Here is a 70,715-nt window from a genome sequence, read left to right as displayed (position 1 = left end):
CTCATTGAGTTTTTTTAATTATTACATTTTTCTTTGAAGGAAATAATTCACATATATTTACATAGAAACTTGAAACTGAAACTGACACTAATTAATCTCAGTGGTATTGAAAAGGACTTATAGGGGGTTTAACATTGATTTAGTAAAGTTTCTGTAAACTATGTAGAGTTCACTTGCTCTATATCAGGAGTTCTCAAACTTATTTGTCAGCCAAATAATAAAATAATTATGTTACTATTAAGTTAAGTTAATATTTCAGTAATGTAACAGCACATTCGCATATTCACAAATCTCTGATGTCAGTTAACAGTCTCATGACATGCTGGTAATCAGATACAAATTTTAATCTTTATTTAGTGAAGTGTTTTATTTTGGTTGTTTTATTTTAAAATTATTTATATAAGGCTGCACGACTTGGCCAAAAAGTAAATAAATTGCAATTATTTTGACATATATTACGATTTCTATTTAAACTGTGAAAATCATTATTTTTCTCTTAAATCCTCTTTCTGGGTATCAGTTATATTTTTAATTTCTCATCAGATTGCGTTTCATAAATCCTGAATTACATGTTGTATCCTCCAGTGCTGGTTTCTGCATTCCTGAATAAAAACGTTTTTTACGTTCTGCTCAGCGCCGATCTCCAGACAGCGTTTGGTGTCTCTGTTCTGTATGGCCTGTCCCTAAAAATCAAACAAGATGAAGAAAATGTTTTCATGCAATGAAATATTGTGATATACCACAGTATCCTCTCAGTATTTGGGGTTTGTTCACCTGTTTGAAGTCCCAGTACATGTGTTTTTGTTTTTCAGTGTCTGAACACCAGGACAGCTCTGGAAACCTGCCTGAGCCGGGATCAATTAGACAGCGCTTCCGATCGTGTAAAAGGGTCGGCAGGGGATGAGCAAGTATCTCACCACTTGCTGTATAGTAAAATACCTGTGTAAGAAGAGACTAAAGTGCGTCAAATATTCCTCAAAAATACAGAGAAGAGAAGAGAAGAGAAGAGAAGAGAAGAGAAGAGAAGAGAAGAGAAGAGAAGAGAAGAGAAGAGAAGAGAAGAGAAGATATTATACCTGTGAGGAAAAGAAATGACATGGATATAAAATGGGAGTGTTCTCCTCAGATGGCCCCTTATCCAAACATAAACTTGTTTGCAGATCATTAATAAGCTGTGTGATAGAGATAATAAGGACATTATATTAAACTTCTCTTATATAAAACTCTCTTGAGTCATAGTGAACCATATGTCACTCACCACTCCATAACCTAGTAAATCATTCCAAGGATTTAACGCCGTATAGACATTTTCCAGATACCATTTGAATGGTTTGCATTTCAGCCTCTCTCTCAGTCTCTTTCTCTCTGAAACATCACCGATGTCTATCCCATGGTTCTGTGGGAAAAGGAGAGAACAGATCATAAATCGAATGAAGAGCCAAAACAATTTAACATTTCAAACCTTTAGTCACACCTCTCGGTTTACTTTAATGGTCTCAAACCGAACCTGACTAAATCAACACATCAAGACTCCTAGAACTGGTCTTGAACATCCAGAATTTGTGTGGCTGAATCTTTTCATTAGATCTACCTGTATGGGGACACCCCAGGCGATGTGGACATTTTTCTTGTATTCGTCCATCCAAACTTCTGCCACTCTGAGGGCATTTCTCTTCATTACACCACTAAGGTCAGGCATGTAGGGTTTGTGCGCCCTTTCAATGTGAGCAACTTTAGAGCAGGGAACAATCTCTATACTTCCTCCACACGACCACACCTGAGCCGAGAAAAATCAACACTGAATATAGTATAATATATAGAGTTTAATTTAATATAATTCAGTAGAATGATCATGTGCTTTACCCGTATTCCTAATTCAACATTCTCTCCTCCGTACACCTGCATCCCTCCATCCAGAGTCCCAATCTCACCAAAGAACAGACGATCAACCACAAGTATTCCCATTACAGAGGGACTCCTGGAGAACAGGCGGAGAGAACGGATTTAATAGAGCACAATATAGCAACATCAGCTCAACAGAACAGAACGATTGTCAGCGTGAAACTGCTTTCATACAACTTAAACTTAGAGGCCATGTGATGCTATTTTAAAAGGTTGTTACTTTGTTTATTGGGTGTACTAGTATAGTTATCATGCTTTAATGTTCAAACAACTTAATTTTTCACATATTCACTCTATTCTTCTTTGTCTAACAGACTAGCTCTGATATCTACAAAGCTCCTCCTTCCGAAAAGCCCAGAGTTCTCTGATTGGCCGTCTGACCCAATGCACTGTGACTGGCTGAGCGTGTGTCAGATATGTAATGCCCCACACCACAATCGTGTCTCACCTTTTTTCTTTATATACCTTATAGAGTGGTGGAGGTATGACGTCAGAGCCCGGAAGACTAATTCGCAGCTGATTCCCTCAATATTTTCCTATGGGGTTTTGTAATGGGATTTTCAGTTTATGAGTAAAATAAGGCCTGTGGTAAATATAAGTTGACGATACTGTAAGGCTGGAGCCAGTATGTCTGGTCGACCCCTAGATGGAACAAAAGGCCCCCCTGGACATTAACACTTGAACTATCTCCTGCATATGTAACAGGGATTTTGAGATGCAGCACACAGTGCAGTTCACACTCCACACACACTATCTCCCCTTCATCCCCCCTCCTCCTCACCTGAAATACACTGAAAAACCTATGCAATGTAAAGTATGTACAAGAAGTATCTATGTATGTTTGATATCATTTAAAGTGTCTCAGTGCGCCTGGTAAAATGGTCTCATTCTCCCAACCATAATGAAAAGCTAAAAGAAGTTATAAAATATGAGAAAGTTATGTATCTTCTAAAGGTGTTCCCTCCCCAGATCCTCCATTCAGACTGTACCTCCTGTATGTAAAACAAGAACCTATTCAAATACAAATTCTGATCTCCCAGTGTGAATCCCTGAATAGGGAACCAAAATCTAATTATAATGATAGACGGCCATTTGGTAAGAATATTGAATTATCTGGGTATATAAGGAAAAGGTGCAGAAAGTTCGTGGAGTCTGTAGGTTGACTGCCCACACAAACGCTGTGTGTAATTTTCGTTGCCAGGTAATAATCTTTACAAATTCTTCGATTCTTGAATTGTTGTTATGTTATGATTAACTGATGATTTTATTCTTGCGAATTGGATTTTGAATTATTGCTTCATTACCTGGTCAATAAATTGTAAACGTTTGATTTTATTCTGACTGACTCTGAGATTGTTTTTACTCTTATAGATTATAGGATCCGTATATTTCCACAAGCCTGCGCTAGACATTAGTGACGACTAATACTGATATCAGATTCAAGTGTACTTGAATGAGGGGAGCGAGTTATTTCCGTCCAGAATCAGCGAATGCTATTTTGATCAACCTGGATTCGGGTGCGCTCCATAACCTCTGTTCTCATTTAAATGTTCCTTTAGATACGTGTACGTGGTGATACCACGGGCTTGACTAAATCAAAGCCATTTTAAAAAAAGTAAGTTGATCGACTAACGTCTTTTATGGTGGTCATGACCTCTACTAAAGTGAAACGATTTAATTAAGTTCCTGAGGTGGCATTCAAGGGGGCTATGTAAGTGTCTGTTATTTTGTACGTGTGAATACGGCAAATATCAGATATTTAGCCAATTACCTCTGTTTGGCGAGATTGTGTCGTGCATCCGAAGGACTGCTGAGCGATATAGTTTCCAAATCTAGATGGGTAAACTATAATCAGAGTTAAAAGAATAATCAGGTATTCGTTCACGTTTAATGATGCACAGATATCATTAAAACCTTTTTCATTTATGGAGTCAGATGAAACGAGCTATTGCATGTGAGAAAATATATTGCATTTAACCTTGTTGTGTTGCGTAAAAGGAAAGACAGTAACGCGCAGAGAAACCTTCCCCGTGTTATTGGAAAACCTCCATTGGACCAATTAGACGGGCTTACAATACTTTGACGTTTTGTTCTACAACGTAAATTACACAAACCCAATTATAAAAACTCATAAGAAAATCTCGAATGAACCAGTCGTGAATTAGTCTTCCGGGTTATACCTGCACCACTCTATTTAGAGCTGCGCCATGACAGGTATGAAAGTCAATTGTGACAGACGTTTACAGAAGTTGTATCTGGACTTCGATCGATGCATTTTGGGCAGGTCTGGAGCAGTGTTTTCTGTTAGATAGAATAAATACCCTTTGTGGAAAATTTCCAGATCTTATACATGCACTAACAGATGCATTACACACTAAAGGGAAAGGAAAAAAGCATAAAATGGTCTCTTTAATACAGTCACATCTTAAACACAATATTAGACAAACACACACTCACTTTCCTGGCTGTGAAGGGTCTTTTTGATCGTACCACTTCTGTGGGAAAGCCACGTACATGCACCAGAGAGCCCAGTCAAAACCATGAGCATAGGCAGAATAGTTTATCACTTCCAAGTCATCGTATTTCACTTTGTCAAACACTGGGCTCAGGACCAGCGTGCGATCAGCCTGGATACGTGCAAGCAGAGGCTCCGCCCTAAAAGTGAGAGAGTACTTGAGAATGTGATTTCATTATTACACTGTTATAATGTTCATGTGTCTGTGGTGGTTGTTCACAAGTGTTGTCATTGTTAACTAAAAGTAAAGCTATTCAAATATTTTTCATTAATTGAAATAAAGCTGAAATACAATAAAATGTAAACATAACAAGATTACTAAAATTACACACCATTTGACATGGACCTCAATGTGGGCGTCCAAGATGGCAACCACATCTCCGGTGGCAGCCTCCCAGCCTGAGATTCTGGCCTGGGACAGGCCTTTCTGCTCTGGATGGGTCACCATCTTCACCAGGCCTGGGTGCTTCTCATTGATGGAGCTGACATAAACGTTCAGCTGTGTCTTCAGCTCTTCTGTGGAAGACATACATCCAGAATGACTAGCTCAGTTTGTTTATAATATGCATCTGTAACTATAGGATTTGATGAGGTTTTGAGAGAAACAAACCATTTCTGCTGTGGTCGTCCACCAGTATGATCTCTTTGAGCAGGTGGGCTGGAGTTCTGTTGATGATGCTGCAAATGGCTCTTTGAATGACAGACAGAGCCTCATCCAGATAAATCAGTACCACGCTGATGGTGGGCAGATTGTGCGGATATTCACGGCCAATGCATCTACAGAACAATGACAAAAGGAAAATTTATGAATCCATCAAAAACGTCAGAGCGTTTCCATGAACGGCTGAAACTCACTTGTGGTCTCGAGTGTCCGGCAGCTCCCGGTCCAGAGGCATCTGGTCACTGAGGAAGGCATTATAGCCGTATTTCTGAAAGAGATCTTCAGCCTTCCTCTGGTCATCCTCAGAAAGTTCCACAGTCCACTGCTTGAAGAGATATGAGTTTGGAAACAGCTTCTTTGCTGGCTTCTTCACTGGTTTCTTCTCATTTCTCACTTTGAGGCTTTTCTCTTCTGCAAAAATGTTTGTGTAAGTCAATAAAATTCGTTAGAACTTTAAAGCTCATATTAACAGATTTCTGTTGTTTTATCTATTTGAAAATCATTGTATACTTCAAATGACAGTGAACTAAACTAAAGGTGAACTCAGTACTTTTTTTTTCTCACGAATTTAATACTTTTGAAAAATGTTTACCCATCATGTTTCTAAAAAGATGTTTAAAAAGAGATATCCCAGTCATATTCGTGACCTAGTAACAGCTATTTAATTTTTTTTTTTAAATCATTTAATTAAAAAGATCTTAATTTGTGTTCCGAAGACATGAGGGTGAGTAATTAATGACAATTTTATTTTTTTAGTAAACTAACCTATAAGATTATGACAGACAGACAGACAGATAGATAGATCTTTAAAGAGCCAACTTTAAAGAGCGCTTAAAGGGTAACATGTGAAACAGGTGAACAGAAATTATTTTTGTCAAATTTGATTACAGTAACTCACCAACAGCGTATAAATGAGCCTCCAGTTTGTCCAGCTTGTTGAGGAGAAGTGCGCCGTGTAAAGAGAAATTCTGCTGGACTTGGTGAAGCTGCTTTTCTTGAGTTTGGATTTCCCACTTGACAGAACTCATATAGAGAAACACCACAGCGACAGACAAGACTGGAAACAAACTCTTCACACAGCTAATTCTCATGATGATCAGAACAGCAAAATCACAGTTTTCAAGATGTTTTCCTTCTTCACATACCAGTTAGTCTGTGGACACTGTCCTATGTTAGATTTTGTGACACTAATGTTTGCTGAGAGTTTTTTTTTAGTTTGCTGATCTTTATCACTGTAACATGATTACATTAATCTTGGGAAGGAGGAGACCAGGACATTGAATCCTGGTAGTTAAACTAAAATATTCACTTGACCAAACTTTCTAAACCTCAATGATATCATTCAGCAAAATGAACCAGTCTGACATTACAGTCCTTTAACTTCATTTTCTCATGTCGTGTGTTTTTGATTCATTTTGATTTAGCCTAAATGATTACAGAAGGCACTTGTTACACCAATAACTATTTTATGTTTGTTTTTTTTTATTGAGAAGCACCCACATAAAGTTCACCAAACTAGGAAAAGTCAAAGATATTTGATTTTTAGTCACAATAGGCACATAGTGAGAGTATTCCCAAAGAGATTATCACCTGTTGCAGTTTTTGTTGGCAGTTTGTCTGAAAACGAAGTGCTGGGTGAGCTGGTTTTCAGTTTTATTTGCATAGCACTTTCACAATATATAATGTTCCAAAGAAGCTTTACAAAAGTAAAGCTCCACTCCAGATGACTGTGGCAAGGACAGCTTCTCTATTGTTCCCCTCTCCTCCATACATGGCTGGTTTTGGCAGCTAGAGGGAGACATGGCTTGAGCGTTCAATTATGTAATTTTTTTTCGTCGCTAGGGGTCGCTAACCTCTTACAATAACAAATGCGTAGGTTGACGACGCATAAGCGGAATTATGGAACTTGTCGTCATGCCGAAGGATCTAATAATGTTTATGGATGAGTGACTACATTGATGTTTTTAACATGACTGTGGCATGAAGCAGGTCGCGATTGCTAATGTCTAATGCTAATGCTAAGTCTACTCTGGTCCAGAGACATGCACAGAACGCATCATATGCGTGAGTCGGCGCAGACCACAAAACATGTCGCAAAGCGCTATTGGCTATTTTAAAAAGGGGAGGAGCTGCCGATATTTCCCGCCCTGTCTTCCTGTTTCAGTAGAAATTCCAGTAGAAGTTTCAAGGCACTTCTGTGGGCCTTTAAAACTAATAAAGTATCTTTTTGTGGTAATAATCAACATGTAATTGTTTTGCATCACAGTAATGAGAATTAGGGGCATATTTAACTGTAATGAAATATGCTAATACTAATCCCTCAGCCAAAAAGGTATTTTAATTAAAAATCACTTTAAAGGGATAGTTCACCCATAAATGGAAATTCTGTCATCATTTACTCACCCTCAAGTTGTTCCAAACCTTTATGAATTTTTTCTTCTGCTGAACACAAAAGAAGATATTTTGAAGAATGACGGTAACCAAACAGTTAATGGGCTCTACTGACTTCCATAGTGTGGAAAAAATATACACTATGGAAGTCAATGGGGCCCATCAACTGTTTGGTTACCATCATTCTTCAAAATATATTCTTTTGTCCTAATAAGCACAAATTTGTGTTTATAAACGCAGCGCTGCTGTGCAGCCGTTAACATGGAAATTGCTCTATTTCTGCTGTTTCCATAAGTGCCATCTACTGTCAGAGAGTCGATTTATATTTTCATTCTGCGGTTTTTGTTTGTGTATATGAGACCTAATTTTTATGCGCTGTTGTGAATTTTAACCAGTTGATGAAAAATAAGCTTATGTGCATTCTAAAAATCTTAACAATTCAGATAATAAGGTATCTAGAATTATTAATGGAGCTGATTAAATATCTATAATCATTTATCATTTAGAATTTTCATTCACTTACAATTTAGCAAATATAAGATGTTTTAACAACTTATTGGCATATGACATACGCACATTACATATCCTCAGTTTCAGGCAGAGTGTGATTATAACGAAACAAGAGGTTCATATTTCATAAAGACTACAAAAACACAAGTGAGAACAGTGATGCACATAATATGCAATAATGCAATGTGATGCATAATATTTGAAAAACGTCTCAGGTTACACATGTAACCATGGTTCCCTGAGAAGGGGAACAAGACACTGTGTCCTAAGACACTTTGAGGAATGCCTCCGGCATGACGATGTCTGAAATACATGTAAACGCGTGTAAAAACAGCCTGTGACGTCACTTTATTGCAACCGTGAATATAAAGGGCACCAAGAGTACGTCATCAGCACTTTTGTCTGAAGGAGACGTGAACAGGTATGTCCGAAGCATGGCAGCAAAACACAGTGTCTTGTTCCCCTTCTCAGGGAACCATGGTTACATGCGTAACTTGAGACATTCCCTTTCGAATGAGAACTCGCACTGCGTCCGAAGACACTTTGGGGAACGAGTACCCTCCACCATGCTGAAGGAATAACTGCCTAATGACTATGACAAGCACAAAGAAGGCTCAACGGACTTACATGCCAGAGACCGATCCCTCACTTAGGTCAAACAGAATTGTCAATGACACTATTCCCCACAGCCATGACCTAGGCCCATGCCCTAAGCCAGGGGAACCCTAACCGGGGCATGCGAACAACGCCTGTCCCAAGGGCAGAGATCAAGGTCTGGTAATGCCAGTAGGGCTGGGCGATATATTGCATGACATTGTTATGCGCATCTTGTCAGTAAAGCCGGTTCCTTGATCAGTAGTAAATCGGCATCACCTGCTTTCAGGTGGAGCGACATTTACTACACAGAGCCGTAGTTCACTGACAAGCTGAGCCATATCGCATTAATTATCACAGACGTATCGCTTGCGATAATTAATGCGATATGGCTCAGCTGCGTTTATCTAAATTGATTATATCTTGAGTTTCATAAATCCTGAATTACATGTTGTATCCTCCAGTGCTGGTTTCTGCATTCCTGAATAAAAACGTTTTTTACGTTCTGCTCAGCACTGATCTCCAGACAGCGTTTGGTGTCTCTGTTCTGTATGGCCTGTCCCTAAAAATCAAACAAGATGAAGAAAAATCTTTCATGTAATGTTCAGATTGTGATATACCACAGTATTCTCTCAGTATTTGGGGTTTGTTCACCTGTTTGAAGTCCCAGGACATGTGTTTTTGTTTTTCAGTGTCTGAACACCAGGACAGCTCTGGAAACCTGCCTGACCCGGGATCAACAGCGCTTCCGATCGTGTAAAAGGGTCGGCAGGGGATCAGCAAGTATCTCACCACTTGCTGTATAGTAAAATACCTGTGTAAGACGAGACTAAAGTGCGTCAAATATTCCTCAAAAATACAAAGAGAAGAGAAGAGAAGAGAAGAGAAGAGAAGAGAAGAGAAGAGAAGAGAAGAGAAGAGAAGAGAAGAGAAGAGAAGAGAAGATATTATACCTGTGAGGAAAAGAAATGACATGGATATAAAATGGGAGTGTTCTCCTCAGATGGCCCCTTATCCAAACATAAACTTGTTTGCAGATCATTAATAAGCTGTGTGATAGAGATAATAAGGACATTATATTAAACCTCTCTTATATAAAACTCTCTTGAGTCATAGTGAACCATATGTCACTCACCACTCCATAACCTAGTAAATCATTCCAAGGATTTAACGCTGTATAGACATTTTCCAGATACCATTTGAATGGTTTGCATTTCAACCTCTCTCTCAGTCTCTTTCTCTCTGAAACATCACCGATGTCTATCCCATGGTTCTGTGGGAAAAGGAGAGAACAGATCATAAATCTAATGAAGAGCCAAAACAATTTAACATTTCAAACCTTTAGTCACACCTCTCGGTTTACTTTAATGGTCTCAAACCGAACCTGACAAAATCAACACATCAAGACTCCTAGAACTGGTCTTGAACATCCAGAATTTGTGTGGCTGAATCTTTTCATTAGATCTACCTGTATGGGGACACCCCAGGCGATGTGGACATTTTTCTTGTATTCGTCCATCCAAACTTCTGCCACTCTGAGGGCATTTCTCTTCATTACACCACTAAGGTCAGGCATGTAGGGTTTGTGCGCCCTTTCAATGTGAGCAACTTTAGAGCAGGGAACAATCTCTATACTTCCTCCACACGACCACACCTGAGCCGAGAAAAATCAACACTGAATATAGTATAAAATATAGAGTTTAATATAATATAATTCAGTAGAATGATCATGTGCTTTACCCGTATTCCTAATTCAACATTCTCTCCTCCGTACACCTGCATCCCTCCATCCAGAGTCCCAATCTCACCGAAGAACAGACGATCAACCACAAGTATTCCCATTACAGAGGGACTCCTGGAGAACAGGCGGAGAGAACGGATTTAATAGAGCACAATATAGCAACATCAGCTCAACAGAACGACTGCCAGTGTGAAACAGCTTTCATACAACAAGAACATAAAGAGGTAATTGACACTTTAAAAGGTAATTATTGTGTTTATGGGTATACTAGAATAGTTAACATTCTTTAATGTTCAAAAGAACAAAAAATTAATATAATGTACATTATTGCAACCCCTCTATCCCACTCTGTCTGACACACTGATTTCTACAAAGCTCCTCCTTCCGAAAAGCCCAGATTGCTCTGATTGGCCAGCTGACCCACTGCGCTGTGATTGGCCAAACACCTCAAGCCTGTAACAGATAGGTTACACACTAAAGGAAAAGGAAAACATTAACCCTCATCCTCTCCTCTGGTTATTTTGACCTGAAATTATTTTATTTTATTTTAATTTAATAAAAAAATTGAGTGTTCTTCAGAGTGGTCCAAGACCTCAGGACTTTTGTTGCACTTGAACTTGGAATACACACAAACAAAAAATTGACTGGATTTGAGGAGTTTATCTGGTTGTAATAAAAAAGTAACAAATCCTTCCCTCGCGGGTCAATTTGACCCCCCATAGGAATGAATGGAATGCGATGAAAAAAATAACAAACACACACAAATTAAGGCACAAGTCTATAGAATATCCCCAATGCAGAACACTAACATGCATTGCATACACACACACACACACACACGTACACGAAATTCCCATTAAAATTAATGGGGGGTCATATAACGGGGCTAATGTGTTTTTTTATCAGTCACACAGATATGAAGTGGTTTTGATTTGAACACATTTACAATGCAGATAATTATTTTATTGGCAAATTTATTGTGTTTATTTAACACTCATAAATATTATTTCTATTCACATGGCTTTTTTGCTCCTTGGAAACTCCCTGATATAAATATCACTGATAATGATATTTCAACTTTCCAGTCAAATCAAATCTGTTATGTGGCATTTAGAGACATGCTTTTTAACTGATATATAAGCCTATAGGTGAATAATAATAATATACATCTAAATATATAATATAAATAAAAATAGATAATATTAGATTAAAAATAAAATTTAAATCTTGTGGGAAAATAAAGATAATAGTTATAGAAATTTTCAGTCTATCTGTATTCATAAAGGATCAAATTAAACAAGTAATAATAATATCACATAGGTTAGGCTATTCAAAACACTACGTCCTTGTTGCTTAAAGTTTAAATAAGCTAAAGCTACTGATTTAAAATCACAGAATAATTTGTCTAATCAAACACAACCATTTTTATCCATTTATTCTATCTTTAACTTGGCATTACAGTTTACCATACATTAAATACAAGATTAATACATGCGTGTTAAAAACATCTAATCCCGCACAGACATCAACTACGTATTTGATCAAGTATGTCATCGTGTCTATCTTTAAGTTGAAAGAATGTGATTGATTATTTATTGATCAAATCTAGTAATTTAAAGGCAAATAAAATAAATAAAATAACAAAAAAGCTGCAAAAAAAATGCATTAAAAAAAAATGATATAAGCTTTCTGGACAAAAAATAGGTATAAGTTTAGGCCTTCGCGAGGGAAGGCTATGTTACAACTACGGGAGGAGAGGATGCATCAGATGGCCTCTTTAATACGGAGTCACATCTTAAACACAATATTGCACAACACACACTCACTTTCCTGGCTGTGAAGGGTCTTTCTGATTGTACCACTTCTGTGGGAAAGCCACGTACATGCACCAGAGAGCCCAGTCAAAACCATGAGCATAGGCAGGATAGTTTAGCACTTCCAAGTCATAGTATTTCACTCTGTCAAACACTGGGCTCAGGACCAGCGTGCGATCAGCCTGGATACGTGCAAGCAGAGGCTCCGCCCTAAAAGTGAGAGAGTACTTGAGAATGTGATTTCATTATTACACTGTTATAATGTTCATGTGTCTGTGGTGGTTGTTCACAAGTGATGTCATTGTTAACTAAATTTAAAGCTATTCAAATAATTTTCGGTAATTGAATTAGAGCTGAAATACAATAAAATGCAACCATAACAAGATTACTAAAATTACACACCATTTGACATGGACCTCAACATCTCCGGTGGCAGCCTCCCAGCCTGAGATTCTGGCCTGGGACAGGCCTTTCTGCTCTGGATGGGTCACCATCTTCACCAGGCCTGGGTGCTTCTCATTGATGGAGCTTACATAAACATTCAGCTGTGTCTTCAGCTCTTCTCTGGAAGACATACAGTGAGGAAAATAAGTATTTGAACACCCTGCTATTTTGCAAGTTCTCCCACTTAGAAAGGGGTCTGAAATTGTCATCGTAGGTGCATGTCCACTGTGAGAGACATAATCAAAAAAAAATAATCCAGAAATCACAATGTATGATTTTTTAACTATTTATTTGTATGATACAGCTGCAAATAAGTATTTGAACACCTGAGAAAATCAATGTTAATATTTGGTACAGTAGCCTTTGTTTGCAATTACAGAGGTCAAACGTTTCCTGTAGTTTTTCACCAGGTTTGCACACACTGCAGGAGGGATTTTGGCCCACTCCTCCACACAGATCTTCTCTAGATCAGTCAGGTTTCTGGGCTGTCGCTGAGAAACACGGAGTTTGAGCTCCCTCCAAAGATTCTCTATTGGGTTTAGGTCCGGAGACTGGCTAGGCCACGCCAGAACCTTGATAGGCTGTGTGCTTCGGGTCATTGTCATGTTGGAAGACCCAGCCTCGACCCATCTTCAATGCTCTAACTGAGGGAAGGAGGTTGTTCCCCAAAATCTCGCAATACATGGCCCCGGTCATTCTCTCCTTAATACAGTGCAGTCGCCCTGTCCCATGTGCAGAAAAACACCCCCAAAGCATGATGCTACCACCCCCATGCTTCACAGTAGGGATGGTGCTCATCATTCTTCTTCCTCCAAACACGTTTAGTGGAATTATGACCAAAAAGTTCTATTTTGGTCTCATCTGACCACATGACTTTCTCCCATGACTCCTCTGGATCATCCAAATGGTCATTGGCAAACTTAAGACGGGCCTTGACATGTGCTGGTTTAAGCAGGGGAACCTTACGTGCCATGCATGATTTCAAACCATGACGTCTTAGTGTATCACCAACAGTAACCTTGGAAACGGTGGTCCCAGCTCTTTTCAGGTCATTGACCAGCTCCTCCCGTGTAGTTCTGGGCTGATTTCTCACCTTTCTTAGGATCATTGAGACCCCACGAGGTGAGATCTTGCATGGAGCCCCAGTCCGAGGGAGATTGACAGTCATGTTTAGCTTCTTCCATTTTCTAATGATTGCTCCAACAGTGGACCTTTTTTCACCAAGCTGCTTGGCAATTTCCCCGTAGCCCTTTCCAGCCTTGTACAGGTGTACAATTTTGTCTCTAGTGTCTTTGGACAGCTCTTTGGTCTTGGCCATGTTAGTAGTTGGATTCTTACTGATTGTATGGGGTGGACAGGTGTCTTTATGCAGCTAACGACCTCAAACAGGTGCATCTAAATTAGGATAATAAATGGAGTGGAGGTTGACATTTTAAAGGCAGACTAACAGGTCTTTGAGGGTCAGAATTCTAGCTGATAGACAGGTGTTCAAATACTTATTTGCAGCTGTATCATACAAATAAATAGTTAAAAAATCATACATTGTGATTTCTGGATTTTTTTTTTTAGATTATGTCTCTCACAGTGGACATGCACCTACGATGACAATTTCAGACCCCTCCATGATTTCCAAGTGGGAGAACTTGCAAAATAGCAGGGTGTTCAAATACTTATTTTCCTCACTGTACATCCAGAATGACTAGCTCAGTTTGTTTATAATATGCATCTGTAACTATAGGATTTGATGAGGTTTTGAGAGAAACAAACCATTTCTGCTGTGGTCGTCCACCAGTATGATCTCTTTGAGCAGGTGGGCTGGAGTTCTGTTGATGATGCTGCAAATGGCTCTTTGAATGACAGACAGAGCCTCATCCAGATAAATCAGTACCACGCTGATGGTAGGCAGATTGTGCGGATATTCACGGCCAATGCATCTACAGAACAATGACAAAAGGAAAATTGATGAATCCATCAAGAACGTCAGAGCGTTTCCATGAACGGCTGAAACTCACCTGTGGTCTCGAGTGTCCGGCAGCAACCGGTCCAAAGGCATCTGGTCACTGAGGAAGGCATTATAGCCGTATTTCTGAAAGAGATCTTCAGCCTTCCTCTGGTCGTCCTCAGAAAGTTCCACAGTCCACTGCTTGAAGAGATATGAGTTTGGAAACAGCTTCTTTGCTGGCTTCTTCTCATTTCTTACTTTGAGGCTTTTCTCTTCTGCAAAAATGTTTGTGTAAATTCGTTGAAAGTTGAAACCTTAAAGCTCATATTAACAGATTTCTGTTGTTTTATCTATTTGAAAATCATTGTCTACTTCAAATTACATTAATACAAACTGTCCATGTTTCTTCAAAATAGTGATGTTGTGCATGTAAAACTAAAGGTGAACTCAGTACTTTTTTTTCTCATGAATTGAATACTTTTGAAAAATGTTTACCATCATGTTTTTAAAGAGATGTTTAAAAAGAGATATCCCAGTCATATTCGTGACCTAACAGCTGTTTAATTTTTGATTTAACAATCATATAATTAAAAAGAGCTTAGTTTGTGTTCCAGACATGAAAGTGAGTAATTAATGACAATTTTCATTTATAGATAGATAGGTAGGTAGATAGGTAGGTAGACAGACAGACAAGACAGATAGATATTCGAGATGGGTGAACAAAAAAAACAAAAAAAAGGGTCAATTTTAATTTCATGCCAACTTTTAAGAGCGCTTAAAGGGTAACATGTAAAAACAGGTGAACAAAACTTATTTTTGTCAAATTTGATTACAGAACTCACCAACAGCGTATAAATGAGCCTCCAGTTTGTCCAGCTTGTTGAGGAGAAGTGCGCTGTGTAACGAGAAATTCTGCTGGACTTGGTGAAGCTGCTTTTATTGAGTTTGGATTTCTCTCTTGACAGAACTCATATAGAGAAACACCACAGCGACAGACAAGACTGGAAACAAACTCTTCACACAGCTAATTCTCATGATGATCAGAACAGCAAAATCACAGTTAACTGTCGAGATGTTTTCCTTCTTCACGTACCAGTTAGTCTGTGGGCCCTAGCCCATGCTGTACTGTTAGTGTTTTTTTAGTTTGCCTTGTTCTTTATCACTCTAACATGATCACAATTTTCTTGGGAAGTGAAAGGAGGAGACCAGGACATTGAATCCTGGTAAACACTGGGTACAGTTTGGAAAATATTAACTTTACCAAACTTTCTGAACCTCAATCATATCATTCAGTAAAACCTTAAAAATTTAATGTTTTTGATTAATTTTGATTTAGCCTAAATGATTCCAGACAGCACTTGTTACACCAATAACCATTTTATGTAAAATGAAATTGAGATGCACCCACATAAAGTTCACCAAAGTCAGATATTTTATTCTAAGTCACAATAGGCACATAGTGAGAGTATTCCCAAAGTGATTATCACCTGTTGCAAAAGACTTATTGATACTTTGCATGTGACGTCAGTTGTACTGGCTGGCGGGCAAGAACGTCATTCTCTAGCAACGAAAACCAGTAAACTAATCAAGGATCTTGCCAGGACGTTGCCAGTTTTAATATACAAAAGTTGGTGTTTTGAGGTGTACACGACATGTCAGATAGTTGTTGTGCGATTGGATGCACTAACCGCGTTTGTTGGCCGCCAGATATCACGTGACTGCAAAGTATCAATAGTATTGTAACATTAATTTATGAAGAAACACCCTGCCTCTGCAAACAAGACTTTTACAATTTACACATGCTATTTAATGAACTTTAAAGTCTTTGTCGGCAGTTCGTCTGAAAACGAAGTGCTGGGTGAGCTGGTTTTCAGTTTTATTTGCATAGCACCAGAGGCGGACAGAGTACACAGCTTCATTACTTGAGTAAAAGTACAGATACCCCTTGCTAAATTTTACTCAAGTAAGTAAAAGTACTACAGTCAGATGTCTACTTAAGTAAAAGTACTAAAGTACTTGTTTTTAAAAGTACTTGAGTATCAAGAGTACAAGAGTACATTTTCTAAATATTGCATTACTACTGCCACAGTGCTTACATTGGTAAACACAGCAAACACTTGAAGCGAAAACTATCATTAACTTGTTCAGAAAATTGAAATAGTCTGGCGAGGTGGGGCCACGGGTTCGGGATGCGATATTTTTTTTCCCAGGATGGTAGGGGAAGACTCATGAATATTCATTAGGGAAGTCATCCCTGATTGGTCTGATGACCTACCCCTAACCCCACCCCTAAACCTACCCGTCACTGGGGGTCTTATGACCTCCCTAACCCCGCCCCTAAACCTACCCATCACTGGGGTTAAGACCAATCAGGGATGACTTCCCTAATGAATATTCATGAGTCTTCCCCTACCATCCTGGGGAAAAAAATACTCCCGGGATGGACCTGCTGCGTCTTCATCCATTGTTTCGTCCATGGTTTCGTCTCTTATCTAAATCTGACCATGGAGTTGACTTTGGCGGAAAGCTGAAGGTGATTGCTGATAGGCTGTCCCAATCAGTGGCGCCTGCACAATCCAATCACATTTGAGAGGGAAACAACAAATTGAGGGTTTCCGAGATGTTTCTTTTTTTTTTTTTTAGAAGAAGTAACGGGTACTCACAGTTATGGATAGAAATGTAGTGGAGTAAAGAGTACAATATTTGCCTCTCAAATGTACTTGAGTAAAGTCATGAGTACTCCCCAAAAATGATACTCGAGTAAAGTACAGATCCCTCAAAATTGTACTTAAGTACTGTACTCAAGTAAATGTACTCCGTTACTGTCCGGCTCTGCATAGCACTTTGACAATATATAATGTTCCAAAGAAGCTTTACATAAGTAAAGCTCCACCCCAGATGACTGTGGCAAGGACAGCTTCTCTATTGTTCCACTCTCCTCCATACATGGCTGGTTTTGGCAACTAGAGGGAGACATGGCTTGAACGTTCACTTAAAGCTACAATTATGTTAAGCTACAGAGGTGGGTAGAGTATCCAAAAACTGTAGGCTACTCAATTAAAAGTACAAGTACTTATAGATATATTTACTCAAAGTAAAAGTAAAAGTAATAATCTAAATAGTTACTTGAGTAAGAGTAAAAAAGTATCCAATGAAAAAATTACTCAAGTAGCTAGTAAGGCTACTTCGAGTCATATATAGGCCTATATATACATATATACATATAACATTATTAAGATATTTTTAATTTAAATGACTATTAATATCATAATTAGATAGGCTATCTTTGCAACAAAAACAGAAGAGACAAAATTATTTCTGCCATGTAGCCCCAAAAATCATTGCCTGTCCTTTGGTTTGTATAGTAACTTATACAACTACATTTGGATTATTAGACAATGTCGAAATAAAGTGACTGCAGTTTTGCATTCGGGTCAATGACGTATAAGGATTTTCAACAGGCCAATTTTAAAATACGAAAATTAACAATATATATTGCAATTGTTCAATCATTAAGAATGTTGTGTACATATAAATTCAAATAAAAAATTTAAATTAAGTGATTTTAGTGTTTTTTCATCTAGATGAATTGTCCATAGGCTTAAAAAATGTCATGTGGGGCGACCGTGATTTATCTTAAAATTAATTAATTTCCTTAACATAAATGTATTTTTTTTTATTACATGTTCTCAGTAATTAAAGTGTTTAAAAACAGAGTATTTGAATTTCTTTTGAGTTTTTGTATATAATGATCTCATATTTTTGTTCTGCGATTTCAGTCGCCTTCTAAAATGCAGTTAACAGACTTATTTTTCCTGTAAATCGCATAAAACTGATAGAAATGTTTTAAAAATATAATTTACTAAAGCATACTGTATCAGTGATTCATATTTCAGCCACAGAAATAAGATATTTTATTTTAAATTTAATACAGTGATAGCTTTTATTGGTCGCACCACATGATAAGTGGTCGCTCCAAATGACACGAAAACCTTATATAGTTAAAAATCTATTTAAAGAGATCAATGAACAATACATTTTCTACAATTTTTTTTATTTAAACCAGATTTTATACAAATTTCACAGAATTTTCCTGAACACAAACATTTTATAAACTCACTTTTATAAAAAAAAAAAAAATCACTTCACAAACACAAGTGCACCATTTAATTTAACTTGACTTAGAATTTCTTTCTAACAAATAATAATGTTATAGATATAAATTATTTCATAAAAGTATTGTATACAGGTAACATTTGGGGTCAATAGTTTTTTTAAGTAATTAATACTTTATTAATCAAGGACACATTCAGTGTCACATTCAGGCGCAGGCTATAATGTTCCGAAAGATTCTATTTCAAATAAATGCTGTTCTTTTGAACTTTCTATTCATCAAATAATCCTGACATATAAAATGTATCACAGTTTCCAAAAAAAATATGAACATTGATAATAATCAGAAATGTTTCTTGAGCAGCAAATCATTAGTGACCCTGGATACATTGTATGGGTCAAAATTATCGATTTTTCTTTTATTCCAAAAAATCATTAGGATATTAAATAAAGATCATGTTTTATATTTTGTAAATGTCCTACCATAAATTTATAAACATTTATTTTTGTGAGTGAATATAGCAATATTGCAAACATAAATGGACAACTTTAAAGGCGATTTTCTCAATGTTTCGATTTTGTAGCACCCTCAGATTCCAGATTTTCAGTTGTATCGGCCAAATATTGTTCTATCTTAACAAATCATACATCAATGGAAAGCTTATTTATTCAGCTTTCATATGATGTATAAATCTCAATTTCAAAAAATTTACCCATGTGACATTGACCCATTGAGTGGTTTTGTGGTCTAGGGTTACATATTAGAATTATTTCTGAAGGATCATGTGACACTGAAAACGTACTCGGTTACTAACGTAACCTCGGTTCTCTCTAGAAGAGGGAACGAGTACTGCGTTCGTCAGAACGCTGCGGGAAAAGTCTCTTTTCACGAAATACTGAAGCAAAATTATCCTTAATTTTCATATTTGTAAAACGCATTGCGGCAGTGCACAGCCATGGCGAGACGGCTCGCTCACTCATTGGCTGTTCTGCGGCAACTGCATGAGCCTATCGAGCGAGGGCTGATGCAACATCAGACCAATGAGAGCGCTTCGCGCGCTCCTCGTCACATCCCGCCGAAACGGGTGTGGCCATCCCCTATAAAAGGAGCTCGAGTAGGCTGATTCAACTGGTTTTCATCGCCGAAGCGAACCAGAGCGAACCGCGCGCACGGCAGGGAACGCAGTACTCGTTCCCTCTTCTAGAGAGAACCGAGGTTACGTTAGTAACCGAGTACGTTCTCTTACGAGAGTTCTCTCGTACTGCGTTCGTCAGAACGCTGCGGGAACCACTTGTAAGACGCCGTGCGTGCTGGGATGAGAAAACACCGACCACTGGAAGCTAGTCCAGGTATACAGTGCATAATCACCCGGTAGACTCGGAGAGTCTGGAGGGGGGGGGGGGGGACAACCACCCTCAGATAGCTGCGTCCTAAGACGCGATATAACATCACATAGGCAGGGGGAGGCCTGGCTAATGTGGGAAATGTGGGTCTTACGCAAATTTGCCCAGATATATGCGCCCTTAGGCGTGAAACAGCACCACATAGGCAGGGGAAAAACCTGGCTGATGTGGGAGATGTGGCTGATGTGGGAATGTGGGACTTACACACTTTCGCCCAAATAGGTGCGTTCTAGACGCGATATAACATCACATAGGCAGGAGGGAGCCTGGCTAATGTGGGAAAAAGAAACATGGGTCTTACACAATTCTGCCCAGAAAACTTCGGCGGCGCTGTGCGTCTGCGATATCAGCGCCGTGTTTAGACAGCTGACTCGAATACACCGAAAAACTTGGCTTGCAAGTGCGGTGAAGTCTTCGGTGGCGTTGTGCGCCTGCGAAATCAGTGTCGTGGTAGACAGCTGATTCGGCTAAACCGAAAACAACCTGGCCTGCAAGGCGGGAACTTCTAGGTTGTAGAACCTTATGAATGTAGACGGCGAGGCCCAGCCCGCCGCCGTACATATTTCCTGTAAGGAAATCCCGCTAGACCAGGCCCACGATGAGGCAACGCCTCTCGTGGAATGCGCTCTAATGCCCAACGGGCACTGAAGGCCCTTGGTAGTATAAGCCATTGTTATGGCGTCAACCACCCACCTGGACAGGCTCTGTTTCGAAACAGCCGTTCCCTTGGAACGTCCACTGAACGAGACAAAGAGCTGCTCCGTCTGTCTGAAGGCAGCGGAGCGGGACACATAAGCTCTTAAAGCCCTAACGGGGCAAAGACAGCTCGAGTCCCCTTCCTCGTTTGATCCCGGCAGGGCAGACAGGGAAATAACCTGAGCCCTAAACGGAGTGTTGAGGGATTTCGGCACGTAGCCGTGCTTAGGTTTGAGTATGACTTTGGAGTCATTGGGCCCAAACTCCAAGCACGTTGGACTCACAGAGAGCGCGTGCAGATCGCCTATGCGCTTCACCGAAGCGAGGGCCATCAAAAACACCGTTTTGAAAGACAGATGTTTGAGGCTGACAGATTGGATAGGCTCAAAGGGAGGACCTTTCATGGCTGCCAAGACCGTAGAAAGGTCCCACACCGGGACTGAGGGAGGTCTGGGGGGATTCAGCCTCCTAGCTCCCCTGAGGAAGCGGATGACTAAATCGTTCCTTCCCAGTGACTGGCCTGGCGTTGCTGTCGAGCACGCTGCGATAGCCGCCACATAGACTTTGAGCGTGGAAGGGGATCTGCCCTTGTCCAACAGCTCTTGTAGGAAGGAGAGAACCTCCGTCACCTCACAATCGAGGGGTGACAAGCCCCGAGCTGTACACCAGCTGGAGAAAACCGACCACTTCGAGGCATAAAGCCGCCTGGTGGAAGGCGCTCTAGCCTGAGTGATGGTGTTCAGCACTCCATCCGTGAGACTAACGGGTAACCGTTGAGCGTCCACGCATGAAGGGACCACAGCTCTGGGTGTGGGTGCCAAATCGAGCCCCTGGCCTGCGAGAGGAGATCTCTCCTCAATGGCACTGGCCATGGAGCGGAGTCTGCTAACTGCATCAGGACTGGAAACCAGGCTTGGTTGTCCCAGAACGGAGCTATAAGCAGTACTGGGCATTTCACTTCCCTGACTCGCTCCAGCACCTGAGGTAGGAGGGAGACTGGGGGAAACGCGTATAGCGGGCAGTGCGGCCACTTGTGGGACAGCGCGCTGTCTTTCTTTGAAAAGAACACGGGGCAATGAGCGTTTTCTGGGGACGCGAATAGGTCCACCTCCGCCCTGCCGAATCTCTGCCACAACAGCCGGACTGTTTGTGGGTGTAGAGACCATTCGCCCGTGGGAACATTGTTCCTGGACAGCCTGTCTGGACCCAGGTTGAGTGTCCCGGGCACATGCACCGCTCTCAGCGAGCTCAGGTTGCGCTGAGCCCATATTAGGAGGCGCTCGGCCAGCCTGTAAAGGGATCTGGATCCGAGACCGCCCTGGCGATTTATGTAGGACACCACGGCCGTGTTGTCCGAGCGGACTACGACGTGTTGGTCCTTGATGTGGGGACAAAAGCGCGTCAGCGCGTTGTGAACTGCCAGCATTTCCAGGCAGTTGATATGATGGAGCTTTTCTCGTTCTGACCAAAGGCCAAAGAACGGCCTGCCCTCGAGCAGCGCTCCCCATCCCGAGGTGGATGCGTCCGTAGACACCACTTTCACTCTCGAGGAAGTCCCCAGGCTTACACCTGAACGGTACCAATCGCCCGCCGCCCATGGTCTCAGGGCTGCTGCGCAGTCTTGATCGACTTTGAGGCGCAATCGGCTGAGTGCCCACGCTCCGCGTGGCACTCGCGCTTTCAACCAGAACTGCAGAGGGCGCATGCGAAGCAGGCCCAGCTGGAGAACTGATGACGCTGAGGCCATGAGGCCCAGCATCCTCTGAAACCGTTTGAGCGGGATAATCGCACCGCAGCGGAAGGACCTCGCTGCGTGCTGTATGCGCAGCGCGCGCTGTTGCGACAGCCGCGCCGTCATAGAACGAGAGTCCAGAACGATGCCCAGAAACGATATAGTTTGGCTGGGGTTCAGGGAGCTCTTCGTCCAATTGATCGTGATACCAAGATTCTCGAGGTGATCGAGTAACATGGTTCTGTGCTCCACGAGCTGAGATCGTGATTGAGCTATGATCAGCCAGTCGTCCAAATAGTTCAGCACTCGCATGCCCCTGAGTCTGAGGGGAGCGAGCGCTGCGTCCATGCACTTCGTAAATGTACGGGGTGCCAGGGACAAGCCGAATGGCAGGACTGTATACTGGTATGCCCGACCCTCGAAGGCGAATCTCAAGAATCGCCTGTGGCGTGACGCTATCTGTATTTGGAAATACGCGTCCTTTAGATCTATCGACATAAACCAGTCTTCTCGGCGAATATGCGCGAGGATTTTGCTGGTCGTGAGCATTTTGAAACTGCGTTTCACTAAAGCTCTGTTTAGTCGTCTTAGATCTAGTATGGGTCTGATACCACCGTCCTTTTTGGGGACTAGGAAGTATCTGCTGTATAGCCCCCCTTCGCTTTGAGCTTGGGATACATGTTGTATCGCCCCTTTGCTCAACAGTTTTGATATTTCGGTGCGAAGTAGGTGTGCTACTTCTGAATTCACCGTAGTTTCGACGCGCGCTGTGAAGCGTGGAGGGCGCCGACAAAACTGTAGCGAGAAGCCTCTCTTTATAATGTCTAGCACCCAGTCCGAAACCCCTGGAAGCGCGGCCCATGCGTCTGCATGGCCGGCTAGGGGTTGGATGCGAAGCGCGCTCTGTTCGCTGTGCGACGGCGGCGCTTCGGGGTGCGCTAGCGTAGGCGTTACGCCTGTGACATTTGAGGCGGGGAGCGCGCTTAATACAGCGGGCAAAACGCTCATCCTCGACCTCGCTACAGTGTTTATCTGAACGAGGGAGGTCTGAGAAGGTCTCATGGGACTCATGCAGCCTACAAGTGAACGTGGGCGGGGACCGGGCACGTTTACTGCTTTGGCCGCGCTGTCTGCTTGAACAGAGCGGGCGCGCACAGGTCCCGTTTTTACAGGGAGCCTGTGGCTTGCCAGACATAGTGTTTGTGGGCACTGGGAAGTGGGCACTTTGACTATGTTTGGGGCGCGATCGAACTGCGTCGATCTTATGAGTACGGGCCCTGTGTGCAGGGCTGTGCTTGTGTGTAGGGATGGGCACAGAGAAGTGGGCATCAACACTACATTTATAGCACCATCGGCCTTGGCCGGGACACCAGAAAATACACTCTTTTCGGGATTTATCTGGGTAGCCGTAAAAACGGCTTTTGTGTGCAGGCAAGCGGGCAGCTGTGCGGGCTTGTGCTCTGCTGAGAACGCTGAAGCAGTCGCAATTCCTGGGACTGAGACAGCGGTGCGCTTTGGTGAGGGCCCGGTCGCAACGGGGCTTACACACCTGCGCTTTCCTAGGCGTGCTAGGATTTCTTTGGGGCTTCCGGCTTCAACACAACCCTTGGTCGCGGCCCGCGGTGAGTGGGGCGGCGGCTGGTAGAGCGAGAGCGAGGGCGTGAGCTGCGCTGCTGTCGCTGTGAGGGGGCGGCCGGTGGCTGAGGCTGTGAGCTCCGAGGGGCCTGTTTCTCACGGCCCGCTGCAGAACTGGGGCGTTTGGGCAGGAAGTGCTTGAACGCCTGTGACGCTTTCTGGGCTTCGGAAAATCTCTCCACGAACTCGGAGAGAGAAGATCCAAAGAGGCCAGCGGAGGATAGCGGGGCGTCGAGGAACGCGTTGCGCTCTGCATCAGCCATCTCCGTGAGCGTCAGCCACAAATGCCTCTCGGCTACGGTAGCGGAAGCCATACAGCGTCCCATGGCTTGTGCTGCAGCCTTGGTAGCGCGGAGGGAGAGATCCGACGCGCTTCTCAGGTCCGTGATGCAGATAGCTTCAGGTCCTATCTCGTCCAGTTTGCGGAGGAGATCGCCTTGGAAAACCTGAAGCGTGGCCATGGTGTGCAGAGCCGATGCCGCCTGCCCAGCGGCGGAGAAGATCCGCGCGAGCAGCGACGACGTCATGCGGCAGGCTTTCGACGGCAGCACTGGCTTAGTCCGCCGTCCAGCAGAGGGCGGGCAAAGGTGGGCTGCTATCGCCTGTTCCACCGGCGGCAGAGTGAGGTAGCCTCGGTCCTGAGCATTATCCAGGGAGGAAAATGCTGGGGATACAGACGAACGTGTTCGTGCAGAAAAGGGAGCGTTCCAGGCCTTCGCCACTTCTTCATGAAGCTCAGGAAGAAACGGAGCGGGCTTAGACACAGGAGAAGTGCGCTCACCAGGGAGGAAGCTACCATCAAGCCGGGTGCGCGAGGGGAGTTCCGGTGCAGACCACTCGAGGCCGAGGCTCGCCGCGGCCAGCGCGAGTACTCGCATGAGCTCCCTCTCGATGCTAGCTCTAGCCAACGGCTTTCGGGCAGGAGGCGTGAGATCCGCAGAGCTCGCCCAGTCCTCACTGCCTGAAGCTAGCAGAGAGCAGGAATCCTTTTCGACCGACTCGACTTCAGAAACAACTTCCTCAGATGAAGCGGCGGCAGACTGCGGGCGCTGAGCATCGGGAAGTGCATCGGGGGAAGCCGGCGAAGCTGGCGGGCGAGCCGGCGAGCTTTGTCGGAAGAGGTGGGTTCCGGGGCCCGCTGCGAGCGGCGCTTCTTACGGCGCGGCACCGCGGCGGGGGGCGCAGGCTCGGAGAACTGTGCCAGGCGAGTCCGCAGAGTCGCCATCGGCAAAAGCTCGCAGTGAGGGCAGCCGCCGTCAGCGAGCGCGAGCGCTGCGTGATCTTCGCCCAGACAGGAGACGCAAATAACGTGGCGGTCTCCCTCGGTGAGCGGGGCTCGGCACGAGCCACAGGATGGCATCTTGAAAAAGACGCGGCTCTTTTAGGGGTGAGTGTTCGGAGAACACTGTACACACACACACAGAACAGAGCAGGTAAAGGATATGAAGCGCCGGAAAGCGCAGCAGGTACGGCAGTAGAAGGCGGCGAAGGCCAGCGGCTTCAAGGGCTCGTCCCGCTGAAAAGCTTGCCTCGACGACGCTTGCTTCTTCCGTGATCCAGCGATGCGTGAGCTTCGCTGAAGAGATGAAAATCAGTTGAATCAGCCTACTCGAGCTCCTTTTATAGGGGATGGCCACACCCGTTTCGGCGGGATGTGACGAGGAGCGCGCGAAGCGCTCTCATTGGTCTGATGTTGCATCAGCCCTCGCTCGATAGGCTCATGCAGTTGCCGCAGAACAGCCAATGAGTGAGCGAGCCGTCTCGCCATGGCTGTGCACTGCCGCAATGCGTTTTACAAATATGAAAATTAAGGATAATTTTGCTTCAGTATTTCGTGAAAAGAGACTTTTCCCGCAGCGTTCTGACGAACGCAGTACGAGAGAACTCTCGTAAGAGAACTGGAGTAACGATGCTGAAAATTCAGCTTTGATCATAGGAATAAATTACAGTTTACTATATATTCACATAGAAAACAGATATTTTAAACTGTAATAATATTTCACTCTTCTCCTATCAAGGTACTCTGCTCTTGCTGCAGAGTTAGAATTTTTTCGCTTGGCAGTGGCATCTGGTAAAATAGATTAAAATAGTTTTAAATAAATAAATAGGCAATAATAAATACACTACTAATACATGCATTATTACTAAACTGAAATTACATGCTCTAATTTTTTTTTTGCATTTTTCTCATATTGTACAAAGAGTAAACACAAACTGTCTGAAATCTATAAAAAAGATCTCAAATTGCATAAAAATCTATTCCAAATGATATTAAAGTAAAGTACTTTTTTTATATAAACCGTCAATTGAATATAAAAGCATAAAACTGCCAATCTAGGACATATATCTATCATGGAAAACAGTCTGCAGTGGTCGCACCACATGATATTTGGTCGCACCACATGATATTTTCAAATTCAGTCATAATTTACAGGCACAGAATTGGCCACCTAAACAAAACAAGCTAGCTTGCCAAAAAAGGTCACTATGAAATTTATAATAAAAATATATATTTGTAGAAATAACTTTAATATTAATTTTTTTTTGAGGTCATCCCACATGACATCCAAATGTGGCAACTACATACCAACCATTACAAAGGTTTATTTTTTTTCCAATTTGAGAGAATTACAAACCTGCTTGCTGCTTCCATGGGTCCTTGGTATATTGGTTTATGATGTAACTTCCTGTGTTTGAATAGTTTTCAACATATAAGTCCCAAAATGGTAGTTCCTTGATGGTCGCACCACATGATATTTCATAAAATGGACATCATCGGACAAAGTTTGTTTGTATATTATGATGGAAATATAAATACAAATGCTTTGAATTTTTTTAAAGGATTACCAAACATTTTGGAAATCATGCCAAATAGTGCAGAAAATAAATTTGAATAAATTCAGAGTAATTTCAAAGACGTTTTCAAAACAGAAGTTATGGCCGGACGGTCGCACCACATGATGTTTTGACACTTCAAATAACAAAAAAAATAACAAATAAGTAAAGGTTTTTAAAAGTTAAAGTGAGTACATACATGGGAGAGGTACTATAAATATACAGTATCTTTTTATGCATTTAAACCCATTTTTGCCTGAAAAAATGCAATCGGACAGAAAATGTAGGCGTCACGTCATTGACCCATTCACATTACTGCACACACATTACCGCGGGATGGCGGGTGTTCATTTCATAAACTGTGGACAACTGTAGTTTATTTAATGTATAAATTAATGTAGGCCCATATGTCCAAACAGCGGGTAATGTCATACTTTGTAGTAGCCTAGCCAGTGCTATCGTGGCGTAATAATCTGTTTGGTTGTAAAATGTATTACCTGAATGAAATGAAATCGAATGTATCGTCCAATCATTCATTCACAGACAGCATACGAAGATGTTCAACTAATAAAGATCTTCATCGCTGGCAAAAATATGATGCATTTGCGGATTTGCTTTCACTTGACTGTACGTAGGTCCACGGCTATGGAGCTAGAATTGTCTCTTTATTACATGCGAGAAAACTAGATGTACCGCATGGCGGTACAAAATATGACCGCCGCTCAGGCCTGCACTGGCTTTCCACAAAAAGAAATGACGTGGAGCAATTTGGCTGTATTGCGTGTTTATGTATATACCTAAAAAAAGTAGTAGTATGGGCATGTCTGTCTGTTTGTGTGTGTATGTGTGTGTGTTTGTGTATGTGTGTGTCTGTGTGTGTCTGTGCGTGTATGTATGCGTGCGTACATGTGTGTGCGCGTGTGCGTGTGTGTTTTTGTGTGTGTCTGTGCATGTGGATTTGTATGTGTGTGTGTGTATGGGTGTGTGTCTGTGCTTGTGGATGTCAGTGTGTGTGCATGCTTGCGTTTGTTTGTATTCCTGCATGTGTGTGTGTGACAGTTAGGGTTGCCAACTTCAGAAAAGGAAAATGCGGGACAATCGTGGTTATTTATAGGAAAATGAGGGACACTCAAAATATTTGTACTGTATCACACAGTGTACGTCATTTCAGTGTCTGCAGTTAAGTTTGTGTTTAAAAGGTTATCAGACATAAACACATTTGTATTGCTTAACCTATTTATGTATTTAATTCTAAAAATAATTTTAATGTCATACATGAAAAAAGTCACATTACAAACAAACCATAGTTCAAAATAACAGCATTTATCTAAAATAGAAAGCTTTTTTAACATTATACACTAGGCTTACAGTTCAAAAGTTTGGGGTTAGTAAGATTATTTTTTGGGGAAAAAAAATAAAGAAAGTAATTGCCTACTTTTATTCAGCAAGGATGCATTACATTAATCAAAAGTGACAGTTAAGATAATGTTACAAAAGCTTTCTATGTACTTTCTAAAAGCTTTAAAACATTAATAATAATCAGAAATGTTTTTTGAGCATATTATTCCCTCAGGTAGATTACATGTTTTCTTGCGTGGCTGGATGTTAGACTCATGAACAATAATCACGTTGTTTGCATTCGCCAAAATTGATTAGCCGAAATCAAAACGTGGACAGTGAAAGGAAATTACCGTTAGCGCGAGACGAGTCCGGCTTGAAGCGGAAGCGACCAGACGGCAGAGGATGTTCGCAAATCAAACAATGATTTGTCTCAAAACAGTGATTAAAAAAAGCTGTGACTGAATGATGACAGGTGTCGGTGATCATTCTCATGTGTCGTGGTCAGCACTGCTGCTGTTGCTGTTGTATCAGTCAGTGGTTTATCAGCTTGTCAAAAAACGGGACACGGGAGGTCACGCAAGGGACAAATAAATTAGGCCAAAAATGCGGGACGTCCCGCCTAATTCGGGACAGTTGGCAACCTTAGTGACGGTATCATCCTAAACCAGCAACCCTTCGCTCAACACCACCATCTACAGGCCGATGAGTGTACAGTCACTAAATGTGCACATAAATGAATTTATTTTATACCCCCCCATGGATGAAATTCTACGAAACTTAGCATACCCCCAGAGGATGTCAAGTTAATCATACACATGAAATATGGTGCAGTTCTGAACATCTCAACTGAAGATAGGGGCGATTAAAGCAGAAAAATATTGCATTTTCATTTTTTATGGGAGGGGCGCAAATCACAAATGAGTGATTATGGGCTAGGTTGATGTGGGCCCTTAAGAGCAACATACCATACAAATTTCTTCATCCTCGGTGCCACGGTTCAGGTAGTTATTTAGGAAAAACTGCATTTTTTGGGTTTGGGGGGGCCCAGCGCGGGGGGGGAGTGGCCCCCGGGGACCAAACGAAATTTTTCCGTAAAAGTCTAGTGGGGCTACATGCCCACCAAATTTCATGTTCCCCGGTGTTTCGGTGTCCCTGGTATCGTTGACGAAAAATTCAGTAGATGACGAAAAAAAAAAAAAAAAAAACTTTGACAATCCCTATATGACCGCTTTCGCTAGCTACGCTAGCGGCGGTCATAATTATATGATGTGTCACCCTGAGGATTTAAATTAATATTTCAATAATTTAACAGCACATTCGAATGTTAACAAATCTCACATGACATGCAAGTAAACAGATAATAGGTAAACAAATTTTTATCTTTATACAGTTAAGCGTTTTATTTAGGGCTGTGCGACTTATTATTTTGCAAATTATTTTGTCATTAATTGTGATTTCTATTTGAACGGTGAAAAACATTATTTTTCTATTAAATCCTCTTTCCGAGTATCAATTATATTTTTACTTTCTCATCAGCCATATGATATTTTTGTGCCATTTTAGCATCTAATTTCATTTCAGTTCAAATGTTTCATAGCTGCATTCACGTTATTTTATAACACTTTCTGTGATGTTTCTCAACGTGATCCAGCATTTCAGCTGCGTTTATCTAAATTGATTATATCTTGAGTTTCATAAATCCTGAATTACATGTTGTATCTTCCAGTGCTGGTTTCTGCATTCCTGAATAAAAACGTTTTTTACATTCTGCTCAGCGCCGATCTCCAGACAGCGTTTGGTGTCTCTGTTCTGTATGGCCTGTCCCTGAAAATCAAACAAGATGAAGAAAAATCTTTCATGTAATGTTCAGATTGTGATATACCACAGTATCCTCTCAGTATTTGGGGTTTGTTCACCTGTTTGAAGTCCCAGTACATGTGTTTTTGTTTTTCAGTGTTTGAACACCAGGACAGCTCTGGAAACCTGCCTGAGCCGGGATCAATTAGACAGCACTTCCGATCGTGTAAAAGGGTCGGCAGGGGATCAGCAAGGATCTCACCACTTGCTGTATAGTAAAATACCTGTGTAAGAAGAGACTAAAGTGCGTCAAATATTCCTCAAAAATACAGAGAAGAGAAGAGAAGAGAAGAGAAGAGAAGAGAAGAGAAGAGAAGAGAAGAGAAGAGAAGAGAAGAGAAGAGAAGAGAAGAGAAGATATTATACCTGTGGGGAAAAGAAATGACATGGAAATAAAATGGGAGTGTTCTCCTCAGATGGCCCCTTATCCAAACATAAACTTGTTTGCAGATCATTAATAAGCTGTGTGATAGAGATAATTAGGACATTATATTAAACTTCTCTTATATAAAATTCTCTTCATAGTGAACCATATGTCACTCACCACTCCATAACCTAGTAAATCATTCCTAGGATTTAACGCTGTATAGACATTTTCCAGATACCATTTGAATGGTTTGCATTTCAGCCTCTCTCTCAGTCTCTTTCTCTCTGAAACATCACCGATGTCTACCCCATGGTTCTGTGGGAAAAGGAGAGAACAGATCATAAATCTAATGAAGAGCCAAAACAATTTAACATTTCAAACCTTTAGTCACACCTCTCGGTTTACTTTAATGGTCTCAAACCGAACCTGACTAAATCAACACATCAAGACTCCTAGAACTGGTCTTGAACATCCAGAATTTGTGTGGCTGAATCTTTTCATTAGATCTACCTGTATGGGGACACCCCAGGCGATGTGGACATTTTTCTTGTATTCGTCCATCCAAACTTCTGCCACCCTGAGGGCATTTCTCTTCATTACACCACTAAGGTCAGACATGTAGGGTTTGTGCGCCCTTTCAATGTGAGCAACTTTAGAGCAGGGAACAATCTCTATACTTCCTCCACACGACCACACCTGAGCCGAGAAAAATCAACACTGAATATAGTATAAAATATAGAGTTTAATTTAATATAATTCAGTAGAATGATCATGTGCTTTACCCGTATTCCTAATTCAACATTCTCTCCTCCGTACACCTGCATCCCTCCATCCAGAGTCCCAATCTCACCGAAGAACAGACGATCAACCACAAGTATTCCCATTACAGAGGGACTCCTGGAGAACAGGCGGAGAGAACGGATTTAATAGAGCACAATATAGCAACATCAGCTCAACAGAACAATTGCCAGTGTGAAACAGCTTTCATACAACTTAAACTTAGAGGCCATGTGATGCTATTTTAAAAGGTTACTTTGTTTATTGGGTGTACTAGTATAGTTATCATGCTTTAATGTTCAAAAATTGTGATTTTTCACATATTCAATCTATTCTTTGTCTAACAGACTAGCTCTGATATCTACAAAGCTCCTCCTTCCGAAAAGCCCAGAGTTCTCTGATTGGCCGGCTAACCCAATGCACTGTGATTGGCCGAGCGTGTCACATATGTAATGCCCCACACCACAATCGTGTCTCACCTTTTTTCTTTATATACCTTATAGACAGTGGTGTGAAGTAACGAATTATAAATACTCACATTACTGTAATTAAGTAGTTTTTTTCTTTTTTGAGTAGTTTAAAATTTTTGTAATTTTACTTTTACTGAGTACATTTTAAGTGATGTATCGGTACTTTAACTCCGCTATTTTCCTTCTGTTTGTGGTCGTTATTCGTTACATGCTTGTTTTAAAATTTTATTTTTATCCATCAACGTGATTGGATCGAGTATCGGTCTCGTGAATGTCATCAAATCAAATTAAGCCAAATAAAGCAAATTAAATACAATCCAATTGTTGTGGATGCTGCTGATAAAACAGCTTCGCCGAGACTACAAAGAGACATGAAGTTGTTTGTGTGTTTTTTTGTAAAAGTTTTCCTGGATATACTTCCCGATTTAATGCACAATTTTCCGTACAAATTATATTATCAGCATTACAATTTGAGTAAATGTAGCTGTGTAAAACGTAAGGGATGATGCAACCCTTCTAGATCAATGTGCATTTACATTTAAATTGTAACATATATGGCATGGAATTACAGTGTAATTGTTAGCTCACTATCTTAGCCTTTTTCAGTGCTATAATAATTCAGTGCAGGTAAACTGATAATATTAGTGATTCTCATTTCTTTATCAGAACACAAAAACTGGTACTGTTTTGGAGAAAAATTGGGTATTTTTTAATCTCTCTGTTTAAACCATCTCATGGTGTGTGATGCTGAACTATCGTATGAGTTTCTAAAGTTTTTTAATTCTTTGCACAGTTATGAACATTGATATTTTATGTGCAACAAGCATGCTCAGGCTCAGTGGCCTTACGCCTAATTTTAAATGTTTTTTTTGTTTTTTTCAAACAATATGATTTAAATGGTGATGAGTGTACTGATTTGATGCATTTAAAAAAATCTTTCTGACAAATACCAAAACATTATGTGAATTACAGTATGTACAATGTTTTTTTTTACTTTATTAATTGTAGTGCACAGTGTTTATTATAAGGGGGTAGAATCTGCAGCTCAGTACTCACAACTCATGTGTACTTTTAAATAAGCTACTTTTTTACTCTTACTCAAGTAGTTTTTTGGACAAGTACTTTTTACTCTACTCGCACTACATTTTTTGGAATGTAATGGTACTTTTACTTGAGTATGTTTTTTCAGTACTCTTTCCACCACTGCTTATAGAGTGGTGCAGGTATGACGTCAGAGCCCGGAAGACTAATTCGCAGCTGATTCCCTCAAGATTTTCCTAAGGGGTTTTGTAATGGGGTTTTTCAATTTATGAGTAAAATAAGGCCTGTGGTAAATATAAGTTGACGATACTTTGACGTTTTGTTCTACAACGCAAATTACACAAACCCCATTATAAAAACCCTTAAGAAAATCTCGAAGGAACCAGTCGTGAATTAGTCTTCCGGGTTATACCTGCACCACTCTATTTAGAGCTGTGCCATGAAAGGTATGAAAGTCAATTGTGACAGACGTTTACAGAAGTTGTATCTGGACTTCGATCGATGCATTTTGGGCAGGTCTGGAGCAGTGTTTTCTGTTAGATAGAATAAATACCCTTTGTGGAAAATTTCCAGATCTTATACATGCACTAACAGATGCATTACACACTAAAGGGAAAGGAAAAAAGCATAAAATAGCCTCTTTAATACGGAGTCACATCTTAAACACAATATTAGACTCACTTTCCTGGCTGTGAAGGGTCTTTTTGATCGTACCACTTCTGTGGGAAAGCCACGTACGTGCACCAGAGAGCCCAGTCAAAACCATGAGCAGAGGCAGGATAGTTTATCACTTCCAAGTCATAGTAATTCACTTTGTCAAACACTGGGCTCAGGACCAGCGTGCGATCAGCCTGGATACGTGCAAGCAGAGGCTCCGCCCTAAAAGTGAGAGAGTACTTGAGAATGTGATTTCATTATTACACTGTTATAATGTTCATGTGTCTGTGGTGGTTGTTCACAAGTGTTGTCATTGTTAACTAAAAGTAAAGCTATTCAAATAATTTTCGTTAATTGAAATAAAGCTGAAATACAATAAAATGTAAACATAACAAGATTACTAAAATTACACACCATTTGACATGGACCTCAATGTGGGCGTCCAAGATGGCAACCACATCTCCGGTGGCAGCCTCCCAGCCTGAGATTCTGGCCTGGGACAGGCCTTTCTGCTCTGGATGGGTCACCATCTTCACCAGGCCTGGGTGCTTCTCATTGATGGAGCTGACATAAACATTCAGCTGTGTCTTCAGCTCTTCTGTGGAAGACATACATCCAGAATGACTAGCTCAGTTTGTTTATAATATGCATCTGTAACTATAGGATTTGATGAGGTTTTGAGAGAAACAAACCATTTCTGCTGTGGTCGTCCACCAGTATGATCTCTTTGAGCAGGTGGGCTGGAGTTCTGTTGATGATGCTGCAAATGGCTCTTTGAATGACAGACAGAGCCTCATCCAGATAAATCAGTACCACGCTGATGGTGGGCAGATTGTGCGGATATTCACGGCCAATGCATCTACAGAACAATGACAAAAGGAAAATTGATGAATCCATCAAGAACGTCAGAGTGTTTCCATGAACGGCTGAAACTCACCTGTGGTCTCGAGTGTCCGGCAGCTCCCGGTCCAGAGGCATCTGGTCACTGAGGAAGGCATTATAGCCGTATTTCTGAAAGAGATCTTCAGCCTTCCTCTGGTCGTCCTCAGAAAGTTCCACAGTCCACTGCTTGAAGAGATATGAGTTTGGAAACAGCTTCTTTGTTGGCTTCTTCACTGGTTTCTTCTCATTTCTTACTTTGAGGCTTTTCTCTTCTGCAAAAAAGTTTGTGTAAATTCGTTTTAAATTCGGTTTTACTCTGGTAAACCAGCAAAGTTGAAACCTTAAGGCTCATATTAACAGATTTCTGCACTTAAGCACTTAATTGCATTGCCGATGGAAAACTTTTGCATGATGCATTGCATATATATTAAGACAGACAGACAGGCAGACAGAAATATCTTATTTTATGCTCCATAGAAGAAAAAAAAAAAGAACATATAGGTTTGAATGACATAAGGTTGAGTAAATGATGAATTTCCATTTTTGGGTAAACTATAAGAAAATAAATAGAGTGAATTTTGGATTCCTGACAACTTTAAAGAGCGCTTAAAGGGTGTAAGAACTGATTTTCCCGCTAAAACAAAACTCACCCTGCAATAACGCCATAAAATGCACCCTGGACAGCAGATAACAAAGACAGAGCACAGAACCTTGTCCTGCCCAAACTTATCTCATTGTCCCCTTGTTTGACTTCAACTCATCCCCCTCTCCCTCTCCCTCCTCAAGGCATTGAAAGTCATTAAGAATGTCTATTTAACACATATGGTGTATCTTGTGAATATGTTGTTTTTCCTTTTCATGTTTGGTGTCATTTTAAAGGACACAGTGCGATTGGTAAAATGGTCTTAATTTCATTGCAGTCATTGGTTTAATGAAAAAGATTGAGAACTCAGGAGAATCCTGTTTCTCCTCTCTGGCTGATATCTCTTTATGATATCTCCTGAACCAGGTGCTACCCCCCTGGGGTACATGGATTGGCCCAAACAACTCTAAACAACATTTGCTTAACCCCCTTCTGTTCTGATCTGGTATTTAAGGCGAGGGAATAGAATACACTTTGGGAATCTTTTACCAGGATCATCCCCCACACAGTAATGCATGTCAGTATTTTCCTGTTGGAAAATCCTGACACATTACTGTGTGTCTTTGTCAGGAGAACATTGCTTACTTTTAGAGTCATCTTTGAGTAAATGATGTCATGTATTTTCTGAATTGGCTTTTAATCATTTACTTCTGTAATTGGCATGATACATTTTTACCTGACAAATAAATGTTACATCTTGATTTATTCTGAAGTATTCTGAAATCATTATTTTAATATATTAAGGAGGCTGGTGCTACCGCAAATCTTAGTTAAGGTAGGTCAAACTAAAGGCGCATGTATGAACGGAGCAGTAGGCACGTCATCTGAAGACCTTTTGATTTCTGTCTATCACTGGTTTAGCAAGTTGTATGGAAGTGGCTAAATTAAACTACACTCTCTAGTTCGAGTGAGCAGTAGGCAACCGACTTTAGGGGTATTAGCAAACCCTACATCCTCTGACTGAAATCAGAATTAACTGGTTTGTGTCCGTGAGAAACACGATTTGGCCGACGTGATCTCTAAGCGGCATTCGGGTCCATAATGAATTAATAACTGAAAGTATGGGATACTCAGAATAATCAAAGATCTAAATTAATTCATAATCAATATTTATGATTATTTTCTAATCAGAAATACGATCTAAATTTGATTATCATTTGAAATTGGAGTCAGATTACGCATAGAGCTAAAGTAATACTAAAACTAAGTTCCAATAAATTAAGTGAACTTCACTGGAGCGCTGAAAAGACATACACGCTTTAAACCTTCGCCAGGCCGTTGGATTCCGTCGTTGGGCCAATGGATGGTCCTTACAAGGGTAATATATAAAATAACAGGTAAGAAAATTATTTTTGTCAAATTTGATTACAAAACATATTAGAAACTCACCAACAGCGTATAAATGAGCCTCCAGTTTGTCCAGCTTGTTGAGGAGAAGTGCGCTGTGTAAAGAGAAATTCTGCTGGACTTGGTGAAGCTGCTTTTCTTGAGTTTGGATTTCCCACTTGACAGAACTCATATAGAGAAACACCACAGCGACAGACAAGACTGGAAACAAACTCTTCACACAGCTAATTCTCATGATGACCAGAAAAGCAAAATTACAGTTTTCAAGATGTTTTCCTTCTTCACATACCAGTTAGTCTGTGGGCACTGTCCCATGTTAGATTTTGTGACACTAATGTTTGCTGAGTGTTTTTTTTTTTCTGACCTTAAGCACTCTGACATGACCACAGTAATCATGGGAAGGAGGAGACCAGGACATTGAATCCTGGTAGTTACACATCAAAAATATTCACCAAACGGTCTTAACCTCAATGATATCATTCAGCAAAATGAACCAGTCTGACATTACAGTCCTTTAACTTCATTTTCTCATGTCGTGTGTTTTTGATTCACTTTGATTTAGCCTAAATTATTAAAGAAGGCACTTGTTACACCAATAACTATTTTATGTAATTTGTTTTTATTGAGAAGCACCCACATAAAGTTCCCCAAACTAGGAAAAGTCAAAGATATTTTATTTTAAGTCACAATAGGCACATAGTGAGAGTATTCCCAAAGAGATTATCACCTGTTGCAGTTTTCAGTATTCACAAAACCTGCAGCATTGAAAGACTTACTTAGAAAGAGTTGACTTATAGTATTGTAGCATTCATTTATGAAGAAACACCCTGCCTCTGCAAACAAGACTTTTAAAATTTACTCAGGCTATTTAATGAACTTTAAAGTCTTTGTTGGCAGTTTGTCTGAAAACGAAGTGCTGGTTGAGCTGGTTTTCAGTTTTATTTGCATAGCACTTTCACAATATATAATGTTCCAAAGAAGCTTTACATAAGTAAAGCTCCACCCCAGATGACTGTGGCAAGAACAGCTTCTCTATTGTTCCCCTCTCCTCCATACATGGCTGGTTTTGGCAACTAGAGGGAGACATGGCTTGAACGTTCACTTAAAGGGTTAGTTCACCCAAAAATGAAAATTATGTCAGTAATTACTCACCCTCATGTTGTTCCAACCGCGTAAGACCTTCGTTCATCTTCGGAACACAAATTAAGATATTTTTGATTAAATCTGAGAGTTGTCTCACTCCTCCATAGGCTGCTATGTGACCGAAACTTGCTGGCCCAGAAAAGTTATTAAAGAGATCGTTAATATAGTCCAAGTGACTCCAGTGGCTCAATCTTAAGTATATCAAGCGACGAGAATACTTTTTGTGCGCAAAAACAAACAAAAATAACAACTTTATTCCACTATTCATTTCCTTCTCTCTGGACCTCTAGTTGGTTCGCGTAGTGTTTTTGCGCAGCGCGTCTGTGTTACACGTCACCACCTAGGCTCACTATTGGCCGACGCCGGTCATGTGTGTGATGCGTGATGACGTGCAACACAGACGCGCAGCGCAAAAACACTACGAGGCCCAGAGAGAAGGAAATGAAAAGTGGAATAAAGTCGTTATTTTTGTTTGTTTTTGCGCACAAAAAGTATTCTCGTCGCTTGATATACTTAAGATTGAGCCACTGGAGTCACTTGGACTATATTAACGATCTCTTTAATAACTTTTCTGGGCCAGCAAGTTTCGGTCACATAGCAGCCTATGGAGGAGTGAACTCTCAGATTTAATCAAAAATATCTTAATTTGTGTTCCGAAGATGAACGAAGGTCTTACGCGGTTGGAACATCATGAGGGTGAGTAATTACTGACAGAATTTTCATTTTTGGGTGAACTAACCCTTTAAAGCTACAATTATTTAAAAACAATTTCGTCGCTAGGGGTCGCTAACCTCTTACAATAACAAAGGCGTAGGTTGACGACGCATAAGCGGAATTATGGAACTTGTCGTCATGCCGAAGGATCTAATAATGTTTATGGATGAGTGACTACATTGATGTTTTTAACATGACTGTGGTATGACGCAGGTCGCGATTGCTAATGTCTAATATCTAATTCTAATGCTAAGTCTACTCTGGTCCAGAGACATGCACAGAACGGATCGAGTCAGGATAGTTCATAAATGGAAATTCTGTCATCATTTACTCACCCTCAAGTTGTTCCGAACCTTTATGAATTTATTTCTGAATTTCTTATATGTAAATTAATTATATGATGTCTCACCCTGAGGATTTAAATTAATATTTCAATAATTTAACAGCACATTCGCATGTTCAAAAAACTCACATGACATGCAAGTAAACAGATACTAGGTAAACAGATAAGACAAATTTTTATCTTTATATAGTTAGCAGCTAAGCCTTTTATTTAGGGCTGTGCAACTTATTATTTTGCAAATTATTTTGTCATTTATTGCGATTTCTATTTGAAAGGTGAAAATCATTATTTTTCTCTTAAATCCTCTTTCTGAATATCAATTATATTTTTACTTTCTCATCAGCCATATGATATTTTTGTGCCATTTTAGCGTCTAATTTCTCTCAGTTCAAAATTTTCATAGCTGCATTCACGTAATTTTATAACACTTTCTGTGATGTTTCTTAACGTGATCCAGCATTTCAGCTGCGTTTATCTAAATTGATTATATCTTGAGTTTCATAAATCCTGAATTACATGTTGTATCTTCCAGTGCTGGTTTCTGCATTCCTGAATAAAAACGTTTTTTACGTTCTGCTCAGCGCCGATCTCCAGACAGCGTTTGGTGTCTCTGTTCTGTATGGCCTGTCCCTGAAAATCAAACAAGATAAAGAAAATTTTTTCATGCAATGTTCAGATTGTGATATACCACAGTATCCTCTCAGTATTTGGGGTTTGTTCACCTGTTTGAAGTCCCAGTACATGTGTTTTTGTTTTTCAGTGCCTGAACACCAGGACAGCTCTGGAAACCTGCCTGAGCCGGGATCAATTAGACAGCGCTTCCGATCGTGTAAAAGGGTCGGCAGGGGATGAGCAAGTATCTCACCACTTGCTGTATAGTAAAATACCTGTGTAAGAAGAGACTAAAGTGCGTCAAATATTCCTCAAAAATACAGAGAAGAGAAGAGAAGAGAAGAGAAGAGAAGAGAAGAGAAGAGAAGAGAGGATATTATACCTGTGGGGAAAAGAAATGACATGGATATAAAATGGGAGTGTTCTCCTCAGATGGCCCCTTATCCAAACATAAACTTGTTTGCAGATCATTAATAAGCTGTGTGATAGAGATAATTAGGACATTATATTAAACCTCTCTTATATAAAATTCTCTTGAGTCATAGTGAACCATATGTCACTCACCACTCCATAACCTAGTAAATCATTCCTAGCATTTAACGCTGTATATACATTATCCAGATACCATTTGAATGGTTTGCATTTCAGCCTCTCTCTCAGTCTCTTTCTCTCTGAAACATCACCGATGTCTATCCCATGGTTCTGTGGGAAAAGGAGAGAACAGATCATAAATCGAATGAAGAGCCAAAACAATTTAACATTTCAAACCTTTAGTCACACCTCTCGGTTTACTTTAATGGTCTCAAACCGAACCTGACAAAATCAACACATCAAGACTCCTAGAACTGGTCTTGAACATCCAGAATTTGTGTGGCTGAATCTTTTCATTAGATCTACCTGTATGGGGACACCCCAGGCGATGTGGACATTTTTCTTGTATTCGTCCATCCAAACTTCTGCCACCCTGAGGGCATTTCTCTTCATTACACCACTAAGGTCAGACGTGTAGGGTTTGAGCGCCCTTTCAATGTGAGCAACTTTAGAGCAGGGAACAATCTCTATACTTCCTCCACACGACCACACCTGAGCCGAGAAAAATCAACACTGAATATAGTATAATATATAGTGTTTAATATAATATAATTCAGTAGAATGATCATGTGCTTTACCCGTATTCCTAATTCAACATTCTCTCCTCCGTACACCTGCATCCCTCCATCCAGAGTCCCAATCTCACCGAAGAACAGACGATCAACCACAAGTATTCCCATTACAGAGGGACTCCTGGAGAACAGGCGGAGAGAACGGATTTAATAGAGCACAATATAGCAACATCAGCTCAACAGAACGACTGCCAACGTGAAACTGCTTTCATACAACAAGAGCCTAAAGAGGCTATATGATGACACTTTAAAAGGTAATTATTGTGTTTATTGGGTGTACTAGAATAGTTAACATTCTTTAATATTCAAAAAAACAAACATTTTCATATAATATACATTATTGCCATCTCTCTATTCCCACTCTGTCTGACACACTGATTTCTACAAAGCTCCTCCTTCCGAAAAGCCCAGATTGCTCTGATTGGCCAGCTGACCCACTGCGCTGTGATTGGCCAAACACCTCAAGCCTGTAACAGATAGGTTACACACTAAAGGAAAAGGAAAACAATAACCCTCATCCTCTCCTCGGGTTATTTTGACCTGAAATTATTTTTATTTTATTTTATTTTATTAATTTAAAATTGAGTGTTCTTCAGAGTGGTCCAAGACCTCAGGACTTTTGTCGCACTTGAACTTGGAATACACACAAACAAAAATTGACTGGATTCGAGGAGTTTATCTGGTTGTAATAAAAAAAGTAACAAATCCTTCCCTCACGGGTCAATTTGACCCCCCATAGGAATGAATGGAAATGCGGGGAAAAAATAACAAACACACTCACATGCATTGCATACACACACACATACACAAAATTCCCATTAAAATTAATAGGGGGGTTATATGACGGGGCTAATGTGTTTTTATCAGTCACAATGCAGACTGCACACAGATATGAAGTGGATTTGATTTGAACACATTTACAATGCAGATAATTATTTTAATGGCAAATTTATAATTTGTTTATTTAACTCTCATAAATATTATTTCTATTCACATGGCTTTTTTGCTCCTTGGAAACTATGATAATGATATTTCAACTATCCAGTCAAATCAAATGTGTTATGTGGCATTCAGTGACATGCTTTTTAAATGATATATAGGCCTATAGGTGAATAATAATAATAATAATAATATACATCTAAATAGATAATATAAGATTAAAAATAAGATTTAAATCTTGTGGGAAAATAAAGAAAATAGTTATAGAATTTTCAGTCTATTTGACCAAATGAAACAAATTAAGTAAAGTAGTAATAATACTACATAGGTTCGGCTATTCAAAACACTACGTCCTCGTTGCTTAAAGTTTAAATAAGCTAAAGCTACTGATTTAAAATCACAGAATAATTTGTCTAATCAAACACAACCTTTTTATCTATTTATTCTATCTTTAACTTGGCATTACAGTTTACATTACAATCAAGTATGTCATCACGTCTATCTTTAAGTTGAAAGAATGTGCTTGATTATTTATTAATCAAATCTAGTAAGTTAAAGGTAAATAAAATAAAAAATAACAAAAAAGCTGCAAAAAAAATTGCATCAAAATAAAATGATATAAACTTTCTGGACAAAAAATAGGTGTAAGTTTAGGCCTTCGCGAGGGAAGGCTATGTTACAACTACGGGAGGAGAGGATGCATCAAATGGTCTCTTTAATACGGAGTCACATCTTAAACACAATATTGCACAACACACACTCACTTTCCTGGCTGTGAAGGGTCTTTCTGATCGTACCACTTCTGTGGGAAAGCCACGTACATGCACCAGAGAGCCCAGTCAAAACCATGAGCATAGGCAGGATAGTTTATCACTTCCAAGTCATAGTAATTCACTCTGTCAAACACTGGGCTCAGGACCAGCGTGCGATCAGCCTGGATACGTGCAAGCAGAGGCTCCGCCCTAAAAGTGAGAGAGTACTTGAGAATGTGATTTTATTATTACACTGTTATTGTGTTCAGTTATCTGTGTCTGTGGTGGTTGTTCACAAGTGTTGTCATTGTTAACTAAATTTAAAGCCATTCAAATAATTTTCGGGAATTGAATTAGAGCTGAAATACAATGAAATATAAAAATAACAATTACTACTAAAACTAAAAGCTAATTCAAAATATTAGGAAATTACTAATTTGAAAATAATACTAAAACACTGCTTTGCATCAGTTATGCAATTTTGTTTTAATATCATCTAGCTGAGCAAATATTGATTTTATTGCCAGATACTGAAGTCAGCTGAGAAGTTTCACACCATTTGACATGGACCTCAACGTGGGCGTCCAAGATAGCAACCACATCTCCGGTGGCAGCCTCCCAGCCTGAGATTCTGGCCTGGGACAGGCCTTTCTGCTCTGGATGGGTCACCATCTTCACCAGGCCTGGGTGCTTCTCATTGATGGAGCTTACATAAACGTTCAGCTGTGTCTTCAGCTCTTCTGTGGAAGACATACATCCAGAATGACTAGCTCAGTTTGTTTATAATATGCATCTGTAACTATAGGATTTTATGAGGTTTTGAGAGAAACAAACCATTTCTGCTGTGGTCGTCCACCAGTATGATCTCTTTGAGCAGGTGGGCTGGAGTTCTGTTGATGATGCTGCAAATGGCTCTTTGAATGACAGACAGAGCCTCATCCAGATAAATCAGTACCACGCTGATGGTGGGCAGATTGTGCGGATATTCACGGCCAATGCATCTACAGAACAATGACAAAAGGAAAATTTATGAATCCATCAAAAACGTCAGAGCGTTTCCATGAACGGCTGAAACTCACCTGTGGTCTCGAGTGTCCGGCAGCTCCCGGTCCAGAGGCATCTGGTCACTGAGGAAGGCATTATAGCCGTATTTCTGAAAGAGATCTTCAGCCTTCCTCTGGTCGTCCTCAGAAAGTTCCACAGTCCACTGCTTGAAGAGATATGAGTTTGGAAACAGCTTCTTTGCTGGCTTCTTCACTGGTTTCTTCTCATTTCTCACTTTGAGGCTTTTCTCTTCTGCAAAAATGTTTGTGTAAGTCAATAAAATTCGTTAGAACTTTAAAGCTCATATTAACAGATTTCTGTTGTTTTATCTATTTGAAAATCATTGTCTACTTCAAATGACAGTGAACTAAACTAAAGGTGAACTCAGTACTTTTTTTTTCTCACGAATTTAATACTTTTGAAAAATGTTTACCATCATGTTTCTAAAAAGATGTTTAAAAAGAGATATCCCAGTCATATTCGTGACCTAGTAACAACTGTTTAATTTTTTTTTTTTAAATCATTTAATTAAAAAGATCTTAATTTGTGTTCCGAAGACATGAGGGTGAGTAATTAATGACAATTTTAATTTTTTAGTAAACTAACCCATACGATTATGACAGACAGACAGACAGATAGATAGATCTTTAAAGAGCGCTTAAAGGGTAACATGTGAAACAGGTGAACAGAAATTATTTTTGTCAAATTTGATTACAGTAACTCACCAACAGCGTATAAATGAGCCTCCAGTTTGTCCAGCTTGTTGAGGAGAAGTGCGCTGTGTAACGAGAAATTCTGCTGGACTTGGTGAAGCTGCTTTTCTTGAGTTTGGATTTCCCACTTGACAGAACTCATATAGAGAAACACCACAGCGACAGACAAGACTGGAAACAAACTCTTCACACAGCTAATTCTCATGATGATCAGAACAGCAAAATCACAGTTTGTAAACTATCAAGATGTTATCCTTCTTCACGTACCAGTTAGTCTGTGGGCACTGGGCACTCTCCCATGTTGTACTGTTAGATTTTGTGACACCAATGTTTGCCGAGTGTTTTTTTTGCCTTGATGTTTATCACTCTAACATGATCACAATTTTCTTGGGAAGTGAAAGGAGGAGACCAGGACATTGAATCCTGGTAAACAGTGGGTACAGCTTGGAAAATATTAACATTACCAAACTTTCTGAACCTCAATCATATTATTCAGTAAAACCTTAAAAAATGTAATGTTTTTGATTAATTTTGATTTAGCCTAAATGATTCCAGACAGCACTTGTTACACCAATAACCATTTTATGTAAAATGAAATTGAGATGCACCCACATAAAGTTCACCAAAGTCAGATTTTTTTTTTTAAGTCACAATAGGCACATAGTGAGAGTATTCCCAAAGGGATTATCACCTGTTGCAGTTTTCAGTAATCACAAAACCTGCAGCATTGAAAGACTTACTTAGAAAGAGATGACTTATAGTATTCTAACATTAATTTATGAAGAAACACCCTGCCTCTGCAAACAAGACTTTTACAATTTACTCAAGGCTATTTAACAAACTCTAAAGTTTGTGTTGGCAGTTTGTCTGAAAACGAAGTGCTGGGTGAGCTGGTTTTCAGTTTTATTTGCATAGCACATTTAATATATGGGCCATTCTACAGAATTGGTTCAAAGTCAGAGTTGGAAACATCTTGGAAAAAAAGGTGTATTTTTCCACAAATTTTGTATGTTTGCAAATTGTATAATATCCAAGGTACACATTTCTAGTAATTGTGCAGTTAATTATCATTGTATTTTCAGAAAGTTTTGGAATATTTTTCCTCTCCCCAGATTTGTCGCTACCGAAACACAACAATAAATAATTTAATAAGAAGGCTTATACTGGCCTATTAATATTTTGTTTACATCTACCTTGTAAATATATATTTTGCTATTTTTTAAAAAGTTTTCACAGGTAAATCAATAACAATTACAATCTTAATAATATTTCAAGTGTATTATAAGATTTGTTGTATTTTGAAACCAATTTTTCTTTGTAAAAGGCATTAGGTTAATCATACTGATTTCAAAGTTAAGGATTCATTAGTTTGAATATACATTGAACCAAACACTATAATAACAACATCTTAGTTGATAATTCAGTATACTTTATTTTAGACAAAACATCCCATGTTTTGGTCGTGACAGCATTTTCTGTAGTGACAGTAATGTTTTAGTAGCGACCACATCACTTTACAGAATTTTAACTTGCATACTAAAACATACTAAGATACTAATGATTTGCATCACTCTACAAACATTTTGTTTATTTCGCCCAAATAAATGATTATGTGTTCCCTTTTGTCACTACCAAAAAAATTATGGCATGTTTCGGTCATGACTGTTCAGTAGTAACAATTTAAGATACTTTTGAGCCTAGTTCAAAGATGATTACCTAGCACAGTTCTGGGCTGAGTTTCCCGATAACGTTGTCTCTTAGCGCGCTACGAAGACTCTTAAGGTAAAACTTAACTGAAGGTATACCATTTCTAGGTGTGTTCCCCAAACTATACCTTAGGAAGCTGCTTAAGATATACCTTCTTACGTGCGACGTTACCCGGCACTGTCCGTGGTGATGGTGCTGAATTGGTTGATATTGATGGCTCTAGAATCAATTATTCTCTCATGTAGGGGCTGTTTATGTGAGAAAGCGGTGTTCTTTATAAAATAAGCACTTCAGAAATAGTTTAAATTGCATTTATTAGGACTCATGGGATATTTTAAAAAATAATCCAAACTATACTTGTCTATAATAGCCTTGCCTACATATTTTAAAATTGTAGGCTATCATATATTGCTGCCATAATGTATGTATGACTTACAGAAGGTAGCCTATACTTAACTAAGAACGTTTCGGGAAACACGTATTAACGATAAGGTAGGCTACAGCTTAAGGTGTAACTTAAGAACGACGTAGCGTAAAGAAGGTTTCGGGAAACCCAGCCCATATTATAACCCAGTTATACACACATAAAAACTAAATAAAAAATAAAAAAATAAAAAAAACATGATGTTTTGGTAGTGACTGTTTCGGTAGTGACAATTTAAGATACTTTTGAGCCTAGTTCAAAGATGATAGCCAGCACATGGTAACCTAGCACAGTTCTGAACAGTTGTACACACATAAAAACTAAATTTTATGTAATTACACCCAAAAGGTTTGCTTAGTTGCAGAAAAAATGTGTTTGGTACTAGTGACGTCTACCAAAAGACAAAATAAATCAAAAAGATATTTTTAAAAACAACAATGGAAAAAAAAATATTTCAATATTTTCACAAGTTGAAATTTAGGGGTTAGGGTTCGGGACAGCCACCTCCCAATTGAAAGTACCCAATAAATGATGATTTTATATATATTTATATTTTAAATATTATTGTTCAATAGATAATAGAAGGATCTTAGTCAACATCTCAAATTTGAATACTTAAATGCTTTATAATTCTGTAGAACGGCCCATTTATAATGTTTCAAAGAAACTTTACATAATTAAAGCTCCACCCCAGATGACTGTGGCAAGGACAGCTTCTCTATTGTTCCCCACTCCTTCATTCATGGCTTGTTTTGGCAACTAGAGGGAGACATAGCTTGAGTGTTCACTTAAGACAGGCGCTGTTTCTGAAATCGACCCTCATACCCTCATTCACTATTCCCTACATTAGTCCACTAATATATATATCACTTCAGGGAGTGAATGAAAACAAGTGAGGTGCAAATTCAGATTTTAGCATATTACACAGTCTTTAATGTTTATCAAAAAGTGCATATTTACAGAGCTAAAACACACCACAGAAAAGACATTTAAAAATATTACACTGACAACAAAAAATAATTTATTCCCTACATATTACTGTAAGTAAGGGATGAAAGACCTTAAAATTCTGGACAAATTTCAGTACTTTGAAAATAGACTTCTTACCATTTTTTTTCCTGCCATGGTAACCTAAAGATGTGCAGCTTCTCGTTATATATTTTCTTTAAAACTAGTCTGTTTAGTTCACAGCAGCATTTTGGTGAAGGGGTTTGATTCGAGCCAGACGGGAAAGTCCTAAACGCAGCCCCGGTCCAGGAGACTTCATAGGTGCATTCTGAGATGCACCGGGACTCCGGCCAACCAGACCTGAAAATGGAGTTAGAATTTACAACAGGACCACAAATACAGCACTTTTTCAGTTTTTGGCAGTCAAAATTGACAACTTTGCATTGATGATTTCAGCCTGTAGTCTCACCAGGGGGATTCCACTTAGGCAGTTTGCCCCCTGCAGGACTGGAGCAGAGAGCAGGTTTAGAGATAGGTGGAGTTTTTGGCATGTTCTTCAGTCCAGACACAGGAGCAGCTGGACTCCGACAGATCGCTGGGCTGGGAGCTGTCAGAAAGAGAGAGATGTTAGTGTGGCATGTCTTTCATCGCACGGTAAAATGTAGGGTGTTCACACTTGGCAGGTTTGGTTCAATTAAAATGAACTCTGGTGCGATTGTTCTTTTAATGCGGTTCATTTGAATGACTGTGAATGCTGCCGAACCCTGGTGCGCCTCAGACAAGTGGACTGAGACCCATGAAAAGGTGGGTCTCGCTCCGCATCCAAACGAACTCTGGTACAGTTCGACAGAAATATAAACACAACACGGACCAAAGCCATCTAAACTAGCCAAAACAAGGACCTGATGTCACAAGATGCGACCCCTAGAAAGGACAGAATACTCAAGCATACCTTTTTTTCTCATCATAATTTTGTATTTTTAAGTTCAGTGTTAAAAATGACAGTAAGTTTTGTCACAAAATATATGTCATAAAAGCATTTTTGTTGTTTTGTACCTTTAGTTTCGGTGTTAAAAATGACAGTGGGCCCTTTCACACCTACCTTGTTTGGTCCGGACTTTCGGACTTTTCAGTTTGGTCCGAATCAAAATTACAGGTGTGAAACCTCCCCCGGACCACGGTCCGGACCAAACAGACGAAATTTGGTCCGACGAAAAGAGGTGGTCTCGGTCCGGATCAAACTGTTCAAAGGTTTGGTTCGTTTCTAGTGTGAAAGCATTTTCTGTATGGTTCGGACTTTCGGACTATTTACAGGAAGTCCCGGTGGTTCCCGCATAGCTAAACAACTGAAGAAGAATATTTATGTGCAGATCTGTCAGTCCTGCCCACAGCGTTTCTTTCAGCTGATTCGCGTGCGCGCGCGCGCACACACACACACACACACATTTGGCCAGCGTCCTGCCGGCGATGATAAAATGTTCGCACAACGAGGACGTTCATTTGGCGAATTTGAACTAGCGTCGAGTATAGTTGGTGCTGGAGGGAGTAATGCCGTAATAATAACAGTATAGGCAACGATATGCGTCTTGTCAAAGTTACCCGCCGAATTGACAACACGCTGACGTCAGACGCACGTCCGTTTACAAACCAATCAATGTCAATATGCAGCCATGTAGATGATGACGACAGGACGCAAGTACGTCATGAAAAGTTATTTAGTACACTCGCATAATTGCAATGTGAAACCAAACCAAAACTAACCAAATGTATACAAAGTATCAAAACATGAACTCTGGTTCGGACCTTGGTGCGGACTTTCAGGTGTGAAAGGGCCCAGTGTGAACCAGGACTAAATGTATAATTTTCTCTTTTGGTCCAGACCAAAAGAACAAAGAGAAACGAACTACAAGTGTGAACACACTCTTAAGTACCAAAAGTACCTGAGGTTTTAGCTTTTGAGGCTTTCGTGGGCTTTTTGTCTTTCTTTTCCTTCACGGGAGGTGGTGCCTTTTTTTCTGTCTTTAGTTTCACCACCTTTATCTTCTTCACCGTGAATGTCTCATCTTCACTTTCATCTTCTTCAGTGAAGTCTGCATCACTCTCCGAATCTGCAACCGGAACAACCATAAATAAATGCCCACATTTTGAATCAGTAGTATTAAATTTCATCATGAAAACACTGAAAACATATGCAGCACAGGCCAGTCCAGGTCCATGTGACTTTAAAAAAATTCTCTATTATGCTTTTTAACATCAACTTCAACTTTCTTTATTGTGTAATGTTGCTGTTTGAGCATGAAAAAGGTCACAATATTCCTCATTTAAATAATTCCTGCCCAAAGCATACGCAAAATAAAGGGACGAGGCCGGGTTCAGTTAGTTAGTAGTGTTTAAACTCGCAGTCATGGTTAGGAGTGTGACATTTCCCAAACACACTCGAAGTGGTTGACCAATCACAACACACTGGTCCAATCGACCAATCACAGCACATTGTGCTTTTCAGAAGGAGGGGCTTCATAAAGACAGGAACTAAACAGAGCGTTACTGACAGACTTGAAAAAGAGGTGATACAACAATGTCAAACATGTGAATTTTGTTTTTAAACATTCAAGCATGAAAACATGCTCTATTAGACATAAATACATAATATGGCCTCATTAATTAAGATTGTGAAGGTCCTCAGATTACCTGGTGTGTTTTGCAGCTGGTAATCCTCATCTCTGGTTTTCCCAGGTTTTCTCTGCTTTTCTGAGGCATCAGTCTGTTTGGAAACTTTGGGAGGGGAGGCATCCATGCTGATCAAATTCAGCCCTGAGAACAAAAACAATAATTAACACAGAGCATGCATAGAAAATGTAACATTTGTTCTCTTTTTGTCAGCCCCAAAGATGCAGTTTTCTGACACACCGATTTTTACACTTTGAAATTTCAATTTTGTTAACATCAAAAGTTCATATCAGTATAATAACAAACCTGCATTACCTAAACTTCCGCCATCAATGCAACAATTTGACAGCACAGGAGGAGAATCTGGATGGGGATGACTGTCACCTACTGTACAAAATCAAGCACAGAGTTTTGTTTAGAGAATAGACAAAGGTTTTTGCATGGAAATGTTGAATAAAGCTGCATACATATGTACAAATAATCATAAAAATATATAAGAGAAGAGATAATCAGTTTGTGACCAGTAAAAAGACAAAATTATTTGTTGTTACCTAAATGGCTGCTATCAGCACTGCAGTGTATCAGAACAGGTGGAGAACATTGAGCAGGCTGAGACACGTCACAATCATCTGCAGAACACAAGACAATAAATAACAGTAAAATACAACTTTGCACTTCATGAATGAGGGAAATTAGTACTTAGACCAGCAGAATATTCACCTGTTTTGGTTGTAGGCTCTCCATCTTGTGTTCTTGGAGAGTTTAGCAATGACAATGTTAGAGCTGTCTCCAAATCTCTGTCATAAAGTTTATCATCCAGAGACATCCTGAAATAACAGTAAAGGGTCAATGGAGTCATTACATACACTCAGTGGTACATTAATACTTTTCTGTGCGTGAAATGTGTTTTGAAAAGGCAAAAAAAAGCTTTTTGTAACCTCTTGCTGCTTCCTGAGCTGGTGGGATCAACAACTTCAATTGGAGATGCACTTGTAGTCTTGTGGTTTCTCTCCGAAACAGCCGTTCGAGCTTTTTTGGGAGGAGGTTTCACACAGGTAAAGTCCTCATCTGTCACATAAATCATGTAAACATCTTTAACTTATAGGTTCTAAGTGATTTTGAAGTGAAATCCTTAAAGCAAATCAGATGTCTCACCATCATTGTCTTGGAAGACTGCGTAGTTAACAGCTTTCCTATTTCTGATGACAGGTACAAAACACAGTTTGCATCACAGAGGACACTGACTTTCCAGATTTTTTAACTCACGGTGATTGATTATGAAAATATCAGGAAGTAACAGGTAATTACGAAAAACAAAGACCAACAGCTGTCATACAGAAGCAGACACATATGGAAAGTGACAAGACAACACTAATCTAAAGCATGGATTAACTCATTAAACGTTATGTAACGTTAATACGCACCTGGAAGGTCTGTCCATTATTTACGTTAGTGCAAAAAGAGAGAATAAAATCGCACTTAATGCGCTATGAACACTGACACTACTGCCGTATTTTTCTACAACCTTTCGTGATATCTATTGCTCGAGTTAAAAATATAATGGGCACTTTTAGAAAGTCTGTATTTGTATCATTTTGTTTTGATGTGAGCTGAGGTAACTTACAGTCCCGCCTGAAAACAAACTACGGAAATCTATCTGAATTTTCGAATTTGCAATTCACTATAAGCGTGTCTACCCTTGTGTTTCCAGTTTAACACAAAGTAAGTCATTGAAATACAATAGTAGTTTTCAATTATTATATGGTCTTAAAACCTCGAAGAAACGTGTTTTAATTGGTATAAGCTTTGTGCGTTTTATAAAAATGTCGAATCTGCGGATACGATTCTAAGCGTGGACGCGGAGATCACGTCACACGGAAAAAAGATGGGTTTTTTTTCTTTCTATCTTTTGATTTTACTTATTTATTTTTGCTGATTATCATAGTGTACCCCCTGGGTGTATTTCTAAATCTTAATAATAATAATAATAATAATAATAAATAATAATAATAATTAGATATTTAGTTTATATGGTAATAACCTGATGATTCTTTGCTTATTTAACACTATGAAATGTTACATCCTCTCGTAGTAAAGGATTTCAAATCGTTTAGAATTACTTCACAGAATATAGGCTATTTTGGTAATAAATAATTAATTAAAAAGTTTGAGACTACTGCAATATTAGCCTAAAAGCAGATTTAGACTGAAACAATGATTAAGACCTCCATTGAAATTTTACATCAGAAACTTCTCTTAAGTAAATTAAAAATTTACTACATATTTCTTATAAATTACGTAACTCAAATTACTTTTAGATTTTAGTAAAATGTCATTTTGTCATTAGGCTAGGCTATCAAACTTTTTTTCTTTTTTTTTTTCGTTCAAAACATACTGCTCTCAAATCAGCTACAAAATCTAAATCCTCTTTCTAGTTGTAGAGCTTTAACATAAACAGGTCATAGTGTAACCTAAAGGTGGGCTCTCTGTAAGGCATTTCCTTCCAAAAATAACCAAAGTGCAGCCTTTGACATTGGAAACAAAACAGAATGTGGAAAGGTTTATTCTTGGAGACTCAGATTTCAGATTGATTCTGAGTGTTCATTTATTCCCCTCTAATGACAGGATGTTAAACCAGATAGCTTTCCACTGAGGGACAAGTTCAATCAAACAAATCTCGCAGTGACCAAAGGTGATGAACCGAATAAACGAACTCACTTTTCTGCAAAGATTGTTTTTCTTTTTTCCCCATTCTTTTCATCTTTGAAAATATCACACTTAGGCCTACTCTGTTTTTGTGTTTGCCTTTCATTGTGTTTATGTCATAGCTTACTGTTTAATGCACATTAAAAGAATAAAAAAAAACTAACTTACTTTTTAGATTTACTGCAAGACGAATAAGACACAAATAAATCACAGAACATATTTTCTTTAATCATGAAAAAACTTTTTATTTATTTAAAATGAGTAAAACGGGTAGGCCTATAACATTTCCCTGCACATATAACATTTAAAGCATCCATATAAATACCATAAATAAAACATATGTAATTAATTAAATAAATAAATACTTTCTTGGTAGACAATTGTTATCCACATGTGGTGTCCAGCACCAAAGACAAATTCATGGGGGCAGGTGAAAAAAAAAACAACGCAGGTTCTTCAGATTTGGTGGAATGCAGATATTAAACAGCCTAAAGAATCTGCAGATCTATGTGAATTTGATTTTTAGTATATGTCCTTTAAAATATTTATTTATGACCGATGATGAAAATATTATGGAGTCGTACTCTTACGTTGGCAGGTCCACAGTCACCTGCATGGAGGATCAAGATGGTCTATCCGACAATTGCTGAAATCCGGGGACTGCCGGGGCTTGAGTCGTGAAGAAGGTCCCAAGGGTCATCATCGGATGGGGAAACTAGGGTTTCTCTGGAGATGTTTTGTCCCTCCGATGGCTCAATGTCCAAGTCCCCATCGTCCTCTTGAGCAGCTCTGGAGTCTGACTCCTCTCCGTACCGGAGCGCGTTCAGCGGGTCTGACGGATTCACCTGACGGTTCCTCCGCTCCCGGTGCTGCAGGCGCTCCAGTGGGACAGTGTTCTTCTCTGATAAGAAGAGAGATGACTGAGGGAGGTTTTGTCCAGCTATGAACACCTGTTTTGCCCCATCCAGGTTAAGCAGTATGCCATGCTTGGTGGAGTAGTACACGTCACGATTGTTTTCCAAAAGTTTGTGGTGAAAAAGACAATCTTCTTTATTGCAGACCGTCTGAAGACATAAAAAATATACCAACAGTAAAATAACGAATCCAAAGAAGGCAAAGTGTCACGGCTATTATTATGTACCAAAACGTAAGGCCCATTCACACCAAGAACTATAAATATAACGATAACTATAACGATAACAATTGACCTTTGCCACATTTCCGGGTTTCTCACAAGCAGAAGTCATCATAGTTGGGTAAACTTATATAGTGGTGAATGAGAGACTACATTAAATATATTTTTCATGTTCCCATTTGCTCAAATAACAAAAAAGAAAAACTCCACAATAGTGTTTCGCAACTTTCAAAAGAGGGGAAAAAATAGAGAGAGATTGTTAACGGCAGTCGGAAGAGAGATGTCAACTTTACCGTCAATCCCACAGCTGCTCAAAAAGAAAGGCTGTACCCTCAAAGCTGTGTTAACTATTTTTTTTGTCATTTGATGCAAAGGTAATATGATATAATTTATAGTGTTAGAAATGTACATACATAAAAAAAAATAAAAAATGAAAATATAAAAAACTTTGCAGGATTTACGATGCTGATGATGACCGTAGGGGAAAATTCGTTCTGAAAGTGATTCCAACTATATCTTTTCTCTGTGCCATTATGGTTATAGTTGTGGTGTGGACTTTTATAAGCTATTGGAACGATTTTTAGAACAATATCTTTATAGTTCTCAACCTTGGTGTGAACAGGCCTTATGGCTACTGTATTAATAATGATCTGTGTGTGTAATTTACATAAAATTAGACTATGCCTTACTTTTTATACTTTAAAAAAAAAAACATTTTTCAACTTAAATGCATTTGATTAAAAACTTACAGATGTAAAAAGGGTCCCTCCTGCGTCCATGCACAAAAATCGGTTGCTTTTCACTCCAAATATTGCCAGACGGTCTCTGCTCTCTGCCTTCAATAAAATTACACCTGTTGAAATGCAGGATTAAAAGAAGATTAAACTGTGGAGATATAAAGGATAGTGTTTGATATGGGGAAAAAAAGTTGTTTTATTTAATCATCTTTGCTCAGACTGGTGTAGTTTGACTTTTATTTTACTGGTATTAATATCCTAAATATCGGTGGCATCATCTTTATGCTGATGAAAAACAGTAGGTATAGGCTACTCACTGTAGGACCCCCGGTTTGTAGTTTTGCGCACATGTCCGTTCGGGCTGATCTCCAAGTAGAAGTTGTTTAAGTCTGAAGTTGTCTGAAGGTGGATGAATCTCCGCGGGTTTCCCCAGTTGGAGCCCAGGAGAGGAGAAGGGTTGGGGGCAGCATCCGCAGGTCTGAAGCCCTGGAAAGCTGTGAACCACAGCGCAAGGAGGGAAGAGTGCAGCATGTGCAGGTTGGAAAGTGCGCAACGCATCTTCACAGAGCGCAGAGTATCGATGCGTAAAACCAGTGCGCAGAGCTGAAGAGGTTGTGATGGGTAAAAGTTTGTGAGCGTGGCTATTTAAACGCATCCTGTGCCACTCCTCGCCACCATCCTTTACGCAACACTCGCCCCCAGAGCCAGAGGATGTGAGGGGGCGGCTTCAACATGTCCACCTTGTTATGAAGGTAATTGACATGCAAACCATAATTGGTTTGTCAATTTGCCACAAATTTGACGTTCTATGTGTCTTAACTCATGGGACACAAGGATACAAAGTCCCTCTAGGCTCATTTCAGTTGTTATTTTGCATGTGAGAATCATTTGGTGGCCTCCAAGAAACATTTGGACTCCAAATGTTTCTCAAATGTTAAATAAGATGTATAGCTTTATGTAGGCTTACGTTTATTTATATAGGCTATTTAAGATTCTCTAACCTATTCATTGACTTCTCTGCACATTTTTAAGTCGCTGTGGATAAAAGCGTCTGCTAAATGAATAAATGTAAATGTAATGTAAATGTAGTATGACCCCAATCTGAGCTTCCTCGTGTTGACCAGCAGAGGGAACTTGTGCTTCATTCACGAACAGGGACTGATTCAGATGGTCCAAACATGAACATAACTGAGTATAATATAAAAAGATGTAACAACAATAATAATAATAATAATAGAATAAATTTCATTATATAGCAACAGAAGTGGCCAAAATTGATGTCCGGCCTGAGAAAATTGAAAACTTTGAATTTTGAAAATTGAAAATCCTTTGTTAAAATATTAAGAATTTCGTAAAGATTTTATTAGCATTGCTTAGTTGTCCTTGGAGTCACTTGTTTTTGTGTATGTGTGTTTATTTTTATTTATTTTTTATGATAACGCAATGAAACATGACAAATGGTGCGGACTTAATTTTTGGTCATACAAAGATATTAGGATGAACACATGCAAAAACGAAATTCCCAGCAACATATTATGTTTTTCTATGTAAAATAGTAAAGTAAAACCTGTAGTTGAAGTTTGCATTTTTTATTATTTTTTTGCCAAATAATTTTGTCAGATAAATACCTTAACCAAGTTTAGTGTTTTGTTCCTCCCTCATATCCTCATATTTTGATGGTTTATTCAAAATTGTAGGGTCATTATAACTAATATCCCCTCCAGACATCACTTTTGGTCACTACTATACATAGTCTAATACTTCAACTTGTTTTTCTTTCTATTATTCTTTATCATATTTTCATTCCTTAAATACTTTATTCTTTTTATATTTTATAATAATAATTTATATTTTTTAATTCCAAAATGGTAACCAGACAGGAACAATTTGTGAAGAAAATAAAAGGCACTAGGCTTGGATAAGGCCAAATAATTCAATCTAAAAAAAGTAAACATTCCATGCAAACATTCACATTATATATATATATATATATATATATATATATATATATATATATATATATATATATATATATATATATATATATATATATATATAAACAGATTTACAGATTGTATAACTCTCAAGTTTAAATCAGACAAAAATTCAAATAACCATGACAGGGAAGAAGTTTATGAATACTTGCGAGTAGTTTATTGAACTGTTTCATGTTGTATAAATGATCCTGTATGAGTGTGACATCCTGACAGCATGACTGGAGTGGCAATTATTTCTAGAAAAGAATCAGTTCTGACTGCTCACTGTACTTGCTACTTTGAGCATAATTAAAATGTGAAACAAATACACACACATATGAAAAAAAAAGAAAAAAAAAAGAAAATAGTTTTATTAACATCTGGAACATGATTAAACTGCTGTGCACAGCACATACGTAGAAAAGTAAAGGAAAAAAATATTTTTCAATAAATCTGTATTTATACATAGCATCAGCGCTTGTTTTTAGAAACACATGATTATGTCCTCAGTTTTCTGTCAAAAATCATTGCAAGAAATCTTAACTAAGGCAAGGGTGAGAGATGTGTTTACAAAGAGGAGCGGACAGAAACACAAAACAGCCACACAAAATCCTGGATTGTATGTGTGTGTGTGTGTATATATATATATATATATATATATACCTAAAGAATATCTATAAGTCAAAACCTGCTAAGGGGTAATAATGGAACAACTAATTTTTCACTAATATTTACAACAGGATCTGCATTTTCATGGGTTTAAATAAAATATGTTTGTTATAGGAGACAATAAAAATAACTTTGTGCATCAAAACCACTCCTTTCCTGGTAAAAAAAGAAAAAAAAGAACTTGGTTTTCAAAAGTCAATGAATTTGCGACAGATGAAAGTAACATTTTGGACAAGCCAAACATGTCAGTCTCTGAGTTACAAAATAAACTTCATTCAGTAAAATATGTATAATGATCACAAAAAGCATTTTGAACGTCACGTTTTATAATTACCCAAACACCCCTCATGCACATTATCACGTCCGTCAAAAACTTAGGCTGGCTGTTGGTTGGAATATTCTAACTAAAATTGGACATAACACACTCATGGGCATCAATCACTTCACTGAATAAATAATTATGAGCTTACAATTCATCTGTTTTCAAATCCACATCATTTGAATATCACAACATCGTTGTCTGTCAAAAAATGTGCACAATACACTGTAGTATTTACTAGAAGTAGAGGTCCAGAGTCACGCATTTCCTGCAAAACCCACGCTACCGGATGTTTTGACTACGTCATCGCTGTCCGAGAAGAAGGAGAAAATGACGGCATGAGCGGCTTCAACATGCTGTCAGAGACAATAACGTACATAATACATTACGCATGTTGAGTATAAATTTGTTCTTCCCTCGCTGAAATTGAATCGGAATGATCAGGGAACGGAGTGAAATACTTCACACTGCATGCTAAAGAGAATAAACGCCAATCCAATTGAAAAACTTAGTGAACATTGTTCAAGGTTCCTGACAGAAACAGGAAGTTGTACGTTATATTTTGACGGACATTTTTTAATGCACAAACTAGACATTACTGATTTGAATATATTTAATAATTTTCTACTCTTGACTTCTTGATCTTTTTTTTCATAAATTTGGCAATAGATGAACTGTATATTATGAACTTGACAGGTGATTTTTATAAAATGTAGTTTGATCACTATCTTCTCAGTTGAATTATCAAAGTTTGACACAATTTTGTTTAATTTTCCAATAAAATATAAATTTTTACATGAATTGTTACATTTATTTATCCCATAGCAGATTTTGACTCACATCCTTTCTTATTTTCCTTCATCTAATTTGTCTGTTTACCCTTTAACAAACTGAAGTATCTTATGTATTGAAGTAGCCTATGTAATGTGCTAGTGACAAAAAAAGAAGAAGAAAATCCAGAAATCACTCTAAATGATTAATGACCCCCCTCAGACACCGGGGTCTATCCTCTCACTGTAACAGGATCAGCCACACAAAAGCCATCTCAAAACAAAAACACTGCAAAGCCAAGAACTGGCATCTCATTCTAATGCCCAGTGCTTCCCGAAAGCCTCCCTCCATATGTGAGGAGGATTCAGACGTTGACAGCTTGCAGTCATTCATGCACATACGTTTTTCTCATGAGCGTTAAGAGTCCAGAGTCTACCAGGAAACTGGTGTCTATATTCTATGCCCAATAAACATTTTTACAGCTGTTGCTATAAATCCAAGCGACATACATCAGCAGATGAGAAGGCTCCGATTCCCAAATGTTCACGCACATCGCTCATTCTTCAGTCTTAGAAAAAAAGGTTCAGTGGGGTTCTATATAAAACCCTAGGGTTCTTGACTCAATTTTAAAGCCAAAAAAGTTCTATATAAGGAGAAATGTCTTAAATGATTGCATAATGCTTTCATAATTAATGTGTTATTTTAATATTTTTCTGTTTCATTTAAAAAAAATTGAATTGAAAATGAATTCAAACATTTATAAAATAATCCATGATGGAACCCCTAAAAGGTTCTATAAGCACTTACAGAATCCTTTAAGGTTCTATATAGAACCTTTTCTTCTAAGAGTGTGGTGTTGTCACAATCAGGACACAAATTAAAGAAACACTCCCTGATTTCACTCCCCTATTCTTAACGCTTCATTAGTGCTCAAGATATTACAACACATTCAGAAGACATACTGTATTAAAATAGATTTATAGGTTGACCATGCAGTATAGTTTGCTAAACCGATTAATCCTTGATCTTTATTGAATCAATTAATCTTAAAATAAGGTTCTAATGAAGCCAAAATGTTAGCTTATCCACTGACATCATTAAATGTGTATGAAAAGCTATTGAATAGTGACATTTATGTCTTATAAATGTGTTTTATTGTTTTTGTACGTGTACAAGTTTCACTGGGACTCACAGTGATTTGAATTCTGAGGCACATCAGCTAAATACAGTCCTCAATGGCACAGCAGAAAAAACTGAAGAAATTTGCTAATGTACAAGTAATGACTGAATGCCTTTAACATATTTTAACAGATGAGACCACAGAACAAGCAGCGTGGCATAGGCAAGAAATGATTAGGCATTTTTGTCTCCTTAAAGTATTGCGTCAGTCCTGCAGAGGTCTGTCCTGATATAGTCACTGTGCTAGAGGAAGGAGCCAGTTACATTTTTAAAGTGCCCCATTATGCTTTTTTTTAAATATGACCTTTTATGCAGTGTATAATATAGCTGTTTGCCAATGTAAAGGGTCTGCAAAGTTTTAAAGATTACAGTGCATGACAAATAAAGTTATTGTCTCCCAAAAGAAAGAATCGATTCTGAACTGCATGAAACAAGTCGTCAGTAATTCACTGTTGTAACAAATTTGCATAATGCCAGCCTATGGTCATCATTTGCTGCCTGTGAACGACTTCTACATTGACCTGCTCTAAAACACTGGATTTTGGTTTGTTTTTTCGACATGTCGAGAAGATTATGTTTTTTGCGTTGTGAAAGCAAATCCACTTTGCATAAACTTCCAAAGGATGAGGACTCAGGCTTGAATACAGTAAAACCGACGCCATCGTTACTGTATGTTTCACTGTGCATCAATTGCTGAGGAAACCTCCGGACATGAAATTCAGATATAGTAATGGGCTTTTAGTTTCCGACACATGCTGTAAGCAGTGGACCAATCACAACAGACTGGGCCGTCTGACCAATCAGAGTAGAGTAGACTAATCACAACAGACTGGGCCGTCTGACCAATCAGAGTAGAGTAGACTAATCACAACAGACTGGGCCGTCTGACCAATCAGAGTAGAGTAGACTAATCACAGACTGGGCCGTCTGACCAATCAGAGCAGAGTAGACCAATCATAACAGACTGGGTAAGCCTCAGAGCAAATCAGAGCAATCAGAGCAGAGCAGGCTCTCGGAAAGGAGGGGTTTAGAGAGAATGAATCTTCAAATTAACCGTTTTGAGACTGTGGGAAATGAGGTGATGCTGTAATGTATATAATGAGAAAATTAAAGTTTTTTTTTTTTACCTTGGATGCATGTAAACTTATTGCAGGAATCACCAAAAAACAAAATTAGGAACCTTTAAAATTGCATATGGGGCACTTTAATAACCCAATAGGTCATATCACTAATGGATCACTAATAGAGATTGTGTTGGATTTGGCTCGTGGTGATCTGAAAAGTTTGACATTGAGATAAAATCACAAAGCATGTCTTCAGATGCTTAAAGTAAACATGAACCTATTTTACTTCTGTAATGTGATGAATTTCTGAGTGAATATTTGGAATAATGTAGACCAATAAATCGTGCACAGACCAGGAACGGGCATGGAAAAAGTAAATATGGACGATTTTGAGGAGCAGGAAAGAACTCAGGATATATCGGCGTCAATAGCCTCGTGCCGAAATATACTGTGCTTCGGGAGACCCGAGTTTGAGTCCCAGCTCGCGAACCTTTCCTGATTCCTTCTCCCTCTTTCTCACCCACTTCGCTTCCCGTCTACACATGTCCTATCATAATAAAAAGACAAAAACAGCAAAAAAAAATTCTTAAAAAAATAAAGAAATCAGGATCCAAATAAATGCTATCACACAATAAGGGACTTGTATTAAGTGATACTGGAATAATGAGAAAAGGAAACGAGACCTTGGTCGGGCATTTTCGACCGGTTCAACTCTTGTGCATAGCTACGACCTTGGACTAAAGTTGGATGGAAAACCGGAAAGAACCCTTGTGCTACAGGAATCTCAAGGCTCCTGGGCACCGTGGCTTTTACAAGACTGTCTATGTGCGAGAGGGACGTCAACAGCGGGGCCTCTGCTCAGGTATTCCACCCCCACCCACGAGGACCCACATACTTCAAACAGATTGAACAAACAACCAGGCCATGGTGTCCCATAAGTCTTTCTAAAATAGTGTCATTCCTTTTGATTTCCCTTTAAGGCAAGACAGCCAAGGTGAATAGGGAAAAAATAACTAATAGATTTCACCATACTTCCCAAGCTGGTGACATTAAGAACTGCAAAAATCTTTTTGCATTACAAGTTTTCTGAAAGTTTTCAACTTTCAGAAACACTGGATTAAGCCAGATTCAAAATTCTTGTTTCATTTTGTTGACGTATTAGAGTTAAAGGTTTTTACAGAGGGGATTTTGTATATCTTTTTTTATAAAAAAAATATTTTCACAATGTTTTTATGAATAAAATCAGGCAAATTATATATGACCAAAACCCTTTGTAAAAACCTTCAGAATACAGCTAGGAATAAAACTGTAAAGTTAAGCCCAAAGTATACTTCCTTTTTGTTTATGGCAAGCCGTTTTAGCTTAATATGTTCCCAGCGTTACTCATCATAAAGTAAAAATGCAATTACGACGAGTTGCTGGGAACATTTTAAGCTAAAAATGTATCTTTTTTACGCGAGGCGCAAATTTCGTCACCACAATAGTAAGCATTCTGCCCGACTTTTGTAACCAGTTGCACATGCGCATTGAATTTGTTTTGCACTGATCAGTTGTCCCAAAAGGTGGCAACACTGGCCCGGCCGTTGTTTCACAGTAGAAAACTAAACTAAAGAGACAAAACAACAACAACAACAAAATACCAGACTGGAGAAAAAATTCTGGAGAAAAAATAGCACAGACACTGGACAAAGATGAAACTTTCTAGAGCGCACGTGTCGACCGCCTGCGTTCATGCAGTATACTTTGGGCTTTAAAGTGCTGCTGAAGCGGAGAAAAACCTCACAGCCTTTAAATATGTCTGTCCACTAGCAATAGTAAAAAAATTATTGTAATTGAAATCTCTGCATTCTTAGTCCAAAACAACACAGTATGGAAAGCCAAATAGCCCAGAATCTCAAAATTGACCGGTGAAAAAACAATGTTGTTGCCTGTAGTGTCTTGCCTTAATGATGGGGCAACATTTGGTGACAGAAACTGATGCAAACAAAGGCAGGCGAACCAAAATCATAAAAAAACAGTGAGCGTCCCTCAGTTTGGATGCCACAGCGTCTACCCTGTAATTACATTTGCATAGAGCAGCAGCAACGGGTGCCACTGCAGTGCCTCTGCAGCAACAGGAAAGAGTCCAGGCTCCACTGCCCTCCTCGACCAGGATTCACACACACGCACAAACAGGCATCCACATGGACAGGTGCGCACACACATACACTCACACCAGAAGCAAAAATAAATAAATATATACTGCACGTATTCCCTTGAATCAGATACCATCATTGATGGCAGTGTGCCTTTAGCAACAAGCGACAAAAGCTCAGGGCTACTGGCTTCTTCAGTGCACGTCAGTATTTACAGTATTTTCATTGGTTTAGAAGACGTTCTCATTCACAGCAATGCTTAAAGCTTATTTTCAAGTGCTCCTTTTGTTCAGGCAAACCTGTGATAAGCAATAGTATAATTGAACCAGCCATTTTCAGTGTGCGCTTGCATCAGTTCCCCTGCAGATTTCACATTTTTTCATGTTGCTTTTTTCTTTATAAAAAAGTTTCAATGTCAAAAGCATAAGAAATTCTAGTCCAAATAAAACGTACAGCCTCAAAGCTCCAACAGGGGATCATGTTTAGTCGACAGCAGACGATGCTGAACGCAGCCTCTTCATGAGTCACTCTCGCACCTCATACGACGTTCTCTGAGAGAGAAAGGTAAAGGTAAAATAAAACAGAGATGCACACCCCTCCCCCTCGCCCCTCTTCGGGGCCTTTGTGGGAGAGTCCCCGCGGGGCCCTGGCTAACATATCAGCCCTATTTCTGACGCCCCGGGGCGTTCAGAGCATGCATGTTAAAGGGGCGGTGTGCGGGAATGCCAAGGCACCTCAGCGCAACATGCAGCAAGAGAGATCTGCTTTCTTTTAAGTGCTCACACAACCCTACAGCATGAGGAAAAACAACAAAATAACTGTCAAAGATACAAAAAAAGGACTCGTTATGCTTGTGTTGGCTCAGACAGAACTAAAAATAAACAAGCGTTCGTCTCTGCGTAACTTCATGCATCCATTTAAACCATCTAGGTAGCTCTTTGAGGTAATAAGCCGAGAACTGTAAAAAGCAGAGGAGGACTTCCATCATCCAGCCCAGAGTCTGTTCAATTCTTGGCAAGCACCTGACTAGGGAAAGGAAGGCTGGGGAGCCTCCACATCCATAGTCAATATATATGTTTGTATATATATATAAATAAAAGAAAGAAGCAGCGACGGATAGCATATTCAGAGATTCTAATAAAAAGCTGGCCTATCCAAATATACATATAAAAAAAAGAATAAGTACTATTTTGGTGATATTCTTGCAGTTCCTTGTAATGTTCGTGTGTCAGTTTTCAGATCTCTAGGGGAGACCAGTGCAAATGAAGAACTATTGCAAGAGTCTGCTCATATTCGAGGGAGGAAGTGGGTGACCGTCATGGCGGTGGTGGCCTTGTTGCCTCGCTTCACTCGGCCGTGTTTGCTGAGAGCGACATAGAATCCCTTGTAAATGGAGGACTCGTAGGCATTGTAGTTATTTGGCAGCAGGGTCTCTTTGAACTTGCATTCATCTTTAAAGGTAGCCTGAAAGGAGGACAAGAGAAGGGATGTGAATGCCAGCATTCGGTCATTTTTTGACAATAGTGCAAACAAATTAATGAAAACAAATAAAAAACTTAGTGAACACATCGAGCGGTTTAGTCCAAATTTTCTGAAGAGACTCGGTCACTTTATATGATGAACAGGTTGAACTGAAGCTTTTATACACATATAAACATTTATCAACGCACACATCATTTGTGGTAAACAGAAGCTCAAGCATGTTTGCTTGACGTGCGAAAACCAATTACGTCGATTCTCGTGTTATGCAGCGTTTGTTTTCACAGCATGTCAAGCATGTTCGGTTGAGCTTGTTTATATTCGCTGATCAATGTTTATATGTGAATAAAAGTCTAAATTAAATCTGTTCATCATATAAAGCAATCGTGTCTCTTCAGAAATTTTGGATTCATATGGATTAGTTTTATGATCTCTTTATGAACTTTTTTAAGCGTCAAAGTGGTAGTTGTGTAGCTGTCAATTGAGGGACAGAAAGCTCTCATGTTTCATCAAAAAGATCTTCGTTTGTGTTCGGAAGATGAACAACAGTCTTACTTTTGGAAAGACATAAAAGTGAGTAATTAATTTGTTGCCTTAGCAATAAACTGAAACGAGTTTAATTAGATCTGCAAGTAGATCTAACCTCTTGAAATAATCCGTTTCTCAAATTATCATGGCTTGATTTTGCTTAACACCGGGGAAATGGACAACATAATGAGAAAATGCACACAAATGCAAAGAAACTTTAAGGTGTGACTGGTTCCACTTGACTACAAGAAAACCATTAACCTGAAGTATTAACCTAATCCCAAACAGGTCTTTTAAGTAAAAATCACTTTAATTATTTTACTGATGACTGCAAGGCCGGCCTGTGGAGAAGTCTACTTTATCTCTGCTTCTCTAGGAGATGCTCTTGAAACACTCAGCAGTTTTTGGACAGAGCTGTCATGTGCTTATGGGGCCCAAAGGACCAGTGTTGCACTGCGCTTGTCACACATATCCCAAACTTCAGCTAAGTGTATAATTTTCTTTTCAAACCTGCATGGGACACACTTTATACTACGTGTAAAGAATTAAATGCACATGACTAATAATCACTAGCCTACTACTGCTATTAACAATACAAAACAACAACAATGTGTAAATGCAAGCAGCTCCACAACACATTTTAATTTACGCACACTTTTGTATTTTGTGCAGTTATTGAGGGTTCTTGGACATTACATGAACTATAGATGAAAAATGCAATTAGGCTTACACATTACATGTCTGACTACTCTATAACCTATATCTACCAATATTACAACTACCAGCGAATAAAAAGGAATGAGGCGTTTGTTTATAGACTTAACGCAAGTAATTATTACAAACCTTTTGATAGTGCTTGCAAGCTGCTTTGGCGCTGTGCCTGGATCTAATGCACCCTGGAATTCGTTTAATAATAATTTGCAAAAGCCGTGCAGCAGTTGCAAACGTCAACAAAGAGCACATTATATTTATAATGCATGAAAAATTGAATGCAGCACGCATGCACGCCGTAAACACTATTATTAGTCGCGTACGAGCCCCCCTCGCACGAGCCAAATGCATGGATCATCAATTCTACTTGAAAACGCACAATGGAAGCATCACCTGTTTAACACGCACACACACACACTCTTCGATGTCTTCGGGGATGCAAAGCCTCGTTGTATTGGCAGCAGGCAGAATGAAGGGAAACAGTTGCGCACACCTACCGTTCCGTACAACCTTCCTCTGCTATTCATTGCGACAAACAGCTTGCTTTTCACTCCGTACAGGCTAACCACTCCTCTGGCCACAGTGGAGATCTCTATGAGACCTGATCAAACAGAACAAGCATGTTACACACAATAAAGCGGCTCCGCGTGACTCAGAACAACAAGGCATGCGGTGGGTGGAACCTCTGCAGGTGCCAATTGTGGATGCGCAAATGGCCTCTCGCGCCACTAGGCTACTACATTACTACATTATTGCCAAAAGATGAACATCCCTCACACTTTGAGTGCGTGTTCTAAGCGCTTCTGGGCCGCTCAAGGAGCCGGTGTAAAAATAAGTTGGCATCTATATCCGTCCCAGCATTCATGTCATGTTTAAGCCCGCGCAGATATTTAGCACTAATGGATACGGTGTGTTTTAATAGATTTGTCTTCGCCTCCAAAGACAGCGGACTGTGCAAGCACACTGCAAGTGTCGCCTATAAAGAATACGGAGCTCTGCGCAATTAATTATTGCATTATTCCATGAACTCACTGTACTGGTTCTCATTATGTACACCGTTTATCTTGCCGTCTGGGAGGACCTGAAGATGAAACCCGATGCCTACATTGCAGTACAGCCTCCGCACTCTTTTGATGCCCAGCAAATAGTCATTCTCCCAGTTTGGCTCCGGTCTCTCTCCAGAGATCCCCAGCACGGAGCGGGAGAACAGGCTCTCCCATCGCTTCTCCAATAAAGTTGTCCTATTAGTCCTACTCGGAAGCGGACTGGAGGACACAATCCCAACTAGGAGCAATCCCAAGAGCAGAACGGCAGTCCTTGGCCAGTGTTGCGCGTTGGCCTCGCAGGACATACTGATGAGGAACCTTTGCGCAATGGCCATCGGGTTTACCTTCGGGGCACGTGGTCAAAATTAATGGCACTAAAAATACCCCTCTTCTAGTTTTTCTTCCCTCGGCATGGTGGTGCAGGCTTAATTTAGCGAGGCAGGTCAGGACTTCGGGCATGCGACGGTGGCCCGAGATGAGAGCAGCAGAAGAACGGGCAGAGAGCGCAGAGACACAACTTGAGGTGGAGAAGGTGGTGATGATCATGTTTTGCAACTCCGAAGCCTCGTGTCGTGGAGAATGCCACTCACCAAAATCCCTATCTCACCTCAGAATCCACCCTCATCCTTAAATGACATCATATTAGGGGAGGGGAGGCAGAAGAGAGAGAGAGAAAGAGAGAAAGTTGCAAGCGGCGAGAAGAACTGGCCGGTCTGATGATGATGGGACGCTGCTGTCACTCCACGTGTGAAATGGGGGTCGCATGCTGAGCCTTATTGGACGGCTTGTGCGCGATCATGGGATGCGATGGGCACTCTGGCAGCGCCCAAATCGGGACGGTGGTCATATGTCTGACAGCCCTGCTTCCTTATTTAGAAGGATGGTGTAAAAACAGTCCACTTGTCATCGGAGAGCAATGGCACCCCTGTCTGTCACATCCCAGGCTGTTTGTGCAGGAAGTTTACACAACGACCCAATTCCAGAATATTGCGCTCCCACAATGCGTGCCGATCATATAACGTCCCTCGTCTCGTGCAGCGTGATGTTTTTATTTTCCGGGAGGCTGCCTGTCTCTTGATGTCACGGTGATGATGCTGAGAAAACGCACCTTCAAGAATGTTCGGACCGCGCGCAATGTCCGGACGTCAGCAGATGCTGCGCTTCGCTACGCGGCTCCCCAGGTGCGCATAGAGTACAGCGAACGCGGGCTGGATGACGTTTGGGGAGGCGCTGTTGTTGGCAGTGTGAAAAGCGCCAATCACATTATTTGAGCAGGTGCCTGTCTTCTCTGGAATGTCGAACAAAAATTAATAATTACTCCGAAATCAACAAATATCAGGAGCATACAATTATGCAACTAAAATACGTACATTCTAAATAATAGCAAACCACAACCATTAAGTCAGTTTTATATTGTCTCATTAGGGTCATTTATAGGTCTAAAATATCGTTGTGGTTTGCTATTGGTCAATCTCATGTGAGTGACAAGTTGTCAAGAGGGATGGGAAGTTATTTTGATTAAAGATTACGAGGGCACATGAATAATAATAAAAAAAGATGTGCATGGATAAATCTTTTACAATAAACACTGCAATATTCCATAAAAAAACAAACAATGGTCAGTTTTGATTTCATGGTGTCTTTAATAGAATCCTTTAAGATTGACAGCTGCCATTCAGCAGAGCAGGTTAATTGCCCTAAGAAGAACTGCAGTCTGTAGCAATAAAATTAAAAGTCATGACTTGAACATTTGTAGCTGAGTAGTCATCAGCTGTCATGCATCTTGTTAAACAGTGACAGTCTAATTAGCAAAGAATTCTAAAATCAGCAAAATACCTGAACCCTTCTGACTTCTTCCGCACCAGCATGAGCAGACCAGCATTCGATGTTACAATAATCAGCATCAGTGATGTCATTGCAGGGCCTTAACGTCTATATGCATGTAAAAAAAAAGTAGATTTTTCCAGGAACACAGTCATATGGCTCTTTTAACATCCCATTTAAATCTGGTTGCATTGCATTAAAGCTGATGCACTGCACAGCAAACCCACCCCGTGGCATAATTCATGTGATTTCCACACGTCCATGTTGATAACAGAGCAAAACTAAGATCAAAGCAGAAACGTGTGAGAGTTTCTGCAATCAGCTGTCATTACCTCTCAAGTTCAGACAGATGTGCCGCACCCAGTCATCTGCTGCACATCTCTTCAGTTTACCTGAGATAGGATTCAACAGCCTGTGACTCACTCAATCATTTCTCTGAGGAAAAAGCAGAAGCTTTGATTAATAAATAACTTCCAACAGCTTCTAATAGTGTATGCGAATATGTATATCACATGTTCAGAACTTGATTTTTTTAAGGTTAGAGGCAGAATATAGAATATAATTGTTTTGAAGAATATAGTAATTCCACAGGGCTTTGTGCAAGGCGGGGTTGTCACAAACCCGGTAACTGGATCTACTGTGGTTTCAAACCCTTTCAATTAGATTTTTATTAACATGGGTTTAGGTGGTATTGAAATGACAGCTGAGGAGAGCCACTGAAATCCAGGAGAGAATTACTCAAGCATGACATCAGGAGCATCAGCGGACGTTTAACATAACACGCCGCCCAAATGACATTCTCTTCAGCAGCATATGCTCCACTTTAACATGTATTCATCCAGCCATTCATTAAAAACAAGCTGTGAGCTCAGGGACTAGAACAATCTGCATGATGGCACTCTGCTGAAAGTAAAGCTGGCAGTCTGTAAAAGTGTCCAGTGGAATGGCAGAGATGGATATGAGTCAGGGCTGTGATCTTGCTGACACAGCTGATCAATAATTCAACATTGAAAAGTGGCACGACCGCCTTCAGTTCACCTTTTATTTTTCTTAAAAAGCACAAAAAAGGCGCTCAGAAACCAAGACTGGTGTGAAATAATGGATTTTATTACAAATGGTTGATTGGAGCAATTTTTGTAAATATTAATTCACAAATATATAAAAATTGGCAGCAACAATACAAATGCTACAAGGTATTGGGGTTAAAATGCAATAAGTGTATATGTATATATGTGTGTGTGTGTGTGTATATATATATATATATTAATGCTGAAGTAAGCGTGTTGAACTTTCTTCTCCTGCATCCTATTCTTCTTCAAACCAGAATGGCTGCAGAGCCAAAAGGTTTATTTTAACTGCGCCCCCCAACTAATGTACATGTGTGAATTTGAATTTCTTTCAGGCTAAGGCTTATTCATTTCACTTTTGGTGTGAATTGGCCTTTACATTTACAAAAAAAAATTGAAAATAGAAAAATGTTTTGTTGTTATGAAAAAAAACCAAGCAAGCCCACCCAGGTGAGAAAAAGTAACGCAAAAGTAATGTAACACATTACTTCCATAACTAACACAATTATTGTACTATAGTAACGCAATATTGTAATGCATTACTTTTAAAAGTAACTTTTCCCAACACTGTATATATATATATATATATATATATATATATATATATATGTGTGTGTGTACACAGTGTTACTTTACATCACAGTTGGTGATTTTATATATATATATATATATATATATATATATATATCTCACCACCAGTGATGTAAAGTGGTTTCTGCAGTGGTGAAGTTCCTCTTGTGGCAGGGTTTTTGTGTGCCAGGTCGAGCTGCAAGAACAGCACTAAAAGCACAGTGTGTTCATGAGCTGACAAGAACTCAAGAGAGAACATCTGACCCCTGCAGAGAGCAGGAGCTCTGTGCACACTATTAGCACAGCTGAAACTCACAGCACAATGACTCAGGTAAAATTTCTGTCCACCTTAAAAACAAAGGTCACTTTACTTTTGCTGATCGAGTTCAGAATCCTGATTATTTTCCAGTGTTTAAGCTTTTTGCGCTGTTGTTTCTCTGTTTGAGAACAGCCTGATGCCGTCTGCTTCTTTTTCTTGTGAGCTGAAAAGTGCACAGTCATTTTATTCAATCTCACCTCTCAACGCTCATTATATGAGTCACTGTGTGTCTCAGCATGACATCAGGCGTTGAGTATGGATCGTCCTCATATGCACTCTGATCTAGTCAGACACAAAATTACGAGATATTGTGTTCTAAATTTATAAATAATCAATTGATACTTTTAAAAAAAATCCATAAAATTTATTATAAAAACAGCAGCTTGACGCCGTGGCGGTTCAGGATGAATACATGTACCATTACATCCCTAACATAACAACCCCTAATATATGTATATATATATATATATATATATGTGTATATATATATATATATATATATATATATATATATATGTGTGTGTGTGTGTATATACCGTCACTGTACAGACATCACGGTTCAGTGCATAGAGTCAGACGCAACAGCCCTCATCTTAACCAGCATTGCTACTAAGTTCACAGTTCTACCAGAAAGACTCTGGCTACGGACTCTGCATTTCCTGCCTGAAGACGAAGGCAGGGGCGCAGCCGACCCCCTGTGAGGTTTGGGAAGGGACCATCCTGGTGGTGGTGGGGAGGATGGAGGTGAATGAAAGCGTCAGCATCTGCAAACTCAGACATGTGTAAGTACCGATCTTTTATACTACAAGTATTAGAACACGATTGGATAGATGAGAAGGTAATAAGTGACGTAACAATTGAGTCTTCCCGGCAGAACTTACGAATAACTTGTTTGCACAGAAACTGGCTGCACTAAAGTGACTAGTTAAGGCAATTTTTCTTTTGGAGAATTTCGTTCTGACAAACGATGAAGGAAAAGCAGAATGATGTCAGCGGAGGG

The 70,715-nt window shown here is 39.6% G+C and overlaps 6 protein-coding genes and 1 pseudogene across 7 annotated transcripts in view; all 7 read right to left on the bottom strand.

Moving 5' to 3' along the window:
• The window catches only part of LOC311081908 (putative polypeptide N-acetylgalactosaminyltransferase 8), a 6,511-nt gene extending 247 nt beyond the window's left edge, over window positions 1-6,264 (bottom strand). Inside the window, exons 1-11 of the mRNA XM_084112598.1 lie at window positions 5,977-6,264; window positions 5,273-5,489; window positions 5,028-5,194; window positions 4,750-4,933; window positions 4,360-4,557; window positions 1,864-1,978; window positions 1,592-1,777; window positions 1,259-1,396; window positions 1,077-1,172; window positions 775-939; window positions 1-683 (exon numbers count right to left, since the gene is read on the bottom strand). The exon at window positions 1-683 is cut by the window's left edge and continues 247 nt beyond it. Of these exons, the coding sequence (XP_083968724.1) occupies window positions 552-683; window positions 775-939; window positions 1,077-1,172; window positions 1,259-1,396; window positions 1,592-1,777; window positions 1,864-1,978; window positions 4,360-4,557; window positions 4,750-4,933; window positions 5,028-5,194; window positions 5,273-5,489; window positions 5,977-6,169 (1,791 nt within the window). The 5' untranslated portion in view covers window positions 6,170-6,264 and the 3' untranslated portion in view covers window positions 1-551. The remainder of the gene's footprint in view (window positions 684-774; window positions 940-1,076; window positions 1,173-1,258; window positions 1,397-1,591; window positions 1,778-1,863; window positions 1,979-4,359; window positions 4,558-4,749; window positions 4,934-5,027; window positions 5,195-5,272; window positions 5,490-5,976) is intronic.
• A 1,839-nt stretch (window positions 6,265-8,103) lies between these two features.
• Window positions 8,104-15,549, bottom strand: LOC311082272 (putative polypeptide N-acetylgalactosaminyltransferase 8; annotated as a pseudogene). Its single transcript has 12 exons — window positions 15,357-15,549; window positions 14,585-14,789; window positions 14,340-14,506; window positions 12,531-12,690; window positions 12,141-12,338; window positions 10,314-10,428; window positions 10,042-10,227; window positions 9,709-9,846; window positions 9,527-9,622; window positions 9,228-9,387; window positions 9,076-9,135; window positions 8,104-8,112 (listed from the first exon to the last, which is right to left on the bottom strand). The product of its transcript is annotated as a putative polypeptide N-acetylgalactosaminyltransferase 8 (transcript).
• Window positions 15,550-28,063: 12,514 nt separating this feature from the next.
• On the bottom strand, window positions 28,064-36,654 carry LOC311081905 (putative polypeptide N-acetylgalactosaminyltransferase 8). The gene is made up of 11 exons (XM_084112595.1): window positions 36,354-36,654; window positions 34,377-34,593; window positions 34,132-34,298; window positions 33,854-34,037; window positions 33,464-33,661; window positions 31,277-31,391; window positions 31,005-31,190; window positions 30,672-30,809; window positions 30,494-30,589; window positions 30,187-30,351; window positions 28,064-30,094 (listed from the first exon to the last, which is right to left on the bottom strand). The coding sequence occupies exons 1-11, from the start codon at window positions 36,544-36,546 to the stop codon at window positions 29,963-29,965; spliced, it is 1,791 nt and encodes a 596-aa protein (XP_083968721.1). The 5' UTR covers window positions 36,547-36,654; the 3' UTR covers window positions 28,064-29,962.
• A 281-nt stretch (window positions 36,655-36,935) lies between these two features.
• On the bottom strand, window positions 36,936-44,130 carry LOC311081907 (putative polypeptide N-acetylgalactosaminyltransferase 8). The gene is made up of 11 exons (XM_084112597.1): window positions 43,747-44,130; window positions 43,057-43,273; window positions 42,812-42,978; window positions 42,534-42,717; window positions 41,990-42,187; window positions 40,293-40,407; window positions 40,021-40,206; window positions 39,688-39,825; window positions 39,506-39,601; window positions 39,234-39,398; window positions 36,936-39,141 (listed from the first exon to the last, which is right to left on the bottom strand). Exons 1-11 carry the CDS (start codon window positions 43,937-43,939, stop codon window positions 39,010-39,012), a joined length of 1,791 nt encoding a protein of 596 aa, XP_083968723.1. The 5' UTR covers window positions 43,940-44,130; the 3' UTR covers window positions 36,936-39,009.
• A 2,639-nt stretch (window positions 44,131-46,769) lies between these two features.
• On the bottom strand, window positions 46,770-51,140 carry rad51ap1 (RAD51 associated protein 1). The gene is made up of 10 exons (XM_084112609.1): window positions 50,905-51,140; window positions 50,636-50,679; window positions 50,419-50,548; window positions 50,201-50,307; window positions 50,032-50,109; window positions 49,796-49,867; window positions 49,502-49,624; window positions 48,754-48,921; window positions 47,283-47,420; window positions 46,770-47,173 (listed from the first exon to the last, which is right to left on the bottom strand). Exons 1-10 carry the CDS (start codon window positions 50,919-50,921, stop codon window positions 47,046-47,048), a joined length of 1,005 nt encoding a protein of 334 aa, XP_083968735.1. The 5' UTR covers window positions 50,922-51,140; the 3' UTR covers window positions 46,770-47,045.
• Window positions 51,141-52,818: 1,678 nt separating this feature from the next.
• Window positions 52,819-54,616, bottom strand: fgf23 (fibroblast growth factor 23; the record flags this gene model as incomplete). The annotated part of the gene is made up of 3 exons (XM_084112614.1): window positions 52,819-53,250; window positions 54,071-54,174; window positions 54,376-54,616. 3 exons carry the CDS (start codon window positions 54,614-54,616, stop codon window positions 52,819-52,821), a joined length of 777 nt encoding a protein of 258 aa, XP_083968740.1.
• Window positions 54,617-63,291: 8,675 nt separating this feature from the next.
• fgf6b (fibroblast growth factor 6b) lies at window positions 63,292-66,517 on the bottom strand. The gene is made up of 3 exons (XM_084112616.1): window positions 65,922-66,517; window positions 65,387-65,490; window positions 63,292-63,635 (listed from the first exon to the last, which is right to left on the bottom strand). Exons 1-3 carry the CDS (start codon window positions 66,268-66,270, stop codon window positions 63,459-63,461), a joined length of 630 nt encoding a protein of 209 aa, XP_083968742.1. The 5' UTR covers window positions 66,271-66,517; the 3' UTR covers window positions 63,292-63,458.
• Between the last annotated feature and the right edge of the window lie 4,198 nt (window positions 66,518-70,715).

This window comes from Abramis brama (genome assembly GCF_963993115.1).
Source record: "Abramis brama genome assembly, chromosome: 4".
Classification (NCBI taxonomy): domain Eukaryota; kingdom Metazoa; phylum Chordata; class Actinopteri; order Cypriniformes; family Leuciscidae; genus Abramis; species Abramis brama.
This window is presented reverse-complemented; position numbering and strand designations above follow the sequence as displayed.

Excerpts from the sequence above, each read along its gene's own strand:
- LOC311081905 (XM_084112595.1), bottom strand. The coding sequence starts at position 36,546 with ATGAGAATTAGCTGTGTGAAGAGTTTGTTTCCAGTCTTGTCTGTCGCT. Across the intron at positions 34,038-34,131 it reads GGACGACCACAGCAGAAATG|AAGAGCTGAAGACACAGCTG; the intron begins GTTTGTTTCTCT and ends TGTCTTCCACAG. Across the intron at positions 31,191-31,276 it reads ATGTTGAATTAGGAATACGG|GTGTGGTCGTGTGGAGGAAG; the intron begins GTAAAGCACATG and ends TTCTCGGCTCAG.
- LOC311081907 (XM_084112597.1), bottom strand. The coding sequence starts at position 43,939 with ATGAGAATTAGCTGTGTGAAGAGTTTGTTTCCAGTCTTGTCTGTCGCT. Across the intron at positions 43,274-43,746 it reads GGCTCATTTATACGCTGTTG|AAGAGAAAAGCCTCAAAGTG; the intron begins GTGAGTTACTGT and ends ACATTTTTGCAG. Across the intron at positions 40,207-40,292 it reads ATGTTGAATTAGGAATACGG|GTGTGGTCGTGTGGAGGAAG; the intron begins GTAAAGCACATG and ends TTCTCGGCTCAG.
- rad51ap1 (XM_084112609.1), bottom strand. Across the intron at positions 50,549-50,635 it reads AGTCTTCCAAGACAATGATG|ATGAGGACTTTACCTGTGTG; the intron begins GTGAGACATCTG and ends TTTATGTGACAG. Across the intron at positions 50,110-50,200 it reads AGAGCCTACAACCAAAACAG|ATGATTGTGACGTGTCTCAG; the intron begins GTGAATATTCTG and ends TGTGTTCTGCAG.
- fgf6b (XM_084112616.1), bottom strand. The coding sequence starts at position 66,270 with ATGGCCATTGCGCAAAGGTTCCTCATCAGTATGTCCTGCGAGGCCAAC. Across the intron at positions 65,491-65,921 it reads ACATAATGAGAACCAGTACA|GTCTCATAGAGATCTCCACT; the intron begins GTGAGTTCATGG and ends CTGTTTGATCAG. Across the intron at positions 63,636-65,386 it reads GAGGAAGGTTGTACGGAACG|GCTACCTTTAAAGATGAATG; the intron begins GTAGGTGTGCGC and ends TCCTCCTTTCAG.